At 39.1% G+C, this 72089-nt stretch overlaps 1 protein-coding gene across 2 annotated transcripts; it reads left to right on the top strand.

The window, feature by feature from the left end:
* Positions 1 to 15885: 15885 nt before the first annotated feature.
* Positions 15886 to 55840, top strand: NPY2R (neuropeptide Y receptor Y2). 2 transcript variants are annotated; one of them, XM_072120826.1, is made up of 3 exons: positions 15886 to 16185; positions 49615 to 49709; positions 54060 to 55840. In XM_072120826.1, the coding sequence occupies exons 2-3, from the start codon at positions 49681 to 49683 to the stop codon at positions 55255 to 55257; spliced, it is 1227 nt and encodes a 408-aa protein (XP_071976927.1). In that variant the 5' UTR covers positions 15886 to 16185; positions 49615 to 49680; the 3' UTR covers positions 55258 to 55840. The 2 variants fall into 2 exon arrangements, with proteins under 2 accessions (XP_071976927.1, XP_071976935.1); XM_072120834.1 differs by lacking the exons at positions 15886 to 16185; positions 49615 to 49709 and adding an exon at positions 53254 to 53312.
* The last annotated feature ends 16249 nt before the right edge of the window (positions 55841 to 72089 follow it).

The following is a 72089-nucleotide window of genomic DNA, read 5'->3' as shown; positions in this document are numbered from 1 at the left end:
CTACCATCAGATACCCAAATGGTAGCAGATTACTACTCCCCTCACTGTCCGGTCCCCCGTTGCAGTAATCTGCATTCAGTGTAGACCAGAAAAGCTGCATTTAAAAGAAAAACTTAACCTGAGAAGACCATTAACCTGATGATAAAAAAGAATATGTCCATTTTGCCATGGTCCCAGGTACCCTCTTTACCTTCCCTTGCTGTAGGTCTCTAAACTGAAGATTTCCAATACCTTCCTTACTACTCTCAAATGATGAGAAAGAGCGACCGTGCTGGTTCTAGTCAGAAACAGACCTTAGGGTTACAAGTTTATAAGGGAGGAGGAGACAAAATATACAAAAAGGGTGAAGACTCTACAGTTACAAAAGTGGTGAAGCGCAAGATAGGTATTGTTCTCCCCTTGCAAATGAAGGCCAAGTGCTTGGGATGTTGAAAGCCTATATAGTGAATGAGATGGTGCAGATAGCTTACAAGGGGGTATCCAGCACTCTAGAAAAAGCAAAGGAGGTTAATCTTAGGAACAAGTGACTGCTTTATAAGGGCAATGCATTTTTAACACCCCAAAGGCATCTTCTTCAGGCAATAATTCTTTAAAGGAGATCTGGCTGTGTGATCCTTATGATTAGAATAAGGAGCTTCTTCTCAGCCGAATCTACGTTAAAAAATGTTGTGCCTGAAGAAGACACAATTCCGTTGTCATATCACATTACCTAAATATAGCAGTCCCTTGATCCTAACGTTAGCCTCATTGGCTTTTTGTTATCTGAGTGCCAAATACCCCATATGGAAACATCTAAGCTACTTATGTTGTGGCTGGCAGGCATTATAAAAGGCCTACTGTTCTCTCCTTTCCTTATGATGGCACCAGAGAAGCAACTGTGGGAAATTTCAATTCCTTCGTGACTCAGATTGCATCTACTTACAAAGGGAGAGATTCATAGGTTTTTATGGGTGACTCACTAATAATGCAATTTCCAAACATATTAGCTAAAGAAACTGTAATAGGGCATCTTCAGCAAAGGTCAGAAAGATTATGAATACATTATTTCTGTATTGTTATAGTTCACCACGTTTTTAATTCAGCCTGCAGACTCAACTGTCTAACACATTTATATGAGAGAACATAAAGAATCCAGATGAAATCATTTTGTTTATAAAAATAGGGGTATATTGAAACTTTGTGTATGTCCACCATAAATACATGCATGTAAAATGAATGGATGCCTGCTGGCACTAAGAAGGCTGATAACAGAAAATGATACTTAATACTAATGACTGTTAATTATCTAACTCATTCGAGCAGTGTGCACAATTTAGAAGGAAACCTGCTTAATGCAAATCTGCTGTGTACATATTGTACAGAATCACTGCAAGAAAGGGCAATTTAATGACAGTGTCATCATGGTGTAATTATTCAGATTAATAGTGGAATCCATCCGACCAACTATTTCATAGAAAGCCTTATCTTTTGGAGAAGTGCTTATTAAAGGAAGCAGAAATCATCTGATGTAAAATCCCACTGACATGCGGGTTTAAAAGGATAGTTGGATTTTAATAATAGACTCCAAAATATGCAGTTATATCATCCCATACTGGCATAATTCCATCACCTCCTGTCTATTAGTGCCGATACGGTCAGAATAATTGCAGAGTTGTGCAAACATTTTACTATAATTGTATGTTATGATTCTTAGACATGACAATGTTTTTAGGGATAATTTTTAAATTATATTAAGAGACTCAAGCAAAAGGCGGTGAAGACATCAGATTCTTGAATTCCTTGTATAGATATGCTTTTGTGCTTCAATGCCACCAGTTTGGCATCACAGTACTTTAGCATGCCAGAAACTAAACCTAATTGTTCTGAAATTCAAACTTTGAATCATTCTAATGCCATGTAAAGGAAAACTACAACTTCTAACATCACCCACTAGTAAAACAAGACATACATTTCCTGATTCTCCTTGATCTGTAATTTTAGATAAAATTCAGTTTTAATATTTATGGAAATGTATGCAAAGTTGTCTGGTAAACCAAGGGTAAGGCCAGGTTTTCTTCTTATGCTCTGGAGCATTAAACACTACCAATCCTTTGCACAATAATTGTATTAACCTGCGGAAAGTATACGCAGATATGGCCTTAATCTATATCGAGAAGGTAATTAAGGTGCCTTCAGACAAAAATGGAATGCAGTTCCATTTTTACACAATGCACTTTTATTTTATTAGTGAATAAGTTGGTTGGACTCCCTTTGAATACAATATAGTATATTCTATTGAAGGAATATAGCTTAATACATACTCAGTGATGTATTCAAAGGAACTGTGCCACAAAAGACACTTCCTCCTGGGTGTCCCATATAAATGAATGAAAGGCATGTGTGACTTCAAGGCATTTAGTATGGGGGACTTGACACAACTGTCAGATGCCAGTTCTCCAATATACTGTGAGTCCAGAGATCAAAACATTTTGCTCTGTGGATTCCTGTGGATAGGTGTCTCTTGTTCCAGAACCCCTTTAAATGTAACTCTGAAACTATAAATAGGTTGGAAAATTCAACACAATTATAAAGACTATGAAATGCTGCAAAAGAACATAAAACACATTTATAAAAAAAATATTTCATTGTCCTTGTTCTTGTGGGAATAAGGCAGACAATTGGCTCAGATTTTATGAATTGAGTTGGTAGAACTGACTCACCAAGTTTGCTATTTTCGACGAATGAGAATGATTCACTCTTTAAACTATCTATGGGAAATTCCTGATAATTTACTCATCTCTATGGCCTATTCAATGACATAACTCAAGTACCATTTTTATATACAGAGAGAGACATTTCAGGCAGCCCCCTTAACCTGTAGCCTATTGGATGACATAATTGGAGCAGCATTTATATAGAGCCTGTATATAAAGAGAGACATTCCTAACTATCCCCTTACCGGTAACCATAAGATGACATAATTGGAGCAGCATTTATAGAGAGACTGCATACATAGAAAGACATCCCCTCATCTGTACAGAGGATATCCTCCCCCTTTCATGTCCATTTTCCAATGCAATCAGCTGACATGTTCTATCATTCTCAGAAAAAAATTACAAATATAATAAAAGACTTTATGTCACAGGTTTGTATATCTATAATTTAATATTGGAGATTTATTAGTGTGGACTTGCAAGAATTTCAATGTTTTCCCATGAAACTCCAGACTAATATCTTCACGACATGCTTATAGAAGCTGCAATATGGCTGTACGTTTCAGAAATTCATTGAGCAGGTAAACTTTGTAACATACTTCATTTAGGAAAATACTTATTTGTCCCATTTGTGCCTTCTTCAATTTATGATTCAGTTCTGTAAGAAGATAACTCTTTATAGATAGTCACTTCATAGTATCAGCTTCCTATCTCTCGGTTGCATGTATTAGTATGGGAGGGAAAGCTAATTAATACACACTGCTAATAGCAGTAACTAAGGCAAAAAAGAGACAAAGAAACATTTCTGTTTCACAAAGTAGGCACAATAAAAGAGCAGGTATTTTTGGTGCAGGTATGATAGTGGTTGTGTTAGGCAGGCTCGTCTTGTCTTTAGGCACAACACTAGTGTTATTCGGAACTGAAATCTGTGAGGGTGCTCCCTTATGGGTGTCCTGAAGCTGGGATTGCTAAATCGATTGGAGTATAGACGATGAGAGATAGAGAAGGGTTTGCACACCAAATATGGAGAATTAGGATGCAGTACACAAAAAGTTCCTAATTATTCTTAGTTGGTTAACCCAGCAACACAGTCTAACATGGCCCCTTTATCAAGTGGAGCTTTCCGCAATGGAAGTACAAGCAAGGAGCCATTAAATTTCCACTTGAGAAAGAGGTTGTCTTAGGTACTGAAAAGTGCTGGGGTATTAATTGACTAAGAAGCTGTTGGATTCTACATCCTGAATATCCATATTTGTTATGTGCTACATATTTCCTTGTTTCATAAAGTGCATTCCAAAGTTTGGTGTTGTCATCTGCATTATTGATTCATGCAATTTGGCTTTACAGTTTATTTACATATTAAGTATTTCTAGTACAAACTGTTACGTCAGATTAAGGGTCTTCCACAGTTCATTCTTTCAGGCTGAGAATTTCATCTGGTTCATTTAAGTCAGCTGGCCTGCTGATTGTTGGCTGGACTGCTGATTGAAACTACCTCGCCTGGTTTTCTGCAAACTTTGCTGTAAAGCAGCAAGGGTTTACATGCTCACACTCTCAGAGCTCTTCCCCTCTTATTTGGAGGACATTATACTCTGATAAATAACCTGTGTGCACTATCCTATTTGCTGTTTAAAAATTCTTTGCTAGCTTGATTGTCTATACTTTTGTTTCACTAATTTCTGGTCTCCCATATTTGACTCTTGTACTTGACTATTTTTTGTATCTGTGATTTTGTGCCTGTTAAGCTATCTCTGTTGTGAACCAGATTATAAACCTCCCCATGGTGCTATTTGCTATGTGTCCTCACTTTGGCACATGGAAGGACCTTCTTTATGGTTCTCACGTATCACCTAGGATATGTCCAGGAAAGCAGGCAGGGCTGTTCAGCGGCCTGGAGTTTTAGGGTTCGCTGTCCTGTCTGCTGTACCTGAGTCCAGTGTCTCCATAACATCTACACTTCAAAAAAGACTTGTTCTCTTTGGATGGAATCCATCTATAGCTGATGTTGGCACTATGTATATTTTTACTGTATACAAAACATATTGACTTCCTGATAATGTTGTTGCTTGTTTTATTTCACCCATCAGCTGTTTCACAATGTGTTTCTTTGTTTCAGGTAGAACGTTTAGCTGTGTAAGCTCACCATCTGTTTTGCCTAAGGTAGAAATACCTCTTGTGAAATCATTGTGCTGACATAATGTGTCTTTATTACATTATAAGCAGTTATTGTTTAATCTAATGCTGCTGTGATGTGTGAGCATGGCATGATATATGTAATTTACTATTAATAACAATTAGTAGGTAATATACATGTATGTCAGGACAGCTCTGTGGAGGGGTTGGATGAGGTAGACCAGAGTCTTACAAACCACTCAACAGTCTTCCTACTTTATAACACTTCCTTTTCCTGTCTCTTCCCTCCACCTTCCTCCCTTTTTCCACAGTTTTTGTTTCTTGTTGCTTTTTGCTACCATTGAGAATTCTTACCATTACCATTACTATTCTGGTAGCTGATGTCTCTTTGACATGAAGCTATGTATGTACTAAGCACAGACTTTGCTCGCATGGACTTTTTTATGTACTCTCCAGCACCATTCATGTACCATCCAGCACCACTTGGAATAATACTTCACATAATGTAGCATCAGATTAAAAAGGGCAATCCATGTAAGTGAAAACTGTTTCTACCATGCAAGGCCCTTTGTGACCTAAAAAATTGCCACTGACTTGATTGCACTTTTTTAATCTGAAGCTGCAATACAAGTGAAGTTTATTCCTAAACTGGTGCCTTTTACTCCAAATTTTACAGACTTTTCTTTACATCATTAATAGAAGCCTTCAGTCCACACATTTTAATAATGGGGTCAGTTATGTCACATGTAAGACATCTCCCAACATGCATAAAGATGATATTCAAAAAAAACGATTGGAGAAAGAAAAGGGGCTAAGGGAGTAAATAAACAAAATAAAATTTTATGTGAGGTGTCAAAAGCACCTAAATAACACAGAAACAATGAGCATCATAAATTAATGGCATTGTAAATCAAATAATCGCATATTAAAAATTTTTTTTGGATCAAAAGCATTCATAACCTATTCATATTGTTGGTCATTAATAGTTGAATTGTGGGGGTCCAAGATCCACCACCCCTACTGATCAGCTAAGGGTAGGTTGTTAGTACTTGATTGAGGTGGGATACAACACCCACCATCCCCACCCCACCCTAATTGAAAATGGGTAGGGTGTTCAGGTACCAGAAAACCCCTTTAATATATATGTTTTCAATAGTAACAAAAATCATAAGTTTCTTTTAAACAGCAATTACATATAATCTCTAATAGATGGCACCTTTATGGATACCATACATGAAACCAATAGGGGCTGACACAGATTACTGGAGGTTACTGTACTGAACCTTGACAAGAACTGCTCTTCCTATTTCCAGAGGTAATTCAGCTGACAGAACAGTTTACTCTTAGACTCTTCTGAGAAATTCAGTACAGAAGTGCTACAATTTCACTCTTAAGAGAGACTGGACGGGTGAATCTATTGTTCTAGAATGTGAGAACTGGAGTTCCATGATTTCGGAGAATACTTCCTGAGTATACAGTACCTCGGCAACATATAAATTACAATTTGTATAGAGACTGAGAATGATATATTAAATAAAAGCGAAGGCACATACCATTTATACACATATTTACATCTTTCAACAGACATATATAACTGTATGTGCATACACTACCAATAGTAAGGTACATCAATGCCGTACATACATATACTACAACATTATACTTGCTCTGCTTTCAATTTATAAATAGCCACTAAAATTAGTCACTTTAAAAAAAAAATGTAAACTGTTATTAAACAGAAGAAACTTTTTAAAGTATACTTTTAAGCACACAGATCTTGCCTCCTTGTAAGTTTTGGATCATCCTCTCGACTTTCTACCTAATCCTATTTCCCTGGATGTTACTGCTGACTGAAGGTCATTGAGGTTTCAGATTACAGAAGCTCCATGGAGGGAGTAGTGAGTCAGAACAGCTAGATCTGCTCTCACCTACTTAGTGAGGTCTACTGACTAGACACACAGGGTCATATTTATTAAAAGTGTATTAAAACTTAGACAAAATTAGATTTATAACAGCATATTAATCAGAATAGTCAATGTGCTTTAATTTAAGACTATCTACTCTAACTGTTAGCTTTGTTTTAACAGAAACTGTTAAACTGTCTCAAACCCATGATACATGTGTACATGTGGGGCAATGCATTTAAGACTTTTTTTTTTTTTTTTTTGGCACAAATTAAGAAAGATTTTTATTAAGACTGACTCCAGGTGGGGTTAAATAAGAAAGAAGCTATACTTACCTTTCTCCTAGCCCAGGGGGCTACCTACTGTGACCACCGGTTTTTACCAGTGTACAAAGGCTCAGTGTGACATTGTGTAGACAGGCGCGTTACAATGTAGCGGGTGCACGCTGTCAACTGGATATCACCACTGAGTTTCTGTATATCAACACAGGTCATCAGTGACAGGAGCACTGTTCTGGATCGGAGAACAGGAGAGAAGTAATTATTACTTCTTTATTATTTTTACATATCCTGGGGCCAGTACAAAAAAAAAAATGGAATCATGGACAAAACCTTTATGTCCTTATGAAGCTTTTCTGTTGTTGTCAATTTTTTGTGCAATAAATTAGCAATTTGCACAAAATTTTATGCATCAATTCTTCTACTTGCAGTCATTGTTATTCCCTATGGTTAAAATCTGTCTTGGTCATATGGCCCCGGTCAAGGAGATTTTACACTCTTCAGATCTGACATGCATACTGTAACTGTAATGAGATGAATATATACACCCCCTTGGGATGATCAAAACAGAATTGTGTCCATTATAAGTGATTAATGAGATTCTTACTGGATGATAGTAAGCTAGCATCTTCAAAAGTGTCAACACTGAGCCCACAGTTGTTAATGCTGTTCCCTTGAGCCAGGTCATCTACACCTCATGTCCTATTCTGGCGAATTGTAGCGGAGCTTTAGTAGTCTGGCACAGTCCTTTACAGGGGATGGAGTCTTCTGCTTACTGAACCATTCCCTGGGTACCATAAATACAGATCAGTGTGTGGTATAGATATCTGACATCATGCAACAATCCAGCACGATACTCCGTGGATTTTTTAAAAACAATATCATCCTTTATTTCATCTTTTAAAATCTTCACGTATAAGATATCATTCCCTTCAGTACAACAGGAATAGGTCAAATAAATCGACGCGTTTCAGCCATGTTGGCTATCTGAAACAGCTGAAACGCATCAATCTATTTGACCTATTCCTGTTGTACAGCAGAGAATCATATCTTATATGTGAAGATTTTAAAAGTTAAAATAAAGGATGAAATTGTTTTAAAATTTCCACAGAGTATCGTGCTGGATTGTTGCATGCTATCAGGATCTACGGTCTCGGGCACATCAAATGGTTACAATTGGAGTGGTGAGCTGATATCTTTTTCTTTTTCCTTTCAGATACTTGACATCTACCAATTTTAGGCTCCTTGCACATGACTTGTGCTCACCTGGGCAGTAACCTGGCTGAACACACAGCTGGGTGCAGCTCTACCCTCTCCATTGAAAGCTGAGCGGCCACCAGCTCGGTCATGGTGCAACAAGACACAGTGGGGGAGATACAGAAGTGTATAAAAGAAAAACTGCACTACTTGCTCATGGCAACCAATCAGCTTTCTTTTTATAAACTGCAGTGGGAAAATGAAAGCTGCGCTCTGATTGGTTGCCATGAGCAACTAGAACAGTCCTTCTATTAGACACTTCTGACAAATCTGCCCTAGTGTGCTCATCACACCATGATCGAGTGCCATAGATCACCGCCCCTTAATAGTTGTGTGAATGAGGCTGGATATCAATGACCTATCCTGAGAATAAGTCATTATTACCAAAATTGATCAGGAAACAGAAGCATTTTAAAAGAAATAAATTGCTTTTGTCCAATGATGTTTGAGCACTATATATTTTTTATTCCACTCTTTCAAACTTCTCAGTAGAAACCGGCATTGATTTGTTGCCCTTGGCTAAACTTTTTATTATTATTATTATTATTATTATATTTTCTTATTAAGTTATTATTCATTATCTGTGTATGATCTATAGCAATGACGTTCAGGACGCTGTTCCATGATGTGGCTCCATATGCTGCGGTCATCAAATAACATGAACGGCGCTAATGTATTTAAGACTCAGAGAACATCGCTTTGCAGAACGAGTGCTTTCACCATGCTGGGCCCGGCATGGAATAGGATTGTAATAAAATGGATAATGCTGTTCATAAGACTTTGTACAGTACTTGGCAGTTTAATCCTTCTGGCAATCTGATTGCAGCATGGGCACATAATCTGTGCTCTGTAAATAAACAAATGACTGGTGTTCTTTGTGGGGTTTAATTCTCAATACATCACATTAGATTTCTCTATAGACGAATGCATTGATTTACAGATCAGCAAATAATATATTATTTATCAGGGATAAAGGGAGAAGTGAGATGCAGCATCTAGCATTGCTAAAGTGGAGATAAATGAGCCCCAGACAACACCACGAGATTCTGGAAATGTGCTGTTAAAAACACATTTGTCATGATTAAGGTTAAAGAAAATTTAAGGTTCCTTTGCTTCTGAATCCTATATAAAATGTTCATAAATCACTGAATAATACAGAGTCGGCCTCGCTAATAATTGCTGTGTATTGTTATGTGTTTAGTAAAGATTATAAGAACTTAAAATCTGTCCATAACTATAGATTACAGAATATGGTATGTTTGCAAATAAAATGTGTATTTGCCATAGATGTGCCACAGCAGAAATGTATTGCTCCTTATAAGAGCAAGATTTCTAAGAATTAAAAATTTCTTATGGCGCAACAGTGCCTATTCATTTAGAATTTTTTAAAATTTTAATAGCCTTAAAGAGGACCTGTCACCCAATTTATCGGCACTAGGAGCTGCTTACTAAAGGGGGGCGGGTTGGGGCGTGGCTAGGGGCGGTGACTGCCACCTAGCGCGCGGCAGTCACTGCTGGCCTATGGAGCTAGCGGGGCGGTCCGGGGAAGAGGCAGCGCCTCGGACCGCCCCCTCATGAATACATTGGACAGCTTTGCGAGCTGTCCGATGATTACACTGTACCCCGCCGCAGTGTTTGATAGTGTTACTGGAGGTTTCCGGCTGCTATCACTAAGCAGCTCCTAGTGCCGAAAATTTAGGTGACCGGTCCTCTTTAAAGGGATAGAACTCAAAGGTTGACAAAATTATTATATTTTTTTCTGGACAATTAAATCAAAAATCATGACCTGCTTTTTACTGACACATATAATTGAGACTATGATAGCCCCGCTGCTGCTGCGGTGCAGTTCTATGCATCAAGAGGTTTTGACCTCTTGATGTATCTGGTGGGGTCCTGTGCAGCATTAAATAAACTCAGCCGGCTACTGCCCCCTATATACAGGAATATAACTACTATAATACTGCCCCCTATGTACAAGAATATAACTACTATAATACTGCCCCCTATGTACAGGAATATAACTACTATAATACTACCCCCTATGTACAAGAATATAACTACTATAATACTGCCTCCTATGTACAAGAATATAACTACTATAATACTGCCCCCTATGTACAAGAATACAACTACTATAATACTGCCCCTATGTACAGGAATATAACTACTATAATACTGCTTCCTATGTACAAGAATATAACTACTATAATACTGCCTCCTATGTACAAGAATATAACTACTATAATACTGCCCCTATGTACAAGAATATAACTACTATAATACTGCCCCCTATGTACAGGAATATAACTACTATAATACTGCCCCCTATGTACAAGGATATAACTACTATAATACTGCCCCCTATGTACAAGAATATAACTACTATAATACTGCTTCCTATGTACAAGAATATAACTACTATAATACTGCCCCCTATGTACAAAAATATAACTACTATAATACTGCCCCCTATGTACAGGAATATAACTACTATAATACTGCCCCATATGTACAGGAATATAACTACTATAATACTGCCCCCTATGTACAAGAATATAACTACTATAATACTGCCCCCTATGTATAGGAATATAACTACTATAATACTGCCCCCATGTACAGGAATATAACTACTATAATACTGCCCCATATGTACAGGAATATAAATACTATAATACTGCCCCCATGTACAGGAATATAACTACTATAATACTGCCCCCTATGTACAGGAATATAACTACTATAATACTGCCCCTATGTACAGGAATATAACTACTATAATACTGCTCCCTATGTACAGGAATATAACTACTATAATACTGCCCCCTATGTACAAGAATATAACTACTATAATACTGCCCCCTATGTACAGGAATATAACTACTATAATACTGCCCCCTATGTACAAGGATATAACTACTATAATACTGCCCCCTATGTACAAGAATATAACTACTATAATACTGCTTCCTATGTACAAGAATATAACTACTATAATACTGCCCCCTATGTACAAAAATATAACTACTATAATACTGCCCCCTATGTACAAAAATATAACTACTATAATACTGCCCCATATGTACAGGAATATAACTACTATAATACTGCCCCCTATGTACAAGAATATAACTACTATAATACTGCCCACTATGTATAGGAATATAACTACTATAATACTGCCCCCATGTACTGGAATATAACTACTATAATACTGCCCCATATGTACAGGAATATAAATACTATAATACTGCCCCCATGTACAGGAATATAACTACTATAATACTGCCCCCTATGTACAGGAATATAACTACTATAATACTGCCCCTATGTACAGGAATATAACTACTATAATACTGCTCCCTATGTACAGGAATATAACTACTATAATACTGCCCCCCATGAACAGGAATATAACTACTATAATACTGCCCCCTATGTACAAGAATATAACTACTATAATACTGCCCCCTATGTACAAGAATATAACTACTATAATACTGCCCCCTATGTACAAGAATATAACTACTATAATACTGCCCCCTATGTACAAGAATATGACTACTATAATACTGCCCCCTATGTACAAGAATATAAGTAGTATAATACTGTCCCCCTCCCCCAGTTTTGGTTCCTCCATTTGCTGCCCCAGTTGTAGTGCCCCCCTCCTGCCCCCAATTCTAGCCCCCCCTCCTGTCTCCAGTTTTGCCCCTTCTCCTGCCCCCAGTTCTAGTGCTTCCCCTCCTGCCCCCAGTTTTGGTGTCACCCCCCCCTGCCTCCAGTTTTGCCCCTTCTCCTGCCACCAGTTCTAGTGCTTCCCCTCCTGCCCCCAGTTTTGGTGTGTGTCTCCCCCCTGCTGCCTCCAGTTTTGCCTCTTCTCCTGCCCCCAGTTCTAGTGCTTCCCCTTCTGCCCCCAGTTTTGGTGTGTCCCCACCCTGCTGCCTCCAGTTTTGCCCCTTCTCCTGCCCCCAGTTCTAGTGCTTCCCCTCCTGCCCCCAATTTTGGTGTCCCCCCCCCTCCTGTCTCCAGTTTTGCCCCCTTCTCCTGCCCCCAGTTTTGGTGTCCCCCCCCTCCTGTCTCCAGTTTTGCCCCTTCTCCTGCCCCCAGTTTTGGTGTCCACCCCCTCCTGGCTCCAGTTTTGCCCCTTCTCCTGCCCCCCCCTCCTGTCTCCAGTTTTGCCCCTTCTCCTGCCCCCAGTTCTGGTGATTCCTCTCCTGCTGCTTCAGGTTCTACTCACTGAGCAGAGCAGTCTGTTCCGCGGGAGTCTGTATAGAGGAGGAGCCAGAGGGTCATGTGATGATGACATCACCACAGGTCCTCAAGTTTCCCCTGTATACAGCAGGAAGGTCCTCAAGCAGTGAGTAATTACACGTTATACTCCGTTTTTGCCACGAATCACGGCAAAAACGTAATAGGATCGTGACCCCTGTGTTTTAGTCGTTCGACCCCCGCTGGGGTCGCGACCCACAGGTTGAGAAACGTTGGTGTAGATTATAGTAAATTTGGCTGGCCAGGGCATCACTATCTGTGGCCACTTTGTTTCTGGGGGTGTGGATGGGAGAATAAAGTTAGAAGGTAATGCACTTGACTTGCTTGCTCAGCAAATCCGGCATGTTTATTTAGCCAGTGGCAAGTAGACGATCTACTACAGGACAATATGGAAAGTGGCTTAGCTTTTGCCGTCAGGTAAGAGGGGGTGTACACATTAGGGATCCTACGGCAGTCATCTAATGTTTGCAGGGCTCATTGTGTCACAGGATATTATTATGTTATGTATGTAGTCTGGTACTGAAAGTGCTAGGAGGATAACACTCATTTATATGGTTCCTAATTCATGTCTTTATGTGCCCGCATTGTAACTGCACTAAGTGTCCTCAGGTGTACTCGTATGTGAGAACTAAACAACACCTTCCTGCTATTGTATTCCATCATACCACCATACCATTCCATCATGACCCCCATAATGTATGGCAAAGGTTCTTTCGCCTACTCATGCACATAATGGATGGCAGCATTGTTCCAAACTTCCCTATTCAAGTTTATTAGCTGAAAGGTTCCACCTGCACAGCTCGTATCGGTGCATGCACAATGCACACAAACAACCGTAAATGCCACTCAAGACAGTAACCCCACAAACTATAAATTTACTGTTGGCTTCCAACCCTGACAATCAAAATATAAAAGCTAAAGGATTACTGCTGATACATATTTCCTCTTGTTTGTGAAATCGTGATTATAGGGGCAAATGTATAGACATACTCCCCTATAGCCTGAATCAGGTAATTACAAGGAACAAATGTTCCACACACAGTTAAGATAAGATAGATGTTATGGATTTTATTAATATCCCTGTACATGTTTATTTTAGTTGCTATTAGTCTGTCTTTTTATTCTGATAAGCAGGAAATGATTCAGAAATAGTGATCAAACATTCTATTTTTATACGGCACAAGGAAGAAAAATGTTTGTGAGATCTCTTTTCCTTGTGTTGTCCCGGAGGTGCCTAGGGAAGCAGGACATTTTATTTGCATTAGCCTTGGGATTAACTGTATTAGATTGAAACCACACACTCAGTATTGATGCTGCTTTTTAACTCAAGCCTGGAGTGAATTCCTTTAAACTCTTTTAACTGCTTAATTTCTACTTATTTGGGGAACAATTTGTGGCAGTGGCATAAAAGCTGCACCAAAAACTTTGGACACAACCAGGGTCATAACCAGGAAAGGCAGGGCCACATAGCAGGTTTCTGAATGGGGCCCCCCTAACCCCTTAAAAATATACATATTTGTATACTCATATATGTATAAACAGCATATATACATGCATGCAGTGCCATATACACTCATATATTATATACAGAACATATACACATCACATATGCACACATACATGCACCAAATGCACTTCAAATATACACATATACATACAATACCATATGCACAATACCTCAGGTTCTGGAGCTCCCTGACACTGTGGGTCTCATAGCAGCTGCTATGGCTGCTACCTCTTTAGTTACGCATCTGGACACAAGCATTGTAATAGTTTGGGATTGGGGGCCATTAACAGTGACAGCACAGTGGTTGGGGTTGATATGAATGTGGTTTGGTTAAAATATTCTTCACTGAAATGTGAATGAATCTTCATGCATCTCTCTCTATAGCAGGAGATATATGTATGGTTTGTATCTGACTGATATTCTGGTCTAAAGGCATTTAGCCTTTAGAGCGCTGATGGCGAGCCTTTAAGAGACGGAGTGCCCAAAATGCAAACCAGACTCACTTATTTATTGCAAAGGGCCAACACAGCAATTCTAGCATTAAATTATTAAAACCTTCTTGTTCCGTGCTATACCACATCTTTCTACGGTCCTAAGGACATCAATATCGTTGACAGACGGTGGGAAAATTCAGATTGCCATTGGAGCCTCCCCGAACAGGAAGAATTGTGGGGCCAAGAACAGGAGCTTCAATGGCTCCAATAATAATCTGACCATGTCCACACCTTTCCTTCCTGAAGTCTCAGGTAGACCCAGATGCTTCACGTTCTGGGCTACCTGGACCTGCAGGAGGATCCCTCAAGTCCTGTCTGGTGAATTCTGTGCTGGGGCAACAGCCTGAGTGCCCACTGAGAGGGCTCAGAGTGCCACCTCTGGCACCCGTGCCATAGGTTCGCCACCACTACTTTAGAGCATGTTATCCCTGTTTGTGATTTTGGTTTGTTTTTAGACATAGTTTAATAAAGTTTACTAATTTTATTCACAGTACCCTTCTATATTCACTTATACGTCTCTATGTATCTTCTAGAAAGAAACTTATAGATACTGTAGATAAACTACAGATCTATGTATCTATCTAGTTATTTCATACACACAACAAACTAGGGGTTGTCAAAAGAGAGGGCTTCTTAGCATGGAGGCTCGCATTCTGGTGGACTAAGGCAATTCTTGTATTACATGGGTGAATATTCATCTGCATAGAAAATGATGTGGATCTGAAGCTGCTGCAGAAAATGCCTAGCAGACCATGTCTTCCCCTGGGAAAATTTACTGTTTTCCCTATTGCCTAAAGCAGGATCCAGGGCAAGCAAGCACAATCTATAGAGGGATAGTGAAAAACTCTAAAGGTCAAAACCCAATGCATATAAACTAAAATGAATATAAAATAACTAAATATAACCCTACAACATTAGTTATAATGTATTTTTTTTCTATTAACCCCTTGTGAAAGTAAAATGTGAAAGTAAAAAGTAGTACATATGGGTTATGCTTATAATATCTAAAGTGTGAAGATAGAAAACAATAGTTTTTGTTTATTGAACAATTAAAGGCAAATAAAGTAAAATTGATCAAAATATGGTATATTTGTGTCTAGATTTCTTTTTTATGTATTAAATTTTGAAGCAGATAATATGTAAAAGGCGTACATACAGAAAAAGATCACTGTCTAAATAGCAAAAAAAAAAAATCAATACGAATAAAGCATTAAGGGTGAATGAAGACAATGAAGACCTTGTGGTGAATGAATGGAAAGAGCACAATCCTCAGGAAGGGACAACACCTCCATCTGCCAAGTGCTGATCACCTCCCTGAGTGGCAGAGCCTTCCAGGATGCTCCTCACCTTGCAGGGGCTGGAGGAGGAGTGACTGGAGGCAGCAGCCTGTGCATTGACTGGCTCCTTCTTCTGCCTCCCTGACTCCCAAGGACTTTAATTAGCAGCTCTCAGAGAAGAGGAGCAGATCAGCTCTGACTGGAGGAGACAGTCCTCTCCACATCTTCACTCCCTATATATCTATGTATGGACAGAAATAAAGCTTTCTACTGCTGGAGAAGCTGCCCCAGGAGAATGTGGACTCTGACCTGGAAGCATCTTCTGTCATCTGGAGCAGAATAAAGGGACTTTTCTAGGAGACACAGGAAAGCAGTAAGTTGTACTCAGTGCTTGATGTTATTACTGCTTTTATGCTGTGTGCTGGGCAAGCAGATGTCAGGGCTGACTATGTCAGGGTCACTCAGTGAATGCAGGGTTAGTGTGGGCTGCACCCATCTGCCTCTACAAGCAGCTCTTTATTCTAAATTGTGTCAATATTGTTTTTTCTTTATATAGATGGTAACTATAGTAGTCACTAACAAATACCCCACTGTAGTAGAGAATGACACTAGATACAGAAGTAGTTGTGTGCAAGTATTAAGAAATGAGTCCTGGCACACATCTTACATCCATCGCCTATTTGTTTTTTATTGCATTATATCCCCTGTAATGAAAGTTTCTTTCACACATGTGTAACCCTATTACACATACTGCAATATAGTTGTTCTTTATTATAATTGCATTTCTTAGCCCCCCTTATTAACACCCTATTGACAGCATTGACTTAGTGTAAAGAATCCCAACTGTTTCTCTAATTTGTAAAGTATTGGTACATCCGCTAAATCTTCTTAACAGATATGAATGCATACACTATGCTGGTAGATTGACAGAAAATAGTTGTTTCCAGATAGATATGAGATGGATAAATGCAGTTGATAAATACATAAATACAGATAGAGATTAGATAGATAGATAGATAGATAGATAGATAGATAGATAGCTAGATAGATATTGGAGATAAATATGGGATAGGTAGATAGATAGATGGATGGATAGATGGATAGATAGATGGATAGATATTGGAGATAAATATGGGATAGGTAGATAGATAGATAGATAGATAGATAGAGTAGATACATGTTATTTCCAGATAGATTAATATGAGATGTATAGATACAGTAGATAGATAGATAGATATGAGATGGATAGATGGATAGATAGATAGATGGATAGATAAAAAGATAGATAGATAGATAGATAGATAGATAGATAGATAGTGGATAGACAAGTGTTGTTTTCAGATAAAATAGACAGCTATTAGATAGATACACCATAGACACAGTATATGTGTCTGATAGACTATGTTATTTCCAGATTGATGGACAAACTGGAAATGGAAAGATTAATAGATACAATATAAATATTTTGTGGATACTGTTTATTTGGCATGCTCCGCATTGTGAGCAGGATGTAAGCCAATATTATGTCCTGCAAGTTTTGATAATGTTCTCGTCTTCTTAAATAGGATTTTCAGACGCTGAAAGTTCATTGCAAAGAGCAGAATCAGGAGTTATTCTTCAACTGTATGAAATTGAGATTATGATGATGTGTTTACACAGGTTATTCATTGGGTTTCTATTTGCTAACAAATTGCTATGTCTGTGTATTGTAATGTATCATAGGTTAACATGCAGGTACAGATCTATTTAATACCACAGATTATATATAGGGATCATTATTTTATTATGATCTGTTTTGCTGAATGCTCTAAATTAAGTTCTGCTTCACCAGGCAAACCTGATGTGATACTCTTGTATCTAAAACTCACAGCTGAAACTTAGTAAAAGTTCTATCCAAACTACAGTTCTGTCTATAGATATGCCAGATCTGTCAGACTCCTGGTTGTACATTATACATTTAATGTACATAATTGTAACATAAAAGGATATTTGACATCTAATGTCTGAGAAGGGAGAGGATACAACACGTCCCTCTCCTCCTTGTCTTCATCATCAGTGTATTCCTGTAACCCATTAAATGTATAAGTGATGGCCAGACATTAGCTAACCATGCTATTAGTGAAGATCCATGCGTGTTCAGGGTTAATTTACTATAGAAAATCAACAGACTGTTCAATAGTATATGGATACTGCTAGACCATACATCTATGGAGTAAATATAGCACACATATAATGGAGGTGACATCAGCACCATCAAGTATTATTGGAGGCAAACATATCTGATATTATGTATATTCAATGATTTGAGCTGTAAGTAACATAGACGTTTGTAAGTAATGTATGATCTGGAGAAGGAAACAGATTTCCCTCATTGAGTTTTTCAACAATAATCAATAAACTCAAAGAACTTGGATATGAAAAGAACATACCCAGCACAACTCAAAGACGACCACTTGTTGTATTCTCATCTAAAGTCATTATGGCTGTAAGATGCGCCATTTTATTTTTTCTAAATGGCTCCCAAATCATTCAAAGAAAACCCTTTAAACACACTCAGAATTTTAAAATAACCTTGCAATGTGAACTGGAATATGAATATTAAACAAGTCAATATGCAGCTTGTATATTGCATTTTAGCAGCTTTCTCTTCTATGTGGCCATTTCTGATTTTCCTTAATGGGGGTGGAGACTTGCCACTAAGATGTCTTCATCAGAAAACTCAACAGCACTGACTGTAATAAAGCACTTAGAGTGATATACAAAACATACTGTCAGCTACTGTTAGCTTCCTATAGCTTGTCTTTCATCAGGCGCCTCCTTCATCTCCTCCTCACCTTAGGCAACTATGTAATTACTTGTATTGTCATATTTTAGTGAACTGCAGTCGGTCTTGGGAGACCAATATGGATTTCGCTGGATATTTAGTGGTTAGAACGTTCTCATATTGATACATGCAGTGTGTTGAAAGGTTTTTTTACTAAGCAAATGGTTTGTCCAGAGTGTTAATTTTGCTTTGAGAAAGCATATAAAACAGAAACGTTTTTTATTACCCATTATTAGTTATGGTAACCCCGATTCCTAGTATTTAGCTTGCATAAAAGTAGGAATGACTGTGGTGCCCATGTACAGTCTTTGAAACCAAGATACTGGGCATGCTTGTCCACTGCCACTGTCCAAAGAGGGAATAACAAAACCAGTAGGGGGCACCATAACAAGTACGTAAGAGCAATAGAATCTCAGACAGGAACACTTTTTTAAATTATTCTAATAAAAAGTTATGTTTAGAGAAATGTATGGGACAGTTAATTATATGTAGAAAACGCATAAAATGTGTAGATGCTAATGGTAAAATGCAAATAGGGGTTCAGCAGTTGGACGCTGTGATTCTCTGATTACAGTCACTGTAATTTATCATTAACGTTGTATGATGTGAAGAAACCTACTGTACAGGGGTTTTTCATTACATCAGCAATAACCAAAGCTCATGGTGTCCACATTGATCACCTAAATAGATAATTCTCTGAAAAGTGCCTTGGGATCAATCACTAAAATTACATTTCTGTCCAATACTTGAAATTAACCAGGACACCCATTCAGACCTGACTTTCAATGTCAAATTGTACTGAGCATCAGATTTATGTCTCTTTGATACAGCAGAAGGCACACGTATACTCAGTGTTCATAATTATACCCCTGTATATAAAAGTCACAAACATGACATTGCGCTGTTCAATGCCGATTCTCTCCTCAGAAAAAGCTGAAAGGCTTACACTATTGTCTGTCATTTCGGAAGGGACTGGGCAGTATTATAAATTGAAATTTCATTAGCATGCCATTTGCTGTCAGCTGCTGGGATTAGAAATCAGGACGCCAGTCACTAATGTTTCCTTGCAGAACAGATATTACAGCAAAATCCCCTGAATCGTTCTGAAAAAGAGCATTTTCCTGCCAAACAGAGGATCATTACAAAGTTTACCAATTAGCCAGCAAATATGTTAGGATTTTGCGGGTTATTTTTTAGCATTAATCCTAAGCATTAAAAAAAATACTGGGTACTGCTCATTGGTTTTCACTTTGGCATGATGGTGCATGTATCAAGGACATCATCTGTAAAGGTGCTGTTCCATGTTTAGCTAAATTTTGGTGATTGATATTGTTATATAGATTTAAGAAATGGTGGAGTCTTGCTGTACAAAGGTGTGAATTACAGTAGGGGTTTGCATCACCCATCAGGGTGGAGTTAGTGGTTGTTTTGGCTGTATTGCCTAATGGAGCTTGGATAGTTCAGAAAATGGGATAGGAAATGATCATCATTAGAGATGAGCGAACCCGGCATTTGCATTCAGGCTTAAGATTCAGCTGCATGACCCGGACACACTGGTGGCGAAACAGCCAATCCGGAAAATTGACGCCCCAAACTGCTAGCCATGGCTATGATTGGCCAAGTGGATAACCTTGGCCAATCATAGCCTTGTCTAGTTGCTAAAGGGGTGAATTTGTCGGGTGGGCAGTTTGGCTGCCAATCTGGCAATGTGTCAAGGTCGTGTGGCTGAATCTCAAAGCCTAACATTTATGTCAGGTCCACTTTTCTCTATTCTTAACTAGTTAATACAGTTGGTCTTCAGCAGGGAAAACATTATAAGGCAAGATGCAACAGTCAAGTCAAAGAGTCTTCTCCTGGGATTGCAAAACTGGAAATAGCACAGGGACTAGCCATTGATATCTGAAACCAGAGCTGAAGGAAATTAGTAGGAGTTGGAAGTGTAGTGTAGCACTAGAACTATGATTCATAGCCTAGGTATTGATGACATCATAGGGGTCATTGATGTCATCAAGAGAGGTCAAGTCCAATGGGTGACGTTGGCCACAGAGGCAGATTATTAGAAGGGCTGGAGTGTTGTAGTTGGATACCCCCATCCAGAGCTTGATTTTTGCACAGACTCTGTACCAAGTGCTGCAACTGTAAAAGTTTTGGCCTTTTCATACAGTCAATAACAACAATGGTATCATTTTGACAGTTGAATTATAGACTCTTCTATCTAAGTTTTATCTTTACTCTCTAAGCGTTCTAATTGATTTTTACACTGTAGACCAGCTTATCCTCAGATATAGATCTCACTCATTAAATGGTGCATTGTCCCGTGTCATTCAAATCCTGATGCTGAGGTGCAGAGTTCTTAAAGAGTTCTTAGTATATCCCCACAGAAAGAAATCAGAGTGCGTTGGCTCTAGAGATCATGGGGGCCAGTACTGTGCAGACAATCCAAAGTTACGATAGAGTTTCATCCTGAATATCTGCCAAATGTAGCCTGTGACATGAGCCATTCCTTTAACATGTCACGGTAGCAGTGGCCAGTGACAGTATTCTCGAAATCAAGCAAAGACCGTACCTGCTGATGTCACAGATCACGCAAACATTAGGTTAATTCCTCATGTGCTCAATAAGAGCCCTACATTTTATTGTTCTAACAACTGAACTTTAATTTCTTATTGCTTTATATTGAGTGCTAGATCTCCAGGCTTCCTAAACTTCAGCCTTGATGTTAATCATTGTGTCCTCCATTCACCAAGGGTATAAGAAATATCCAATACTTATTGAAGGCAGCTTAGAAATGTTGTTATGGGAAGACTGACAATATATATTGGAAAATGGATTTCTCTGCCAACAGCATCTGTGAACAATATTGCATCGTGTTGTAGGCATCAGTCCAGTCCTGGAAAAATGTGCCTTGACAACGGCTTACTATTTCATTAATGACTACACAATGGCAATAGTTTATTGCACATTTTCACCTTTTAAACCATTTTACACTTGATCTAGTCTGGCCAAAGGAAACTGAGTCTGGTAATCTGCCATAAAGAACCAAAGCATAGGGCTAGCTCATCAGCATACTGTGTTCAAGATTTAGGTCTGGATGAGAGAAACTCACATATATTTTATTTCACTGGTTAAAACTAAAACAGAGAAAAACAGTTTTTGTTCTCTTATTCCCTGTTGTTTTTTATGCCATTTTCTGTGCATGATTACGGAGCCAGGCATGTTGCCTGAGTTGCTAACAGCATTTAGAGATAAGCTTTACTCGAGTCAAAATAAGTGACAATGTTTATTTATGTCTAGGGTAGTTTCTAGGCAGTTTCTAGTAAATTTCTCTTTCCAACCAAGTACCGTTTCTTGTCACAAGCGCCAGAACTGCAGTAATGTCCTCTCAACCAAACACACACCCATTGCTATAAAATTCTTCCACAAATATACAATCACCACACCTGGTAGTTAGCATTCTCCAATTAACCATAGTTAATAGTAGGCACCATAGTGCGTTACCATAGTAGCAGTAAAGTTTTCTCTCATTAATAAATTTATTGCTCCCCCCTTAAATTTTCCTGTTAACATGGTACTGCCCACTGCCCCTAACTGGCTGTAACAATTTTACTCTCAACCACTCCTGGACAATGGCAGTAACATTCTCCTCTCAAGTAGCCCCTATCCTCTCCCCGTAGATAGTAATATTCATTATTTCTCCTCTAATCCCCCTCCATACAGCTAACCCCCCCCCCCCCTCCCCAAGAATTCTCAGTAAAATTTTCCTCTCAACTTAAGTCTATCATCCACGCTTCAGCCAGCTCACTGAGCTTCATGTACCATGGTAAGTAGCGTGAAACAGCAGCAAAAGTCCAAAGTTATGTAAGGTCACTAACACGGGTCCAACAATTCTGATTTGGTGCAAGTGGGCAAATGGGTGAACCGCACAGGTCACACAAAATTATGCAGTGGGTTTGTATTGGACACCAGGCCTTGCAATTAACATGTAGTGATTATATCATATACAATGTTTCCTATTAAAATATGTAAATTTCCCCAAATAATAATATAGTACCATCTAAATCAATTGTGTTGTAGGTTATCCCCCTTGAATAAATAAAAAATAGTAGATATAACCTCCAAAAGACACGGATACTATTCTTTTTGTATAGGCTGAAGCATGGATTACTGAAGTTCCCACACCTAATCTACTTAGTCAGCTTCCAAAGTTCTACCCACCCCTCCTTAGTGGTAGAAATATGTCTGTTGATCTTCACAGGAGAGGTTTATGGACATGCTCTGTGGTCATTGTTTAGGTATGTGGAGTAGGATGGTGCTCCTGCCTGTGATAATTCTGAAATAATTTATGAATGTGAACAAAATAGAGTACAGGTCAACAGAAGCTCTTTTTCTGGCTCTCACATGTTCCCATAGAGAATAGTGTAAACATTGCCAAATAGTTTTTTATAATAAAACTGGCCTTTTCCGATAAAAAGAAAAGTTAGATGAAAGTCTACTTTTCTCTCTGCAGAGCAGTGTCCCATGGGAGTTGCCAGTGAGAAGCGCCCCCCCCCCACATCCGTGTCTATTTCAAATTTAAAAAACACCCGTATCCTTTCTATTTGGGTGGGGGGAAATGACTCCTCACTGGCCACTCCCATGAGAGCTGTGGATTCTGACATCCTCTTGCAGATATGGCATGTCTTACCAAACCTGTAGATCGCAAATAAGAATACTTTTCAGAACCAGTGGTAAAGACCAAGAACACTTCAATGCAGGAAAGTTATTATGTTAGTTCATCTTTGGTCAGCTATGTATAAATTACCCACCAATATTATGCCTATAATTGGTAACGCTTAAAAATACCGGTCACTCACTGAATAGGACTGTCCACTGGACTTCTAGAATGAACAGAAATAAAATAAATAAATAAAATTACCAATTATAATGAATTATTTCCCACATTATTCTGTATCAATCATCTCAACTTATTTTTCTTTACAGATTGTTCAATGATGAAAGCTAAAATTCCAAGCTATGGAACATAAACATGAAATCTCATAGTTTGGAGCTTTGATGTTTACACATTAAAATGACTTCATTAGAGAATCTGTTTTAAAAACATTGACAAAAGCTGGATGCTGCGCTGTGCAAGTGACAGCCTGAGGTTCCGTTATTGCTAATAACAATTGCTTTAGATTCCAGCCATCTAATCAATATAAAAAGTATTCAATCTACGTGCTTATGTATCTATGCAGGGCCCCGTAGCTATTTTTATGTGTATGTTTTATCTCTTCAAAGAGTGTGCTTTTTACTTTGAAACCAGATAAAACATTCCCCTACAAACGGAAATATGTCTATACCCTGCTACTCTGTCCTCCAGTCCCGGCATATTTTCTACAGATAAATCACATTTTTATTCTAAAATTTTGATGTTTGCTTCCTCACACATATTAGCTCTTGTCTCTGGTTAATACATTTGTGTCTGTAAATATTTATGAATTTTGCCAATTGGAAAACAAGTAACCATGTTGAAGCTCATCATACAGTAGTTGCATGGTTTTGGCTACTTAAAGTGGTTGGTCCAAGCTGGTAATTTACTATGGATACTGTATGCGTCAACTTGATTATCAATTTGGATCAAACTGCTAGAAAACCACAGATTTTGGGAAGGGGATTGTCATATTATAAGGTTATAGGGAATATTTTATATTATATATTATTATATTATATTTCAAATATGTTCTGTAGGAAAGATAGACTGAACGGTTTCTTAGGAATATGGTCATTATGGGTTGGAGAGGATCTCTTGCTAAAAGGAAATCTACCATCAATTTCAAGCATGGATAAATAAGGGCCACTTATATTTGTTATCCATTGTCTCCTTTCTTCTAAAATCAGCTTCACAGCCTGCTACACTGCATCCTCTTCCCCCATGCTCCCTCAGCACTTCCCATCCTCCCTCTGCCTGATGTAATCTCATACAAATGTTGGAAGGCAATGTTCTTAAGTAGGGGACCGCCTGTATTCAATAATTTGCACTGGAAAATTCATTGATACTTAGAAATATTGTTATAAATGTGCTCAATAAAATATTCTTTCCCTTGGTAGCAAATGTATTTTTCATTCAAATTATTATATATTTGTAATATAAAATATGTAAACTATATATATATATATATATATATATATATATATATATATATGTATATGTATATATATCCATAGATGTCTGCAGATATTGCTTGTGTTTTTCCTCTTATAGTCTTTACACATCCAATAAACTTTGCTAAATGTCCAATGGATTTCAGTGAATGGAAATATTATGGGTACAAATGATGATGATAATAAGAGGGACTTTAAATAAAGCGGATACCCTTATTAGAAAACCTATTCATAGAATCTGTCAGCAACTGGAAATAATGGGATCGCAAATGATGCTGCGCTGTATTTTACATAAACTGTAGCAAAGGAGCAGGAATAATACCAAGTAGAATAAACTGAATATTCTCATGAAGATATTTCTATAGAGAAGACTTTTCACCTATCCAATCTGTTTCAGTAAATTTCTGTTCCCCATGAAATAACAATTCTAAAATATGTTTTCTGATAATTTTGTACCATGAAATTTATTTAAATAATACAGACGCCAGAGTTAACCCTAAGGGAAATGGTAAACTCCAACCACAAAGCAAAGTCAAAGTTGAGAGTCAAAGACATCCCAGAAGTCATATTTTATGGAGAACCAAGGTATGTTTATGGTGACAAGTCTTCACCAAATGCAAGACAGTTCAGATCACAATTGTCACATAATCTTACATCATTAACATCTTATAATTAACCCACCACAACACTTAAAACATTTGTTTTGGGGCTTTAAACACTCATAAGGAAAATTTAAAGCAAATTCAAAAAACAAATGGGAAATAAATAGGAAATACTTGCACATGTCCTTCCACTAGATCCATTTGTGGCTTCTCTTTGTGGATCCATTCAGCTGTATTCCAAAGAATTTACAAACTTTCATAGGATATATAATTTTACTTAGACTAGAGGTATAACCATCTGGTTCCACAGATCACAAGAATAGAGATCCTGAGTGTCCTGTGTAATTGTGTGATACACTGGCTCATTGACTTGGTGCTTTAATTTCCTATTTCATTTGTCTCGTAGTCAATGGCAGTAATTGTGCACAGAAGACAATTGTAGAAAGGACATTTCATACCCTACCGGAGAGTGCTGGTAGTTTAGTGGGGTAAAAGCTGATGTGATGCAGAGGAAAACAATGTTGCAGGCGTGAGACAAACAATAAATAATTTAAGATGAAAAGAATAATGTCAGAGATAAAACAAGTATCCAACAGACTATGGCAGCAATAACTAGAAGCTTGAGGGAAGGCATATAGGCACTCCTGGCATGAGAATAACATGGGGACCACCTTCTAGTAATCAGTGGGGGTGCCAAGAGCTAAATCCCCAGGGTATACATTTACATTTATCATGCATTTAACATTGTAATGTATTTGCTGATAAAGCCCTTTAAAACCAGTGTGAACTCAGACTAGATGGAGTTTTCTCACAAATAACATTTATTCCAGACTGTTCCACAAATATTCTGATTTACTAAAAGTGTTTTACTAAATGAGACGTGTCAAAAAACGTGCCAGGTACTTTATAACCACTGCAGTGCCATCTAGACTGCCCATAGACTATATATAGAGTTAGACATGTCACTTTTTGTGCTGTCTACAGATAGCTTGAACCATGCAGCGGCTCTTAGATTTCACATAGTGCTGTCATCATGTGCCAGATTTTTATCTTATCGTCTATCTCTGGCAGTGCCATCAACAACTAATGGAGTGGTAGTGTTCGAGGGAACAAGACGCTAGTTGGGTGATGATAGGCGAGTAACATGTTATAACATGAGAGGCTGCAAAGTCATGGGGAGCAACGATCTTTGCCAATTTTTTGAAGCCACCATGGGTGTTACCGGTAAGTGTTTGCTGCACTATGCAGCAAAGACTTACTGGATATGGAGAGGGCTTAGCCACGTCACATGTCTGGAAGGGATTGAACAGTGGCCCAGATTTATCAAAAATAGTGCACATGTGTCACATGTTCATGAATATGGTGCTCCTTGCACTGCTCCGAAAAAAGTTGGTGCACCTTTAACATAGAGCATGTGACACAATTCTGTTGGGCACTGCACGATGAATGTGGTGCACGGTCCAACTGTGCACAGGAACACCCCTTTATCTGCAGAAATTTGTGTTGTGTCGGGAATAGTGCAGCCACAATTCAAATGAGTAGCGAGCGCAACAAGTGTATCTTAGACTCTTTCTAAATACGTGTGCAAGCAGTTTGAACTAAAAAGAACGTGCAAAGTCAGACAGAAAACTGGCGCAAGGGCTTTAATAAATCTGGGCCAATACGTAACAGTTGGGAGGCCTGGTACAGATTTTGGATTTGGGCCAAGCACCTTCAAATTAAACCATTGGCAAACCATTTCCTATAAATAGGAAATAAAACTGAAACAAAAGGAAGATGGCAGGGAATACCAACATATATGGGCGTGTGGTGGATGCTATCTTGTACATTTCGTGAACTGTCTTTTTTTGTAATCATTGGTCTCAAATAAGCTGCTACTCTGTGGAACTTCCTCATCTCTGGAGCCAAATACAGTTACATGGAATGCATTATGGGTAAATCAGCCTATGGTGCTTTCACTTTTATATGGTTTATATTTCTCCCACATAAGTTTTGATCTTATGTAAAAAATCCTGCGTTCTGAAAAACATCTCCTAATTTAATTTTTATTATTTTCTACTTTTAATTGCTTCACATTTTCTGTATGGTGGTAATAAGATTCTTACATTCCGCACTATTCAAAGCATCAAGATTAGAGATTCCTTGTACTGTCAAAGTAGGTGATTTATAGTATTATGAATAGGCCTCTAAGGTTTGCTGAGGTTGAGAGCAACATAGTCAGAAACAAGTAAGTGAGTTGGGTGAATTTCCTTGTAAGCGGATGCTGGATCTTAAATGATCAGTGAGTAAGTGGAGGATTTATTCTGTGCACTAGAAATACATGTGATGAGCTGTGAGATCATCTTTTGTATGTGTGTGTTTTAAATACCATTCTTAAATTTATTTTACAAAAATAAACATGTACGGTATATGTCTTGTATTTTGCAACATTTGAAGGTTTTTGGCAACTTACACAACTGGAAAAAAAAGGTTTGTAATCTTCCTTTGACAGAATAACTATTTAAAAGGTAATAAAATTGTTTTCTACTGAAAAATCAACTAAACTAAATCAGACTTTGATTTTGAATTGTGGTTCAAGAGAAAAATGTAAAATAACTAATGATACTGGTCTGAGTAGAAATTATAGTTTTCTTTATCTTTTATTTAGTCCACTTTAGCATAGACAATGATGGATGGTGCAATCTGACTCTTCAATCTGAACCTTGACCTAAGAGTTCACCTCTAATCTCTTATGAAGTTGTTTTGGACTCTGATTACCATGCGTTTTACCCATATTTTCAATTTGTCATCAATTTTAATCTTGTGGCAACATCCGGGGAAGATGAGTACAGTCCCATAGACCTTAAACATCTGAAGAATATGTACAGCTGTGTTTTAATGTGTTTGCGTTTTTTTTTTTATTTTCCTGTTGAGCTATAATTCCTTTGCAATGTCTGATAGGTACAAGACAACCCCCAACTTTCCCAAGTAAAATATAGAGTTTGGGATAAACTCGCCTTATAAGACTACCCCTCTTCAAATGCACATATGGTAAATATAAAAAAATCAGATTTAATTTTAATATGGTAATTTTTATAATTGCCTTCTGTAATTACCTTCTGTACAAAAAAAAATCTTCAATTTGCCATCTTCTGATGCTAATAACTTCTTTATTCTTTGGTGTACAGAGCTATGTGACCCGTCATTTTTTGCGAGACGACGTTTTAACATGTTGCAAAATGATGAAAAAGTGGCATTTTGAACATTGATGATTTTTTCCATTATGAGATTAAATGTCAGGAATAACAGTTATTATATTTTGTATATGATTTTTAGTGTGTTTTTCAATTCTAGGGAAAATTTTTTACTTTTTAAAAATTTTTTCTATTTTTCAGACCTCCCTTGGGTATTTTCATCCCTAGGTTGTCTGATTGATCCTACCATATACTGCCATTCTACCATATGGCAGTATATGGGGATTTCTCTGATTTTTTTTAATTACAATTTGCCGCTGGCACATTGTAATAAATGGACTGAAAACATGGAGACAGATTTTCGCTCATGATGGCAGGGCCCATGCACGTGGGAAGCTTTGCCGCAACCAATGAAAGGGTTAATCGGTGCCATCACTGTGCTAAGGGTGAGTGTTTGCTATAATTCTGAAAAAGATTTTCGGGGGTTAAAAGTTGTCTTATATGCCAGTATATACGATTACTGTTTTTTTAGTAAGGTAAAATGTATTATTACCTTGCTCACTTTCAATTTATTTCATTTTTGTACACTTTTTATACTTGTAGATTCATTTTTTTACACATTGCCAACATATTTTACATTACTTATAATAGAGAAAATAACAGTAATAGGTAAACATAGCAACAGAATTACATGCAAATAGCAACATCAAAAGTCCATAATTAGTGATGAGTGGACTCGGCCGTCGTAACTCAACAAATTGCTGGATTGGTGACCAAAGAGCAATTAAACAAGTCCACTCATCTCTATCCATAATGTAGTTGCTATCATTGTTCAAAATGTATAGATCAATAAGTGTATAAACTGTACAGAATAAATAAAAATTCTACACTATCGGGTTAAGAGTGTCTACACTCAAGAAACAATCAACACTGTCCATGCAATTAAAAGCCACACATCCCTTCAATACATCATCTGCAACAACCCCCCACCCTCTCCAGATCCCCCTTCCCGCCACCCAAAAGGAAGCCCCACTGTCCATCCCCAGTGGTTAAAAAACTGACCACACCACGAGAAAAGAAATAAGAGCAATGTATTACAAGTCATGCACCACAGCACAAACACGGCATACCCCAATGAAGAAGGCAACATAGCCCCCTCCCCCACCCCCAATTTTCAGCAAGCAGAGAACCAAAAGTCCGAAAAGCAACCAACGCAGAGGGAAAACTGGAAACACTCTACAACCCCCCCAGCATACAAACAGGATCAGCATGTACCTAAATTGGACACTTGGAGATCTTTAATCATATGATATAGCAACATATCTGGAAAATACATCTTTTCATAAACAGAAGTGTATTCCCCCATAATGTCACCATGACATGCCAAGACGCCCAATCTCCTTTGGCTGTGTCTGCATAGACTTGGTTTTCCTTTTCTTTTCCATGTACCATACACTAATAAGGTAATACATTGTCAATATGCATATACAGGCGGTCCCCTACTTAAGGACATACAACTTACAGACGACCCCTAGTTACAGACGGACCTCTCCGCCCACTGTGACCTCTGGTGAAGTTCTCTGAATGCTTTACTATAGTCCCAGACTGCAATAATCAGCTGTAAGGTGTCTACAATGAAGCTTTATTGATAATCCTTGTTCCCATTACAGCAAAACATTTTGAAACTCCAGTTGTCTCTCGGGTAAAAAAAATGTTTTGTCTGGATCTACAATTATAAAACAGTTTCGACTTACATACAAATTCAACTTAAGAACAAACCTATAGACCATATCTTGTATGTAACCCTGGGACTGCCTGTATAGAGAAGAAAAAGACACTATTCTGATAACTGTATGTCTATCCTGTTTCTTTAATGAAAGAGTGCCAAAAATGTTGTCGACATGTGGATCAATATATACAAACTTTTCCTCCTCCATCTTCCAAGACTACACAGTTTTATTCCTATAATTTCCTTTAAAATTTTAAACTTTATAGAGGATATTCCCTCTTGACTTCACACTGGATATATCAAGAGGCACTCGACACCTTGGGGGTGTACATTTATATCTATAACCCCCCGATATTGTCTATATTTTTATATTTTACCTTTTTTATGGATTAAATAATCAATTAGAAACCTGCCTGTTTTGGACCTGAATGTTTAAAGACTTTCAGTAGTTTTTATCTCCTAACTTGAAAAGGCCAGAACTTTTTGCATGATGAACTTCTGTCCCCAAAGCCATTTTAGGGGTTACATTTTGTCAGGTTGAGAATTTTTAATGGAACCATATTGGGTATATAGGATTTATTGACAAACTTTTAATAACCGCTGCTGTACATCTCCCTTTCCCAAGGCTGACATGAAATAAAAGAAGATTTTATCGCTGTGTGCCGCAGATTTTTTTTGTCTTTTTTTCTGCAATTTGGGTCTCTACTGTTCCATTCTGCTGAGCAAAACCTAATTTCTTCATTATCCGTCCGTGTTTCCATTCATGTCCTTGCCTAAGAGCATTTGATAGTAGAGGTAGTGCCAACCTCTATTAGTTTGTCTTTTCTGTTCCTTCTGCTTTCTTTTTGAGTTTTGTATAAATGAGTTGAACCCATATGGCAATGCCGAATATATTTTTTTTATTTATTATTTCTGCTTTCTTTTTTTAACTTTTTATAAAAACTAATTTGCATAAAAACTTAACACATATAATAAATACGTTGTCAGTGTAATTGACAGACAGCCTGTTATATTTGTGGAAGAAATTCTTTACAACTTTTCAAGCCATTTATCTGAATAGGGCTTCATCTGTGGAATGGACTGGCTGCAATGAATCTTCCATTTATGAACCTACAGTACTGTCAAATGGCAACTATCCAGTATCTCCATGTATTTTTTCCTTGTTTTTTTAAAGAGCATATATGTACATGTTTTGTATTTTGTAACTACTGAACCCTCAGCCCTTTTCAGTTGTTTACTCCCCACCTTCCATTTAATTTCTATTTAAAGAGCCATATGAAGACTCATCTGTGGGACAAATCATACTTCCTAGTGTCAGTATTTAATATCCTATACAATGTACTGGCATGGAGGGAAAAAAACTGCAAATGTAATATAATTGTGTCATTTTCTTACATGCTTTGTGTTAGCACAAAATACAGTGCTCCTAAATTATTGGGTGTCAGTATGATCACAGAGATACCACACTCTGTTCATTTATTTTTCCTGCTTTGCCATACTCTAATACCCACACCTTTTTTCATATTTCACTGTATGCAACAATATAAAGTGTCATTCTGACAAGCTGATGTTGTCATTGATACTATTTTAGACACCTTTTGTTCATTTGTTATGAAGGTGTTTGCCGTGTAATGCAGCAGACACCCAAAGTTAACAGAGAGCACTCTCAGCCGATGACCCCTCTCCTAACATACCCAATGGAAATCTACCATCAAAGACAAACATTATAAACATCATAGATACTCATAGATCCAGGCATCGTGAATGTGGTAAACTTCTTATATGTGTTAACCATGGCCTCCTTCCTTCTAAAATCAACTTTTATTATTATGCTCTCCAGGTTGTTTCTAGAGTCCCTCGGTGCTGTAGTTTCACAGGCTGTAAAATGAGAAGACCAGGGCCCCTCCCTTGCATTTCCTACAGCTGCTAAATTACACAAGCAAGGGGAATATGGAGAGAGTAGGGTGTTGGGTGAGACATGTCAGCACAATGTAACAACCTGTGAAGGTGAGAAATGTTCAGCACAGTGCAACAGCCATCTGCAGCACCGAGGGGCTCTTGTAATTACGCTAGAGCCCTTCAGGCCAGGGGTGTAACTAGAAGAGGCTGGGCCCCACAGCAGACTCCTTCAAGGATCCCGCTTCCCCCTACAAAAATATATACATATTTTACACCCACATTTACTGGATATACTAATATACACACACAAAGTTCTACACTCATGCACACACATACGGTATATACGTACATCAAGCAGTCTTCTAATTCTAGGGGGATGTCAAAAGCAACAGTTATGACTTCATGCAGCCAACATGGAGGAAGTAGACAGCAGGAAGTAGAGATGAGAGATTCCTGCCCTGCCGTCCCCTCCTCCAAAATTTCTTATCTCAGATGTTGGAATATGTGGAAAATGTACATTGTTATTATACTGTGCAATATGCATCATAATATGTTTATAATGGTGCACATACTCCATTCTTTATGTTGGCAGGTCAGTTAGCCGGGCCCCCTGACTCCACAGGCGCTATATCTGCTGCTATGGCTGCTACAACTGTAGTTATGTCCCTTCTTCAGGCTTATCAGCTTCATTTTGAAAGTTGATTTTAGAAGAAAGGAGGCAAAGGATAACACAATATAGGGATTACCACAGTTACAGTACCTGGATTTATGTGTGTTTCTTGTTTATCATACTTACCGTATATACTTGTGTATAAGCCGAGTTTTTCAGCACAAAAAATGTGCTGAAAAACGTCCCCTCGGCTTATACACAAGTCATACAGTCATAAAAAATCTTTAAAAAATAATAAACTTATATACTCACCCTCCGGTGGCTCCGACCTGCAGCTGCACCCGGCACGAAGTTAGTGAAGACAGAAGACGGGCGCCGAAGCCAGAAGAGGACCCGCGCGGACATCAGGGGAGAAGCGCTGCAGGTCGGGGCCACCAGAGGGTGAGTATATAAGTTTATTATTTTCTTTTAATGCTGGGCTGGCTGTATATTACTGGGGGCAGTGCTGTATACTACTGGGGGCAGGCTGTATACTACTGGGGGCAGGGCTGTATACTTCTGGGGACAGTGCTGTATACTACTGGGGGCAGGCTGTATACTACTGGGGGCAGGCTGTATACTACTGGGGGCAGTGCTGTATACTACTGGGGGCTGGCTGTATACTACTGGGGACTGGCTGTATACTACTGGGGGCAGGCTGTATACTACTGGGGGCTGCTGTATACTACTGGGGGCAGGCTGTATACTACTGGGGGCAGGCTGTATACTACTGGGGGCTGCTGTATACTACTGGGGGCAGTGCTGTATACTACTGGGGGCAGGCTGTATACTACTGGGGGCAGTGCTGTATACTACTGGGGGCTGCTGTATACTACTGGGGGCAGTGCTGTATACTACTAGGGGCAGTGCTGTATACTACTGGGGGCAGTGCTGTATACTACTGGTGGCAGTGCTGTATACTACTGGTGGCAGGCTGTATACTACTGGGGGCAGGCTGTATACTACTGGGGGCTGCTGTATACTACTGGGGGCTGCTGTATACTACTGGGGGCAGTGCTGTATACTACAGGGGCAGTGCTGTATACTACTGGGGGAAGTGCTGTATACTACTGGGGACTGGCTGTATACTACTGGGGGCAAGCTGTATACTACTGGGGGCAAGCTGTATACTACTGGGGGCAGGCTGTATACTACTGAGGGGGTCTGTGACTAATGCATTTCCCACCCTCGGCTTATACTCGAGTCAATAGGTTTTCCCAGTTTTTGATGGTAAAATTAGGGATCTAGGCTTATACTCGGGTCGGCTTATACTCGAGTATATACGGTATATTTGATTTTCTTTAATAATACCCATGGTAACAATGCAGCATAATATTCTGTTAAATGTGTATGTGTACTGTTAGTGTTAGATTGCTGAATATTCTAAAACATAAGGCACATATAAATTTATATAAAATTGACGTGTCATATATAACTTTTTGGAAAATCTTAGAAATCTGTTTCTCACTACTAAATATATCTATATTGTGTACTTAGATCTCAATATATTCCACATTAATTATATATTAAACAGAATTCTGTCAATGTATTGTGAATTATATAAATTGTAATTGTATCACCATCTCCATGTGACAATCAAGTGACTGCTTCATTGTTACATTTATATAAACTATTGTATATGGCTTCACTCGAAAAGGGATGAAAAAATATGATGTTGTGGCATATTTTCTTGATGAAATTTTTGTGACTTTTTCATATTTGTTCTTGTGGTTTGTAAGAATCCATGCATATGCTGCAAAAACAACTTAATTTATACTACAGACTTGCTAGAGACTATTCTTCTAGGACATATACTGAATATGTATTGGTAAATCAGGTTCTGCAATGGAACATCTGTTTCCAACTTACAGCACTGGTTTAGCTCTTATTCGTGCACATATTTTAATTCGTATAGCTCATAAATTATATACATAAAATAGACTATTTCATTATTCATACTTATATTCAGCCTACTTATAAAGTCACACATTTTATTTATATTTATGCAAAAATGTTCTGTATGCAGCCTAGCATCAAATTTAAAATGAAATTCACTTGACCTTAAATTGATGCTGCTTAAAGGGGTATTTTGGGAATATGAATGTCTGAAACACCCCACAATTCTATAAATAAATAAATGCAATCTCAAATAGTTTGCTTTTTTGATTCACAATATCTTAGGGGCTTTTTAAAGTAGACATAGTTATCTACAACACAGGCCAACACAGGAAACATAGGACACTACAACTCCTCTGAGCCCTCAGTTCTCAGTAATAACTCCTCCCTCTCATGCTCCCAGTGAGACGCAGACTGTCCTGCTCTGTTACCATTATATTGATGTGTGTGTATAATTGCCTTGACTGCTCATTACCTCCAACCCTTCTGAGATGACCTCTCATCACAGCGTTGGCCATACTGGATGTATCACATGCATTTCTGGCAAAGCATGCACCAGTATGTGATACAACCCCTTTAATGCTGGTACTGCAACTCAGCTGCGTAAATCTTAACGTAGCTGAGCTGTAATACCACGCAATACCAAGCATTACCATGAAACCCCTTTAAATCTACCAACATTAGAAGTGTAGAAAAATTTAGCTGCCCAACATTGTTAACAATAAGGTACTCCCGGAATCCTTCCAACATAGTCCCATGTAAATACACCCCTCCTGTCCCTTCCAGCCTCCTAACATGCAGTCCCGTGTAAATACATTCCCCAGATGGAGGGTATGTAATGTGGACATGTGACCAGCAGCCATTTTCAGTCCTGTGTCTCTTACACAACACTAATTACAGGACCACAGCATTTTTCTACCATATGAATACTAGATGTCATTCCTCCTGGAAAACCCATTTAACCATAAAGACAGAGCTTCATGGATGCATAATATAAAAAGATGGATAACGATGCAGATTCATCAAGTGCATATAAGTTATTATTTGGTTTATATAGATATAGATTAGGATTTAGCACATTACTAGCAACCTACTATCAGATCTACCTTAATAGGTCAATTTCTGATTGTTGGTCTCCTTTAAGGGAAATATCAGCAATCAGAATAATATATTCTTGGATCTAGGTATCATTTCAAAAAATTCACAACATGTGATATTTTTACTTTTAAGAAAGACCTCCAAGGACCCCTTTTAACTTGTATAATTTGTCAATGATTATATCATCCCAGTTGCACTGCTCTTACAGTAAATAATCTGAAAAGGATCTCTGCTGTACTTATGTACTGCATTTATGTACAGCTTACTTAAATCACTCTTTAACCAAATGCAACAACCTTTGTAGTCCAATAAACATATTAGGCCACTGTATTAACTCTGTTGCATTGTGCTTGAAAAATTGACCCTCCCAATACAAGTCAAGAGTTTTTTTGGCGCAGATAATAGTAAATTCGGCTGACCAAGGTGTGCCCACTAATGCCCACCTTGTTCCATCACCTGCCACACCCACTTTAAAACAAAAGGCAGAAACAAACGCATTTCCAGGCCATGCCTTATACACAAATAACTGGTGCCCAAGGAATGATATACAAGCCCCATTCCCTTTATAAACATTGGTTGCTCTCCTTTGTATTTGTCCTGCTTTAGCTATTTCCTGCTTATTTACAGCTACCTAAAATTGTACATTATATACCATGTGTGGTCCAAATTATGTCATTAGTAAAGGGAATCTATCACAATGACGCAGTGCTTATAAACCAAGAACACTAACATGCTGATGTGGGCTTCCTGAAACAGGATCCATTCTTAAATTATGCTAATTAGCCCCAAGGGCTTCCTCATTATCACAAGAGCCCATGCTGGCTCCATTGTCTGATAAATATTCAAAACTCGGTTTGTTTGTTGGAGGAAGGGAGGAGACAGGCAGATATGGTGGCAGGAATAGTTGGCAGAATCAGATGACGAAGCCAGCAGGAGCTTCTGTGATGCAGATAGGAGAGTCATTTGCATAATTTTAAAATACATTTTTCCCTAAAACTAAGCTATTATAATCAAAAAGAAGAAAAAATCCTGTTTCAGGAGGCACAGACCAGCATGTAAGTGTGCGTGGTTTAGCAATGCACCCATGATGATTTCCTTTAAGCGCATCCAAGTCTACAGTACATTTCATCACTAAATTTTATTTGCTTTCACCGCATCTACCTGGAACTGGATTCTCAAGTTTAGTTCCTACTAAACGTATAATTATTAAAGGGGTTTTTCCCATGAAAGAAAGTTCTCAAATTTTGATACCCTAGTGATGCTTACACAATAAAGATAATTTTAAAACCTTTACTTTACAATTTTAGTCAGCATTAATGCTGTTTTAGCTCCTATTACTCAGTGATGGTCAGTGTTAGGCTACATTAAGACGAACATATGGCCGGGGCGGGCATAGGTTTGCCGTAATAGAGTGGAGGAGTGGTGACCCCTCCCCTCTCTATCGCGATGCATGGTGCACGGCACCGCAACACGGGGAAAGATAGGACGTGTACTTAGCGGTACGGTGCCACACCATATCGCTCTGTGCGCCCATTGGCGGCCTATGGGGGACATATGTACGGCCACAAGCTTGCGGCCATATACTGTATATGTCCCCCTATAGTCCTGTGAATATAGCCTTACAGTGTTAAGATTACAGAGTGTGGGCAGGGACTATCTAAGCAGACACTTCATGATTCCTCTCATTCTGTGGGTCCAGGTTTATATACACTTTCATTAAGATTCTAAATATTTTACTAGGATCTGACACAGAAAAAAAGAGATGCAACAGATCAGAGATGAGAGATGATGAGATCCATGAGATGGATATAAAACACAATGACACTCTCTAGCTCTGCTACATCTCTGCTATCCAGTATCTCAGCTATAAGACACACAGACAGCTCTGCAATAACTTCTTCTCCTTCTAAAAAGATCAGAGTAAGTTTGTACATGCTGTTGCTTGCTGGCAGGAAGTGTCTGTGAGTGTCTGTGTGTGAGCTCGCCTTGGAATGCAGGGGGATAGGCAGAGAGACACTGAATCCTGCCAGAGAAGCTGTTCATTAGAAGAGTCTGCTATGCCCAACCCTAGTCAGAAGAAGATTGATGGACGGCTCCCGGGCAACCAAAATTGTATACACCAGGACAGACAGGTTGCAATTTGCATTATTTTTAAAGACTTTTTTACAAAAACAAAATAGTTTAAAAAGAGCATAGGATGCGCAAGGAAGAGTGTAGCCTGTCAGCGTGGCCACAAACCAGCATGTCAGCGTGTTTGGTCTTGTCTTTGTGGGAATATCCCTTTAAATTTGTGTTGTTAGTCAGGCTGAAACAATATCATTATAGAGCTAGAGCCAAAGGATTGTCATATACATGAGAAAGCTAGCAGCATACATATATCTCTCCAATTGCCCCTAGAAACACAGACATACTCAGCTTGGTCTAACACAATAGTCTCTATGTATTATCAGGGGGCTTTTGTAAGCCACTTATATGGCATGTTTGTTTTAGCTAGTCTGCTTTTTTTCTGCCTCATTTATCATTATGTCGCATGCCAGTTCTTAAATTAGTCTCTGCAGTTTTGGAGCAATGCACCTTTAAAAACCAACCACACTGATCCAAATAGAACAGCTGAGGTGATTTATTAGCTGTCTCTATTAAACCAGCTATTCTGAAGTGCTTGGGCAAATCTGCCAAAAGACATGGAGGATGTCATTCTACTCTTTGTTGCTTCAAATTTGCAAAGAAATCCAACCTATGCCAAGCCACGTGTAAGTGAGATAACTTTCCCTTCTATCTCTGACCGAATTAGAGGATAAATATTTTTCACCCTACAGAGACAGAAAACACCTTATTCTTCTTCTGAGCTTCTTATTATTCTCAGTCCTGCTCCTCCCTCCACAAAAAAATTGTGGTTTTCTAAAAAAAAAAAAAAAAAGGTTTAGTGTGCATGCTTGTGTAACTTATATTTTAATGTATCACAGATGGGTACAAGTAATGAAATCTGAAAAAGAGAACAATGGGATGTTTACCAGCACTACAGATAATTCAGCCCAAAACAACATAAAGCAAAATATATAAATACATGACCAAAATCAGACTGATGGAAATTCACATTTCCTTTGCAGATAGAGACTGTCCAATGTCATGAAAAGCTATGAATAAAAAGGCTTTTAGAGTAATTATAGCTTTAATATGTGTGACTGTCATTATTCGTAACATTTTTTAAAATGTTATCATATTCATTGACATTTTTAAACTCCAGGATCTCACAACTTGTTTCATCACTCAACCACATCATTTTTTTGGGCCTATTTTTCCCTGTGAAAGACACTTACTATTACAGGCGGTCCCCTACTTAAGAACACTCGACTTACATACGACCCATAGTTACAAACGGACCTCTGGATATTGGTAATTTCTTGTACTTTAGTCCTAAGCTACAATAAACAGCTGAAACAGTTATCAAAAGTGTCTGTAATGAAGCTTTAGTGTTAATATTGATTCTTATGACAACCCAACATTTTTAAAATCCAATTGTCACAGAGACCAAAAAAGTTCTGGCTGGGATTACAATGATAATATATACAGTTCCGACTTACATACAAACTCAACTTAAGAACAAACCTACAGACCCTATCTTGTATGTAACCCGGGGACTGCCTGTACTTAATCTTTATCATTCTTCTTGTTTTTTTCTGCCCTTTTTAAACATTTTTTGGCACATGGCAATTTTGGCGCCTTTTCGGGGACATTCTGAAATGTCCGCCTCATATTTGTTTTTTTTGTCAGTAAGACAAGATTTATCTTCCAAATGTGCTTATTGTCTCAAGTGACATTCATCATTTCAAATTGTCAAAATCTGCGACTTTTTTGTGCAAAAAACTCCAGACGAAGCCATACTTAGGGAAAACATAGAAGTGACTTGAGACATTTGTGTGACATTTTTGAGACATTTGTAACAAACGTCTCAAAAAGAGATCTGAAAAAAAATCCCTGTTTAACACAAGCAAAAAGTGAGATTGATAAATTACCAAAGAATCAGATGTAAATACAGCAAAAACAAGCCAAAACAAACAGAGATAAGATAAATGACCCCCAACTCTGTCAGGTATCATAAGTCTAGAAATTATTTCCTGGATTTAATAGATCTGTACATACTCTACACATTTGATAGCATATCTGTCAGGTTCGCTGGGGAGAATGCTGGGATTTTGGTTCTTCTGGTGGTGCTAGCAGCGTTCTCTGACCTCTGGCGTGTATCCGTGCAAACTCCACCTCCCGCCCGCTACCAGCGGTCTCTGGTGTGCGCTCCGGGCAGCAGCTGCTAAGACCTCGTCTAGGAGTTGTGTTCTGAACTGCTGGGACTTGTGGTACCCCTGCTTGGTGCCTGCTATTGTGCCTTGTTATTCTGCACCATGAGGGGTTAATTCTCGAAGTTTTCCAGCTCCTATCAGGTTCTCCTGTGCCAGTGTTTGAAATCCCTTTCTTCACTTGCTCTCTGCATTAGGTTGACTTGTGTCTGGCTCTGTATCTGTATTGTTGTGACCTAGGCTAGTTTTTTGACACTGACTCTTTGCTTACTGATTTTTCTTGACATACCCTCTCGTTGTGACTCCAGCTAGATTACCACTCTTTTGTGGTTTATGTTTGTCAGTCTGTTCGTGTTTCCCTTCCCCCACTTATCCAGTGTATTTCGAGTCTTCAAGTAGTCGCCCCGCGGTTTAGCGTGGGGGGGGGGGGGGGCTATAGGAAGGGACAGAGGTTGGGACAAGCTCAGGGCCCACTATCCCCTGTCTTCTGTGTTACCGAATCCTAACAATATCATTATATGATACATAGAATGTCATTAAAAAGGCTATGTATATCACCATATGAATCAAAGCCTACTGTTACTGTTAAGAATTCTGTGCTGTAATATGACCTTACACATCTATTATAGATATCAGAATTATAAAACTATTTTTATATTATGGTTATTTTTAAATACAGTGCAAAAACTGTAAATAAGTACTGTCTTTCAATTTCTGTTCCTCTGTATTAGTAATGGCACCATGTCAGATTTTAATAATTACATCATTGTCAGACTTTTAGATTGGCCAAAATTATGGATTTACATGTCAAATAAAATGTGATAGAAATATGCCTGCAGGCGTGCCGGACAATGGCTGCCTTTAATAGCAACCTGTAATCATTTCCTGATCAGAAATAGTTTCCTTTCCATTGTTGACATAATAATACGACCTTCATTAGAGAATCGGTGAATAGCGCTGATGCCATCCAGCCTGGAGGACATAGGTCACATCTCAGTCAGTGTAATGTATTTATATAGAGATTTATGATCTCCAACATGACTCCAAATTTTACCACATCCACTGTCCTTTTATGATATTGATCCATATATGTTTTATTTTAATTAATTTCCCTTTGATAATATTTTTAAACCCATCAATATTTTACTTTGCTATGTGCAGGATTCCTTATTTATCTTCCTTTTATTTTTTTCATAGTCACACATACTAAGCCAAATAACCTGAGCTGATAAATGACCAATTCTTTTAAAAGAGTTTGTCACCTTTTAAAAACCTCTTGGGAAAGTCAATTTCAACTGCATTAAACGAACGCCATATTTAGTGGTATCTTAGAACAATAGTTCTTGTGTTACAGAAGACTTGCAGTCTCTGCAAATTTAATTTGTTTTCTCAGAAAATAGGGAGTAACCATTGGATTTTACTGGCTTTACTGAAACAGTACCCAGTAATGTACACTACGAGAAGTACTCAGAATCGAGAACTGTGGGGCTTATGAATGCCAGTTGTATAGGCGCATTGTCTGGAAAATCGGATTCTTAAATTGACAGTAAATACATTATCCTTTTCCCTTGTGGCACAATCATATGGATCATAAAGATAAAATATGAGCTGTCAAAGTTGTTTGTCGTGTAGAAAAACCAATGATCAGCTCTCTATCTGGCTAAAACATAATAATTCTTCAGGGTTATCAAGCTGGATTCTTTTTCTTTTTACTTTGCAGATATGTTTTGTTAGAAATTGACTAATGCTTAGGTATTACACATAAATTGTTCTCTCTAAGAGCAGAGAATATAAACATTTCATAAACTCGTTGGATCTCTTTGTTATGGCTACATGCATGTAAGAATGTAGGTTTCGTGTATCTAATGGGCTTTCTGTGTAAGATATAATTTTAGATAAAAGTAGCATTTATATGTAACACAGTTTTTAAAATTACTTTGCATTCATAAATGATGATTTCAAACTCAAAGCAAACACTTAGTTCTAATGGAAAATACTTTGAACATCTGAAAATATTTCCGGGAGGAAGAAACCATACCAGAGAAACTATAACATTGAAAATGCAATGCAAGGCTGAACGTTACAGAGCATGACAAGCTAGGGGCTTATTTACTTAGGGTCCCGCGGCCGCATTTTCGTTGGTTTCCCCGACATTTTGGAATCCGTGCGGGTATTGTGTCGCGTGCAGTAAGATTTTGGCACATTGGCGCCGGTTTTCATGTGACAGAAATCAGGGGCGGGCCTTCGGACGATCCGACAAATTCAGACAAACCACTGGATTTAACATTTAAATTGTGTCGCAAGCCAAGCACTTACATGCACCAGGAAGAAGAAGGTGAACTCCTGCGGACCTGATCGGGGAAGCGTCAGATGCTGGATATCTGGTGCACGCTGGTAGTGAATCGGGACTATATGGCTGCTGTGGACTGAGGTGTATGTTACGTGGGACCGTGTGTCTGATGGGGGCTGATTTGTATGTTACATGGCACCATGTGTCTGGCGAGAGCTGAGGTGCATGTTACATGGGACTGTGTGTCTAGTTCGGGCTGAGGTGTATATTACATGGGACTCTGTGTCTGGTTTGGGCTGAGGTGTATATTACATGGGACTGTGTGTCTGGTGGGGGCTGAGGTGTATGTTACATGGGACTGCATGTTTGGTAGGGGTTGAGGTAGATATATAGCTGCATTACTGGAGGGTGAGGCGGCTGTATGTAGATGTATTACTGGGGGGTTGGCGGCTGTGCATAGATGAATTAATGAAAGGTGAAGCGGCTGCATAATGTACTGCAGAGGGGTGAGGCGGCTGTATATAAATGAATTACTGTGAGCTGAAGCGTCTGTAGATGTAGATGTTTTTATGGGGAGGGATAGTGGTTAGTGAGCAGGAGGATATGTATGTAGCCTACACTCACTGGGGGCCTCCATGTATGTATGTAGCCTCCACCAGATTTTGCACCCAGGGGCCCCCACCGACCTTATTCCGGCCCTGGTTATAGAAAAGGAGGAGCTGAGAAGCTTGTAAAAGTGCATAACCACCACTGTAGCAGCCATTGATTACTCTAGCAAATAGGAGTGTCCCCCTGGCAATTCAAACCCATGTATAGTTGCTGGGGTATCAATCTGTTGGATTAGCTGTTCGCCCCTAATCTGCCAATATGTCTGGTTCACGCAGACAAACCCGAACCACGAACCTGAACGTTGGGTCCACTCATCTCTAATCAGCAGCATTATTGTATCATCAGTCCTCTTCTTCTGGCATTACCATCTGCTAATAGAAAAGAGTAGCTGAGTATAAAGTGTCCATTTGCAGACAGCAGGAGTAGCAGTAAAGGAGACAAGCTTTAGTATAACATATGTTTTATTCATTTAAACCTCTTCTCACTCTGTCCTAAGGAGTACAATGGCTAAACCCATTCAGTGAATGGTTGCATCTCTATGCCCAATGAAGCAGAGATGGAACAAGTCTCAGCTGTGTATTCTTTAGTTTTCAGAAACTGAAAAAAAAAGATGAAAATTGCAAATAGTGAAAAGGGTTGGGTGAACCAAATTGAATATACAGACAATGTTTCAAAGTACAAACTATATACTTGGCAAGTAATACATCCATAAAGTAAAATGAGAAAGAAGACAAGGGAGTAGAAATGAGATGGAAGAAACAAATCTTCTGCACAGAACACTCTAAAATGTAAGATTAAAAGGAAAATAAAACATCTAATCATCATAAATGACTCCTGAAACTATGTATATCCATTACAAATAGACTGTAGCTTTGTTTGCCAGTCTAAATAATCGGCAGTGCCAGCGCAAGACAAGTCAGACTTATTAACCTCTTCAAAACTCTGGTAAGGCACCAACACAGGAATTGAAATTTATGCTAGTCCCATAGCTATGGTGTGTGCTGCTTTTCTGGTATTGATTATAGTAAATTTGGCTGCTTAAATAGCCATAAAGGACCCACACCATTCCTAGAATAACCGTGTGATGTATGGCTATAAAAATACAAAACCAGAATAGAGAGAAAAGTAGAACTGTATCACTTTTTATGTAACCCCTTTGGGTTTACCACAACCCTGAACCCCCAATGTAGTGGACTTACCATGGGCTGCTAGATTTAGCTGTGATTTTGATACAGTGATTTATATACATTGGTCTATACTTTTAGGGCCAGATGCATCACTTGTTTTTTCGGTTGTATTCGTGCCTATTCATACAGTTGTTTTTGCGACACTTTTGCGACTAAACACCAAATTAACCGCACAGAAAAAATAACCATGTTTTCCTGATTAATCCTACCAATCCAGATGTTTTGCTGCGCCTAATAATCATTCATCATTAGCAACTTGTTAATTTAGCTGCGATTTAGGCACAAAAACATTCCAGGCTGAAGGTGGCATAAACTGAGAAGCAAAAACGAAGCTCTTGTGCAGAGCAGTGTATCCTTTGTATGGTACGGCGGCAGAGCTCAGCCAGACACTACAGACACTACGTGCAGCCTCTGTTTACAGTTCATGACCTTCTATTTATGAACAATCTGCCAAAGCAGCAGCTCAGATTAGGATAGAGGAGAAGTGTGCTGGGGAGAAACAGTACAGAGAAGTGTCCCCATGTAGCAATGCCTGAGGAGGAATACTGGCCAGAATTACAGTTGGGCAGCAGAAGATCAGCACCGGAGGATCCCTTCCAAGAGAAGCAACTGCTGAGTAGATCGCTGAGGAGATCACTGTGGAGATCACTGGGTGCAGCTTGTCACACACATGTGCTCCGCTGTGAGGGTCATTTTCATGCTGGGGTGTGGGAGAGAAGCAGAGTGAAGTTTGTAGGAGGATCAGATATAACATTGTTCCTACACTACGCCTGAATTGCGCCTAAAGTAAAGTGATTAATCAGAGGCAGGAACTGTGGCACCACAATTAAGGTGAAACAACAAGACTTGAGCGCAGGACAGTGATGCATCTGGCCCTTAGATTACTGTTTCACAAAGGACAAGGCATTAGTTCGGCCTCACCTGGAATATGCCATCCAGTTCTGGGCACCATATTGTGTCATCCATTCCTTCCCTTCCTTGTGGTGTCTTTTTTCAACTGTATAAACTATGATACTTTAGTTGGCTATTTGTTTACACTAGTCTCACATATTAAGTACTATTTCATCTATTGTTACATCTATCCTGTCACGGGTGCCCCCAGCGATCCATGTCTCGGATTGCGGGCACCCTCTGCCGCAGCACCAAACTCACCTCTCCTTGCTCCTGCTCCCATCCGGCCTGGTCTGCGCCCACATCCCGCTCGTTAGGGTGCCGGTACTTATGGATTTTAAGGGCCAGGGCACCAATAATTGGGGCTGGCACTTCTGGGTTTCTTTAAAGGCTGGCTGTTCCCTGGATTCTCTGCCAAATCTTTGCGCTCTTTTGTCATAGAGAAAGCTTCCAGTGTGTTCCTGTGTTCCCTGTGCTGTTCCTGTTTCCTGCTCTGCTGAATCCCTGTTGTGACCTCGGACCTCACCTCTGACCTCTGCATCTCTGTCGTCTGTGCCTGACCAAGAGCTTGAACACCGATTCTGTACCTTTACCTGGGCTGCCACCGCGGGCTGGTCACACCTGTTGAACAACCTGGTGGCACCCTGCCGCAGCAAGACCATCCTGCTTTGCGGCAGGCTCGGGTAAAAACCAGGTGTCGACTAGTACCACCTCACGCGGTGGTCCAGGGGGTCCACATACCCATGACATATTCTATTGGCACACAATTTTATTGGCATCTATAGGTAGACTGATTCTCATTGTATTTTTGAAACACACCTTTTATAATGTATTTGGTGAGGTGGTACAAGCTTATTCTGTGATCTATATGCTTTTTAGCTTATTAATAGTTTTAAATCTCTGTGTTTCCTTGTGTTCGATAAAGTACATATTGATATTTTCTGTACTTTGTGACCAAGGGAGGTTATTGGACTTTATTTTTGCTTTCTATTATATTTGCACCTTTTCAAGCACATTTGAATATTTGCCTAAAAATTTTACAACTCTTTCACCCGCCCAGCAAAGATTACCACAACCTTTTTTTGCCAGTGTTGCACCTAATATATCTTTATAAATGTTGCATTACTCAACTGTGGTAAAAGCCGCAATTTTTTGTGCAAAACCTTGCAGCAGATTAGATTAGAATGGTATAAAAAAGGTCACAAAAAGCAACAAACTCAAATGCCAAATTTATTATTCTCTAACATAAATTAAACAAGCCCAAAATCCAAATGAAAAAATAGATAAGACTAAAAATAAATCACTCCCCTGGTGTTTGATTTTTTTGGTTATACTCTTTTCTACATTTGGCTGCCCATAGCAGCTGTGTCCTAGCCCACATCCCTACATCCCTAAAAGTTGATTTTAGAAGGCAGTAGGCCGTGGATAACATTGATAAGAAGATTACCACAGTCACAGTGCCTTGATCTATGAGTAATTATCATGATAGATTCAGATGGTAGATTTCCTTTAAAGGCCAGACATATGCAGTAGAGATGGATCCATACAAGGAGGCATTAAGATGTTGTTTAACATCCTATTGAGCTTATAGTTTACTCTTGGGATGGCTGCAGGCAGACAGAAGTTTTTCTTTAACTTTGTCAATTAAATAGAGGTGTCTGTGTTTATGATGAAGTACTGTATATACTCGGGTATAAGCTGAGATTTTCAGTACAATTTTGGTGCTGAGAAAAGCACCACTCACTTGAGTGTATTAAAAAATAAGGACCCTTGTAGGTTGTCTTCTTGATCCCTGCCTGCCGGTGGCACCAGGTAGGTGTGCGCTAGTGGGGCAGAGACTATGAAGTTGGTACTTGGATGACATCATAGTCTGTGCACTGCCAGTGTGCATGGTCCTGTAACTGCCAGTGGGACTGGATCAAGTTGTGGACCTGCGGGGGTAAGGACAGGGAGTGTCGGAATGGTGAGTAAAGAGTTTGTCATTTTTATGTGGTGGGCAGGGGGTTGGCTATATGCTGGGGGCTGGCTGGCTGTGTACAGGGGACTGGCTGGCTATATACAGGAGGCTAGCTGGTTATATACATGCACTAACTGGGTCTATACAGGAGATTGGCTGGTTATATAAAGGGTAATGGCTATATACAGAGGCTGACTAGCTATATACAGGAGCTGGTTATATACAGGTGCTGGCTGGTTATTTACAGGGGACTGGCTATCTATATATAGAAGACTTGCTGGCTATATAACGGAGACTGGCTGGCTATATACAGGGGGCAGGCAGACTGGCTATATACTGGGGCCTGGCTGGCTATATACAGGCACTGGCTGACTTTATACTTGGCGCAGGCTTGCTATATACAGGGGGCTGACTGGTTATATAAAAGGGCTGACTGGCTATTCACAAGGGGTGGCTGGTTATATACTGTGGGCTGGCTAGCAATAAAAAGTGGACTGACTGGCTATATAAAGGGGACTGGTTTGCTATACACAGGCACTGACTGGCTATTTAGTGTGGGCTTGCTATATACAGGGGACTGGCTGGCTATATGCAGGGGTTGACTGACTATATACTGGGGATCTGCTGGCTATATAAAGGGGACTGACTGTCTATATAAAGAGGACTGGTTTACTATATACAGGGGAAAGGCTGAATGGCAAAATACAGGGGACAGGCTTGCAAAGTATAGGGGAGTGGCTGGCTATATACAGGGGACTGGTTGGCTATATACAGGGGGCTGGGTTGCTATATATATACAGGAGCTGACTAGGTATATACAGGGGATTTATTGGATAAATAAAAGGGACTGGCTGGTAATATACAGCAGACTGGCTGGCTATATACAGGAGCTGACTAGGTATATACAGGGGACTGATTGGATATATAAAAGGGACTGGCTGGCTATAAACAGTGGACTGGTTGTCTATATACAAGGGTTGGCTATATACTGGGGGGCATGTTCTGGCTAGCTATATAATCGTGGGAGGCTGTAACCAATGCATTTTCCACCCCAAACGTACACTAGAGTCAATAGGTTTTCCCAGTTTTGGGGTTAAATTAGGGCCTTGGCTTTTATTTGGGTCGGCTTATACATAAGTATATATACACTCACCGGCCACTTTATTAAATACACCATGCTAGTAACGGGTTGGACCCCCTTTTGCCTTCAGAACTGCCTCAATTCTTCGTGGCATAGATTCAACAAGGTGCTGGAAGCATTCCTCAGAGATTTTGGTCCATATTGACATGATGACATCACACAGTTGCCGCAGATTTGTCGGCTGTACATCCATGATGCGAATCTCCAATTCCACCACATCCCAAAGATGCTCTATTGGATTGAGATCTGGTGACTGTGGAGGCCATTTGAGTACAGTGAACTCATTGTCATGTTCAAGAAACCAGTCTGAGATGATTCCAGCTTTATGACATGGCGCATTATCCTGCTGAAAATAGCCATCAGATGTTGGGTACATTGAGGTCATAAAGGGATGGACATGGACAGCAACAATACTCAGGTAGGCTGTGGCGTTTCAACAATGCTCAATTGGTACCAAGGGGCCCAAAGAGTGCCAAGAAAATATTCCCCACACCATGACACCACCACCACCAGCCTGAACCGTTGATACAAGGCAGGATGGATCCATGCTTTCATGTTGTTGACGCCAAATTCTGACCCTACCATCCGAAGGTCGCAGCAAAAATCGAGACTCATCAGACCAGGCAAAGTTTTTCCAATCTTCTACTGTCCAATTTCGATGAGCTTGTGCAAATTGTAGCCTCAGTTTCCTGTTCTTAGCTGAAAGGAGTGGCACCCGGTGTGGTCTTCTGATGCTGTAGCCCATCTACCTCAAAGTTCGACGTACTGTGTGTTCAGAGATGCTCTTCTGCCTACCTTGGTTGTAACGGGTGGCGATTTGAGTCACTGTTGCCTTTCTATCAGCTCGAACCAATCTGCCCATTCTCCTCTGACCTCTGGCATCAACAAGGCATTTCCGCCCACAGAACTGCCGCTCACTGGATGTTTTTTATTTTTCGGACCATTCTCTGTAAACCCTAGAGATGGTTGTGCGTGAAAATCCCAGTAGATCAGCAGTTTCTGAAATACTCAGACCAGCCCTTCTGGCACCAACAACCATGCCATGTTCAAAGGCACTCAAATCACCTTTCTTCCCCATACTGATGCTCGGTTTGAACTGCAGGAGATTGTCTTGACCATGTATACATGCCTAAATGCACTGAGTTGTCGCCATGTGATTGGCTGATTAGAAATTAAGTGTTAACGAGCAGTTGAACAGGTGTACCTAATAAAGTGGCTGGTGAGTGTTTGCAGTAATAATAATCCATGAACAGTTCTAAAGTTTTTAAAATTCTTTATTAGCCTCTCATTGAGGAAATTCTATTTTTTATTATTATCTTTATTTTAATTATTATAATTACTATTATTTTATATATGAAATTGAAATATATGACTCATTGCACATTTCTTTTTTATTGTGACATTATATTTTTGTGTTTTTCTAGCAAACTCCATTACCAGGAGATAAGGAGCTCTGGTATGAGACAACACAGGGAAGCTGCATTGGACACATGATGTCTGAAGCCACTAGGGACTCAGTGTAAGTAGCTTCAGAATGTTTCCTTGGCAATTGTTTGTGTGAACTTTCTAAATTGGCTTGAAACAAAATGAACAACATACATCCCTCCCCAAGTTCATTGGTCCATTACAAAGAAAGTATTTACTCACCTAGGTTTTACTTCTCCACCCCACATCACAAGTATGGTTCTTGTACTTAAAATTGCACTTGTTTGCACTCTTCTGGATGAGTACTTAAAATTAACCCATATATTACATAAGATTGTAGTCAGTTCAGAAAGCTGTTTAACAATTAAAATGGCTCCACACTGACAATCCATATGTAACAGAGAAATAGAAGGGCACATTTATAGAGGTTGCAGAGGTAGTAGTTGAGGGGATTGATGCTTATTGAGGCTTTAAATTTACCCCCTGGAATATTACATTTAAATATTTTATTAATATTCAATTATATTAGAATTTGTCAGGTTTCTTTGGGTTTGACTTTGAATATCTGGTTGCCGGTTGCACCGCAAAATATAGGACAGCTCCTGTAATGTGTGATTTTTACAGTGAAGTCGCTCCACTTTAAATGTAGAGAGTAAGTGCAAGGAGCTACGGCCCAGTTCATATTCAGGCCACTTTAAATTTTTCACTCATTGTTTTATTGCAGACAATTGGTATGATCAAAAACGTCCTTTTTGTGTTTATTAATTGTACACTCTGCACCCCATCTTGCCAACCACCCCCCCAGAAATGTAGATATTTTTGCTAATTTACTAAACAGAAAAACTGAAATATCACATGATCATAAATATTCAGACCCTTTGCTCAGTATTAAGTAGAAGCACCTTTTGAGGTAGTACAGTCATGAGACTTCTTGGGAGTTTTTCCCACCTGGATTTGGGGATCCTCTGCCATTCTTCTGTGCAAATCCTCTCCAGTTCCCTCAGGTTGGATGTGAACGCTGGTGGAAGCCATTTTCATGTCTCTCCAGAGATGCTCAATTGGGTTTAGGTCAGAGCTCTGGCTAGGCCAGTCAAGAATGGTCACAGAGTTGTTCTGAAGCCACCGCTTTGTTTGTTGGAAGATGAACCTTTGGGCCAGTCTGAAGTCCAGAGCTCTCTGAAAGAGGCTTTCATCCAGGATATATCTGTACTTGGCCATATTAATCTTTCCTTCAATTGGAACCAGTCATTCTGTCTCGCAGCTGAAAAACACCCCCATAGCATGATGCTGCTGCCACAATCATGTTTTACTGTTGGGATTGAATTTGGCAGGTGATGAGTAGTGCTTGGTTTTCTCCACAAATACTGCTTACAATAAATACCAAAAAGAGAATCTTATTTCTCATAGTACTTCATGTGTTTTTTTGCAAACTATATGCAGGCCTTCATATGTCTTACACTGAGGAGAGGCTTCCGTCAGCCATAAAGCCTCGACTGGTGGAGGGCTGCAGTGATAGCTGACTTTGTAGAACTTTCTCCCATCTCCCTACTAAATCTCTGGAGCTCAGTTCTTGGGGTTCTTCTTTACCTCTCTCACCAAGGCTCTTCTCCCACGATTGCTTAGTTTGGCTGGATGGTCTGGCCGAGGAAAAACTGTGGTTGTCCCAAACTTCTTCCATTTAAGAATTTTGGTGGCCACTGTGATCTTAGAAACCTTGAGTGCTGCAAAATTCTTTTGTAACCTTGGCCAGATCTGTTCCTTGCCACAATTCTGTCTTTGAGCTCCTTGGACAGTTCCTTGCCACAATTCTGTCTTTGAGCTCCTTGGACAGTTCCTCATGTGCTCTGACTTGCACTGTGCAATGTGAGCTGTGACGTTTTGTATAGACAGGTGTGTGCCTTTCCTAATCAAGTCCAATCAGTTCAATCATAGACTCCATTGAAGTAGAACCATCTCAAGCAGGATCAGAAGGAAATGGACAGCATGTGAGAGTGTCAGAGCAAAGGGTCTAAATACTTATGACCATGTGATATTTCAGTTTTTCTTGTTTACTAAATAAGTTCAAATATTTATATTTCTGTTTTTTTCTGTCAAGATGGGGTGCTGAGTGTACACGTATGAGCAAATAAAAATAATTTTTTTTGATCTTACCAATTTGCTGCAATGAAACAAAGATTGAACAAATGAAAGTGGTATGAATACTCTCCCTACCCACCATATACTGGGGCACATTTACTAAGGGTCCGCAGCCGCGAATCCGTCGGGTTTTTCCCGAATATTTCCTCTATGCACTGTATTTCACGGAATTGTGGCACACGCGATCGATTTTTGGCGCAATCGCGCCGACTTTCGCGCGACAGAAATCAGGGGGCGTGGCCACCGGACAACCCGAAGGATTCCGAGAAACAGCAGAATTTAAAAAGCCAGTTGTGTCGCAAGATCAAGCACTCACATACACCAGAAAAAAGCAGGTGAACTCCAGCGACACCTGGTGAATATCGGCGCAAGGACCTTAGTGAATCCCAGCAGAACCCGAATCAGCGTCGGAGAACCCGCCGCTGGATCGCGACTGGACTGGGTAAGTAAATGTGCCCCACTGTATTTTTAGATATGACGCAAATACCTTTTTTTCGGCATATATATATATATATATATATATATATATATATATATATATATTGCCAGCTGTCTGTTGTATTGTAAAACATGCAGTTATTTTTGTATAGTAAATTATGTCACTTTGTTATAAATGATCTTCTTATCTTATGGTTTTGCCTGGGAATAAAGAAATTCAGAGAAGAAATTCTGGGAAGAGATATTCTGGCAGAGAATTGTTTTCAGACGAAATTCCCATCAGATATGAAATTCTGTTTGTTGTGATTGGGTGCGCTGGGTGGGACAGGCTGGATAGGGTAGTGAAAAAATTATTGTTCTTTGTGTTATTAGATTATGGATGGTGAAAGAGTATCCAACATGTGATATATGGAGGAGAATAGCTACCATATATACTTGAGTATAAGCCGACCCGAGTATAAGCGAGACCCCTAATTTTACCACCAAAAACTGGAAAACCTATTGACTTGAGTGTAAGCTGAGGGTAGGAAATGCATGGGTCACAGCCCCCTCAGTATATAGCCAGCAAGCCCCCAGTAGTATATAGCCAGCCAGCTCCCAGAAGTATATAGCCAGCCTGCCCCCATGTAGTATACAGCCAGCCAGCCCCCTGTAGTATACAGCCAGCCTGCCCCCTGTAGTATACAGTCAGCCCAGCCTGCCCCCTGTAGCATACAGCCAGTCCAGCCCGCCCAGGTAGTATACAGCCAGTCCAGCCTGCCCCCTGTAGTATACAGCCAGCCCAGCCTGCCCCTGTAGTATACAGCCAGCCCAACCAGCACTTAAAAAAATACACTTAAATACTCACCCTCTGGCGGCCCCCGATGTTCCCGATGCGCTCCTCTTCTGGCTTCCCTGCGGCTCCTCTTCTTTCTTTGGTCTTCTGTGTAGCAGGCAGGGACGCAGGCATGTTAGCTCCCAGGCGGCGCATACTATGACATCATCAGCGGTTGCATCATAGTATACACCGGCCAGGAAGATAACATGGCCCCATCCCTGCCTGCTGTACAGAAGACCAAAGACAGAAGAGGAGCCACAATGAAGACAGAAGAGGAGCCATACCGAGCATCGGGTCTGCCGGAGGGTGAGTATATAAGTTTATTATTTTTATTGATTCGTGTATAAGCCGAGGTGAGCTTTTTCAGCACATTGTTTGTGCTGAAAAACTCGGCTTATACACAAGTATATACAGTAATTTTTCTGTTGCCTTATCCCAAGAGGAGCATTTTTAATTGTTGGTTGGAAACAAGAATGGATAGAGTAGGCTAATTGTTGGGAAAGTTGTAATTGTAATAGCTAACTGTAGTGAAAAAGTGAGGAGGAGACTGTGGATATGTAGGTTGCGATGGGAGGTGAGGGGGGAAAAAGGAAGAAATTGTGACTTTTGTTTTGTTATAGTAGGGGAAAATAGGAAGAAAATGTATATATTATCTCTATTATTAACCGGAGTAACCGGTCGCAAAATGGAAATATGATATAAGGTGAAAGGCATATACCTGAAATATGAGGGGTATGAGGGGTAGATTAACTCAAGTTTTCATTTTTGTGATGCTGTTATTGTATAATGATTCATAAAGAAAAAAGTAAATACATAAAAAAATATTTAAAAAACATTATTTCCTCGTTGTCTCTTTTAGTGTAACGTTTCTTTCATTACATTGAGATATTCTGAGGTTAATTGTACCCTATATTCCAGCCTTGACAGCACTTTCTTACAACATATTCTAAAAATTTTAATTACCTACTTGTCAATAATTTGATTTAAACTCTTAAGTGAAGAAATACATTTGAAGCATGACTTATATGCTAACTATGGCATTTTTTCTTTTAGGGCTTTTAATCTATGTGGAAAAGAGAACTGCACAATGCGGATAGGAATGATTGCTTATGGGAAAGAAGATAATACTACAGTGGATATTAAAATGGATACATTCCATTATGTGCCCGGGCAGACCACACCTTCCAATGACATGCTCCCTAAACCTGAGCTCATTGATATTACAAAGCTTATAGGGGTCCAGGTGATTCTTATTTTGGCATACAGCTCCATCATCCTGCTGGGGGTCGTAGGAAACACTCTTGTAATTTACGTGGTGATAAAGTTTAAGACAATGCGTACAGTCACAAACTATTTTATTGTCAATCTGGCAGTGTCTGATCTGTTGGTGAACACTCTTTGTCTCCCGTTCACACTGGTTTACACTCTACTGGATGAGTGGAAGTTTGGAACAGTGTTGTGCCATTTAGTGACCTATGCGCAAGGCTTGGCAGTACAAGTATCAACAGTTACCTTAATGGTAATTGCCCTTGACAGACATCGTTGCATTGTTTACCATCTAGAGAGCAAAATCTCAACAAAGATTTGCTTTATGATCATCGGATTTACTTGGGCATGTAGCGCTGTGCTTGCCAGCCCATTAGCCATTTTCAAAGAATATTCTCTCATTGTTATTTCACCAGATTTTCAAATTCAAGTATGTGCAGAAAAGTGGCCTATAGGTCATCTGAACTACAGCACAATATACAGTATATCAATGTTATTAATTCAGTATATTTTACCCTTGGCCATAATTTCATATGCTTATATAAGAATATGGACCAAGTTAAAGAACCACGTCAGCCCAGGGGGTGGTAATGACCACTATCACCAAAGAAGACGCAAGACAACCAAGATGTTAGTAGCTGTAGTAGTGGTGTTTGCAGTGTGCTGGCTGCCTTTCCATGCCTTTCAACTTGCAAGTGACATTGATAGCAAAGTTTTGGACTTGGATGAATATAAACTCATTTATACAATATTTCATGTGATTGCCATGTGTTCTACGTTTGCCAACCCAATCCTTTATGGGTGGATGAACAACAACTACAGAACAGCTTTTCTCACTGCTTTTAAATGTGAACAGCGGATGGATTCAATACACCCTGAAGTCTCTGTGGCCTTTCAAGCCAAGAAGAAACAGCTACAAGTCAAGGAAATTAATGGACCAGTCAACAATTGTCAAAGTGCTTGCACGCAACCTACCAATGTGTGATGCTAGAATGAGCTATCTCACATGAAAAACTTTGAGAAAACTATTTTAAATGTCAGAACTTTGATGGTGAGGTCATGTGGTTTCCTATGGACAGAAAAAGCCATTTGGCTCCATTACGTGGTAGATAAGTCTAATCATAATGTTGGAGTGTATGATCCAAATTTGCCCATAATGTGCCTAAGAAAAGAATCACTGATTTCCAACTCCAATTTCCAATTTTCTCAATCTTTGCTTTTAAAATTGGTTTGTTTCATTTTGTACTCATCAGTCTTTGACTGAGATAATATATACTTGCACTTAATGCCAACTACCGAAAAGAGATGGAAATGAGCCTAACCTTTTATCTTTTAAAAAGTTATAATAATGGGTCCGCTAAAAGCATGATGACTATTAGCTTTGCTCAGTCACACATAAAGTTATATAACATGCTAGAGATGAAAAAAACTTCTGGAAAGATATTGCTCTCTACGTATGAAATTTAGCTATGGTAGTTTAGAATAAAAACATCAATGTACTGAGCATCATAAGAGTGTATTGACATGGTGCAAAATATTAATGAGAATGTATCATCATGCAACTTTTTAAACTCAACTTTTCACAAATTTATGAACAATTTGTTGTGTTTTTAAAGGGAACTTGTCATTAAGCTTTTACCTTTAAACCTAATGACAGAATTCTAAAGTGCTATTCGAACGATTTCCAGAGATGTTTTTATAATAAATATACATAGCTTATATCACCCTAAAATAAATTTTTATAAAAGCACCTGGCACCTTGCCAGCACGGTCCCCTTTGTCATATGGCTCTTTCTTATCTCCAGCCAAGTCATCAAGTCATTCAGCAAACCCCGTGCGATCCATCTCCATTGCTAACTGCACATGACATAAGCTGGGGAGCAGACAGCGTAAAGTGGGATTTGATATTTGAATGTGATGTGGCCAGAAGGTTGGGTGGAAGAGGGAGCTGTGACAAATGTTTCCTAAGTGACTCAATGACTTGACTGTAGATATCAGGTGAATATATACGCATTGGGGGATATCCGCAATGGCCGTGACAAACCCTTGTCCAGACATTTCAATGAAGTCCATAACGGGGATTTTAACGGACTAAGCTTCATAGGGATCGACCTGGTCGACCCACCAAAGAGAAGGGGTGACTGGGACCATATACTACTCCAAAAAGAAGCCCAATGGATTTACTGTCTTAGGATGGTGGCCCCCTCAGGCTTGAACGAGCAACTTAATTTTACTTGTTTCATCTAGAAAATCACTATGTCTCCTTAAGCCTTCCTAATGACACTACTGTGTATAAAGGGTCAACTTACACATGACCCCTGATTTATTACAACTGTACTGTTACATCACCTTTTAATACGTTGTTATCGATGGCATCCATGAGGCATGTCTTTATTATCTTTATTATTATTTTTTCAGTATCCTCTTTTCTGGAATGAAAACCATTCTCAAATCCTATGAAGGGCATCGTCTACTTTGCCCAATCCTAGCACATTTTGCTCTCATATCAGGGGGTCCTATCAGGACAATCATCAGGACTGTGACCCCGATAGGATGAGGTTTGGTCCTTCTCTCCGTCTTCACCAATTTGGGCACGGACCGTGGACCTTACCTCTTCACTCGATTCAGCACCAGTGATGTGGCTCTGGTCGTGCCCTCGATTGTAACTAGAGCATAGTGCACATGTGCCCCTGCTTGCGTCTCCATTTTGGGCACGAACTCAGCACTTCACTGTGCAGGCACCTCACGGACATTTTCGTGTAGCCTTAACTGGATCCCCTGCTGGAGCTCGCACCCAGCCAGAGTCTCTACACTCATCACCAGGGATGACTCGCATATAAAGCGACCATCTCGCCGGCATCACACACACCTGCTGAATTGCTCCACTGGCTTTCAGACACCGAGCTGCTCCAGCTCGGCATCAACCCCGGAACAAAGTCACAACGTCCCGGTATCACAGAGCGTGTAATATTGCTTATTATCTACACAGGGCAACGCACCTCACCTGGGATTGAGTCTCCTATTGCACTCATTCTGAAGACTTTGACTATTTAAGTAGGTAAGCAGCACTTTTTCAGTCTCTACCTCTTACTTTTTACCTTACACTGACCTATAGTAACCCAGTGTTTTGTTTATATATACAGACCGTCTCCAGGTGTACTTTTCTGCATATACTGAAACTCACTAACACTTCTCACTTCTCGGTCTCAATTTCCCCTGATGAGTCCACATTACTTGGGCGAAACATGTCATGTAGGGACTATGAGTGATCTTGACTTAATCCATGACCAAATGTACTTTTATATCCTGATTGCACTTTATTCTATTTCACCTTTTCATGTACTTTTTTGGCACTTATTTCTTCTATGTGGGGAACTGACCATTTGATTTCCACAATAACTGTCTGTAACCCATAGATGACAATACTGTGAGTGGATTGACTGTTCCCTACTATCCCTGCCCTGCTTAGTATAGGGTCAGCAGGACCACAGCAGGGACAGGTTCCAGTCAGGGTGGCAGTCATTTAGGGCCCCGAATTGAGGGTACAATAGGCCTAACCATAGTCCCTGATAGGGTATTTTAGGGATCCCAACACCCTACACCCTAGAGTGGGCCCCTCCCGTCATACTTTGACGTAGCTCACCGAGTTTACTTGCCCCCTAACCAACGAGTGAAGTCACTGAAGGACCCCACAATAGCACTCTGGCCGGAGGGATTTCATCATCCTAATCGCCCCCTGGTGTCCACTTGACTGACAGCATCATGATTCACACATCACACTAACAGATACGATACCATTTTTAGTGTGCTAAGTTGGTAGGGGTTTGTGTGCCAGCAGATGCCCTCTGTAACATGCACACATGGGGCATCTCGAGGCTACCTGTGGATAGTGTGTTTTAATGCCACTTTTCTCTTATGGTTTGTCCATTAGAATTTTATGATATTTCTATTAAAAGATATATTTTATTTGATCTACCAGTTGTACCTCTCTCTCTGTAGATATCAGGCGCCCACATGACTCAGGGGACGGTGCTGGCAGTGTACGGTTTCTTTATTTTAGGGTGATGCAAACATGGATGGATTTTAATATAAAAACATCTTTGGAAACAATTTAAATACTGCTGCAGAAACTTGTCATAAGGTTTAAAGGTTAAAACCTGATGACAGTTTCCCTTCAATCTTGAGATGTTTCTGCACTGTCTACCCTTCTCCTTTCAGAGCAGGATAGTTTCTGTAATGATTTTGAAATGTCTCAGTTGATAAATACAGTTAAACACGTTAACCAAACTCACATCCCAGAGCTAGTGGAGAAAACAAATATACCGTATATACTCATGTATAAGCCGAGTTTTTCAGCACAAAAATTGTGCTGAAAAACTTCACTTCGGCTTATACACGAGTCAAGAAAAAAATAAAAAAAGGAATACTCACCCTCCGGTGTCCCGATCTTCAGTGCGGGTCCCGATCTTCAGCGCGAGGATCCCGATCCTCGGCGCGGTACCAGGCGGCGGCGGGTTCTCTTCCTTCTTCTGCGTCCATGCGATCTGCCAGCGGGCGCACAATAAGATGCAGCGGTGTCGCGGCTGATGACGTCATCAGCCGCGACACCGCGGTATCCTAGTGCGCGCCTGCCGGGAGATCACATGGACGTGATCTGCCGGCTACAGAAGAGAGAAGAGGACCCGCCGCCGCCTGGTACTGCGCTGAGGATCGGGAGCCTCGCGCTGAAGATCGGGACCCGCGCTGAAGATCGGGACACCGGAGGGTGAGTATTACGGTTTTTATTGTTTTATTCGCTTGGCAGGGGGCAGGCTGTATACGCTATGGGGGCAGGCTGTATACGCTATGGGGGCAGGCTGTATACGCTATGGGGGCAGGCTGTATACTCTATGGGGGCAGGCTGTATACTCTATGGGGGCAGGCTGTATACTCTATGGAGGCTGGCTGTAAACTACATTGGGACTGGCTGTAAACTACATTGGGACTGGCTGTATACTACATTGGGACTGGCTGTATACTACACCCTCGGCTTATACTCAAGTCAATAGGTTTTCCCAGTTTTTGGTGGTAAAATGAGGGGTCTCGGCTTATACTCGGGTCGGCTTATACTCGAGTATATACGGTAAGTCATATAACATTTTTTTCTTTTCAAGAGTGCAAGACTGCTCCCAATCCTAGTGGTTTTTGCCACACGATTTTGCACCTTGTGAATACACCAAAAAGTCTATTTGATTTGTTTTTTGAGCATCTATTTTAGTTACCAATGATCATTTGCTATGTATACATGTACAAGTTGTATATTACAACAGATAGTATCTTCTAATGTATATAAAATATTGAATTATTTATATGTCTATGAATGTCCTTTTTTCCTAACAGTGCATGTAGTGCAATAGTGATCGATAAAGCAATCTATTTATCTTGCATTTTTATAACATGAGAATCATTATTTTATGGTATCGCTGTTGTATCCTGTATGGAGTTTCTTTACAAATGCTGGTAAAACCGCTTGCATGAGTTGCCAAAGTTAGTTAAACTGCGGTGCCAAAAGCTAGAGCTTAATGTATGCTGTTTTATGAGATTACCATAGTAAATATACCGAGCTGCAGACATTGATGTTTTGTACCTGAACAGTTTGAGTATTCTCTTTGAATTATTCATTTGTACTAGATTTTTAATCCCAGTGCAGGTAAAATACACTTACAAAGCACAGAATGAAACGTCCTTTAATAAACTTTCTCAATGACAAAATTAAATTGTTTGTTCAGTAGGTAAATTGGATCTCCCAAAATACTGGCTAAAATTTAGAAAAGAACAACTACATAATTGTTAATCCATATAAAATGTTGAGGATTTTAATTGAATAATTTTCCTTTTTGCATACAATTTATTATTGCTTTATTAACAAGAACGCATACTCTATGATAGTAAATCTAATATCAACATTTTTCTGTTACAATTTATGTATGTCATAAAGGCAACTAACAAATGTGGAATAAATCAGTAGTCCAACGTGAATAAATGAGGAATAACTCTATTTCTGGTCAATAAATAACTGGTTTTCTACCTTTGAAGTTATTTCCTCTTCAGGCTCTATGGGGGAGATTTATCATTAGTCCTATGTAGCTTCTTGGCGTATAATTGTCGCAAATTTTTGCAGGGCTTTTTGTAAGAACTCTAAAGTCACGCAATTGTGGAAAAAATACACCACAGAGTGTGCACCACCACATTGCAAAAGAACGCAAATTTAATCGCAAAACTACACAACATAGGAGGTGGTGTATGTGGGTCCATTGCTACTAGAGGGGGGAGATTTATCTCAAACTTGAACAATTTTAACGTTTTTGCTCAATTTTGAAGTTTTTGCTCAATTTTATGTTCGAGGTATCTGAGAATTTCCTGTGCAAAAATATCGCAAAAAAGCCAAAATTGAGCTGATGTTAAACATACGTGCGACAGGTGCAGTCTATTCGCATAGAGCACACACAGCTGTAAGCATGTAACACTGCACATATACCTGCCTATAAATCAGTCTAAGGCTGCATGCACACTGCCGTGAGCCCACCGCACTGTAGCACGGTGGGCACACGGCAGCGCGGGGAGAGGAGGAGGAGGTGAGCACCGGGCTACGGAGCGATATGGTGCCGCACGTGTGCTGCACCGTACTGCTCCCGTAGGACGCCGCGAGCCCATAGAAGTGTATGGGGGACGTATATAGGCCGCATATACGTTGGCCGTATATACGTCCCCCATACTGTAGTGTGAATGCAGCCTAACACTTAGACAACTGCTCAAAATCCTGCCTAATGATAAATCTCCGCCCATGTATGGATTCTCTATGAAGCCCTAGCTGCTGTCACTCAGGTCCTGACTCCTGCTCATTTATTCTCTTTTCATAGAGCTTCTTTGTCATTTGACTTCATAAGCTTCATTTTTGTTTTTCTAACCAGCTGGATTTCAGCAGAGATTTCAGAAAGAGAGGATGAGGGGAGCTATGCAAGTACAGAAAGAAACACTTTCCTGTGATCAGATATATTGCATTATTTCTTATATTCACCTGTACCATTGATTGATAAAAGTTTGTTGAAAAGTTATAGACCCTTTGGCATAAAAATATTTCCACAATTCATAGAAAAAAACTACTAAATTGCCTGTTGACATCCATACTGTAAGATCCAATTTAACAATGCCAAATAATAGCTGCATTTTAGTCTGCACTTCCATCATAACATCGGCTTACAACCCTGATGTCATATGTTCTGTGTTTCTGAACACCTCATCAGCAAACATCTATGCTATACAGAGACTTAAAAATTTAACAACTGCATCAAGATTTATGATTTAGCAAAATAAAATTCCAAAAACCTAAGTGACAAACTAACATCTGCACTCATGAAATAATAATAATACCAACAAAGTTGCATCTCTAAGACTGCTCCTCGGGGGCTGGGATACACTTAACCAATAAATATGACTAATAAACTGTGTAGTTGTACACTTTCATAAAAAGTACATCCACATACATGAAATTGCTTATTTTTGTATAGGAATGTTGTCCACATTATAAGAATCCCTATCTGTAATCATTGGTCATGCTTTCTGTAAAGCAGAGAGCTCACATTTTTAACTGTTACTTGGATTATATAACACACTTTATTCTGGGTTTTAACTTACCTGAGATGCTGTACATTCCAATAGTCAAAGGATTTTTTTTTTACGAAAAAGCTTGTTTTTTTTAGAAAATTATTGGAATATATCAGAGTTTACCAGTATAATGCACAAATCTTGTTGGTTTAAATCCAAAATTGCTGTTAAAATATCTGAAAATAATAAACATTGTCGTTTGTGCATTATGTTTAATGTAAAATCGAGTTTGTTTTTTATTTACATTGCATTTGGTGTACATTATTTAAATTTTTTTTTAAATGTGAGTAAAATAAACAATGCTTAATAAAATAAAAAATATTTTTTACCAAACCCACCAATCAGGTAAGTCAAATTGGCTTGATTAGATTTATACAAGTTAACAGGATAATAACAGGTTAAGGCTCATTTAACACTGCAGTTCAGATTTCTGTTTTTAGCTTCCGCTTAAAAAAACGGAAATTGAACGAATCGCATTAAATTCAATGCAATATTTAATATTTACACAGTCTTTATTCTTCCATCTTTTGGATGTCAATGACAGAGCTTGAAGTAGTTTTTTCTGTTAATAAAAACTTATTCATAATGGATCGTGCCTAACTGACACTAATGGATAAAATTGGAGCACATTTACTAAGGGCTGTGCGCCAGTTTTCTGTTTGCCTATGTGGGTTATTTTTAGTGCACACTGCTTGTATTTAAAAAGTTTCTGCACCACATTTAAAAATTAGGGAAATTAAGGAATGTTCCAGTGCTCAGTGAGACTGTGCGCCAGATTTATCATGGAAAGTCTGACAGAATTGTGTCAACTTAACCTAAGTATGAGATTTGGTTTATTCCCATGCAAGTCTAAACTCACCCTAAACTGACATCATTCCATGAACAGCAAAATAAGCAAGGGCCTGCAAAATATAACCTAAAGTTCACCCAAAGTTTCCAACTAATTTATGTATGAACTACGGTATTAGTAGTAGCCAGTTGTCTTAAAGAGAAGGGCTGCACCAGTTCTTTCTGTTATAAACAGCTGACATTTATCATCATTGTATCATAGTTTATATGGTTGAAAGAAGACACTTGTCCATGAAGTTCAACCAAGGAAGGGAAGGGATTGGATGATGAAGGTATTTAGGGGGAAGATTCTATATGACATAAGCTTCAATGTTATTTAGGTGTAAAAATGCCTCTAGACCCTTCTTGAAGCTCTCTGCTGGCCCTGCTGTGACTAGCGCCTGAGGCAGGCTATTCCACAGATTGACATTTCTCATGGTAAAAAAAAGCCCTGTCGCCACTGGAGTTTCATGTTACAAATGAAATGTATAATTTATGTCTTCATGTGGATCCACTTAACGTCGTACTAATGTGTGCTTCATCTATGTACAAATGTTATACATATAAAGCAAACACATCCACCTTCTGCTTTATGTACAGTAGAATCAATCAGTTCAATCCTCATAACTGGATATGGACATTAGAGGTAGAAAGATGTTCAGCCATGTTCAGATAACATTGTGATAGTCTCAGAGGATTAGACAACTAGAGAGGGAGAGATTAAAGGCAGTAAATGTCACTTTCTGACATTTACTATACAAATTGATAGCAAACAGAACGGCTGCTTGGTCAGGAGAAGGAACACCAATATTCAAATCTCTCGGCTACCGGTAACATGTGACCGGAGAGTCACTGCTTCACCACCAACGCTGCCTGAGATGGCGATCATAGGAGGGGGGATATTGTTTATGGTGAGAGTGGTAGCAATATCCACTCTCACTATTCTCGAGCAGGACCTGGCGCTTTTTTGTTTTTTCATTTCCATTTTTTACTCCCCACCTTCAAAAATCTATAACTTTTTTATTTTTACACATAAAGAGCTCTGTGATGGCTTGTTTTCTGCGTAACAAATTGCACTTCATAGTGATGGTATGGAATATTCCATGCCTTGTACTGGGAAGTGGGAAAAAAATTCCAGATGCAGTGAAAATGGTAAAAAAAACGCATTTGTGCCGTTTTCTTGTGGGCTTGGATTTTTACGGCTTTCACTGTGCGCCCCAAATGACATTTCTACTTTATTCTTTGGGTCAGTATAATTACAGGGATACCAAATTTGTAAAGGTTTTATAATGTTTTCATACATTTATAAAAATTAAAACCTGCTGCGCACTTTTTTTTTGATTTTGCCATTTTCTGACGCTAATAACTTTTTCATACTTCGTTGTACGGAGCTGTGGGTGGTGTTATTTTTGCGACCTTTGATGAAGTTTTCATTGATATCATTTTAAGGACTGTACAACCTTTTGATCACTTTTTATAGATTTTTTATATTTTTCAAAATTGCAAAAAGGTGCCATTTCTGACTTTAGGCGCTATCTTCCATTACGGGTTTAAATCAAGTGAACAAATTATTATATTATTATATTTTGATAGATCAGGCATTTTCGGACGTGGCGATACCTAATGTGTTTGTGATTTTTACAGTTTATTTATATCTATATTAGTTCTAGGGAAAGGGGGTGATTTGAGTTTTTAGGTTTTTTTATTATTATAATTATATAATAATAATTTTTTTAAAACTTTTTTTTACTTTTCTTTTTACTATTTTTCAGACTTTCAGGCTTTAACCCTAGGTTGTCTGATTGATCCTATCATATACTGCCATACTACAGTATGGCAGTATATGGGGATTTTACTCTTCATTCATTACAATGTGCTGATAGCACATTGTAATGAAAGAATTAAAATGAGACTCTCATGGCAATGGATCGTCGCTCCCCAATGAGGTTACAGGGAGCGACGATCCTCGGCAAGATGGTGGCGCCCATGCGCCGTTATCTTTTTGAAGCCGCTGGCAGCGGGATAGTACCCGCGATCGGTGCTAGCGCTGAACGCAGCTGTTACCGGTAAGTCTTTGCTGCAATATGCAGCATATGCATGTATTAAATATTGTTTAATAAAAGCTAAGTGTTAATGTCATAAAACGAAGAGAAGCAGGAAAAATATCCATTTTTGCTCCACTGCGCGGACCTGCTGAGTCGGGATCAGTCCATGTAATAGAGAAAGGAAAAATTGTCCAGCAGTATGAGGTTCCAAAAGGTGAATAAAAACCACTACAGGCGGACACCCGACTTACAGACAACCCATAGTTACAGACAGACCCCTCTGACCTCTGGTGAAGCTTTCTGAATGCTTTACTATAGTCCCAGATTGCAATAATCAGCTGTAAGGTGTCTGTAATGAAGCTTTATTGATAATCCTTGGTCCCATTACAGCAAAAAATGTTTAAACTCCAATTGTCACTGGGGCCAAATTTTTTTTTGTCTGGATCTACAATTATAAAATATACAGTTTCGACTTACATACAAATTCAACTTAAGAACAAACCTCCAGACCCTATATTGTACATAACCCGGGGACTGCCTGTATTTGTATTTAAAAAACTATAAACATCACAATGCCTTGGCACAATAAAAGGTAAAAAGCTGTGCTAGATTCGAATTGGTCAGAAGCCTTTACCTTTTATTATGCCATGGCATTGTGATGTTTTTAGTGTTTGTAATAACTACTGGTTTTTATTCACCTTTTGGAACCTCATACTACACACTTAAACTGTTGCTCTCAGACACCTGGAGATCTTTTGTGCAGAAGTCCAGAAATTGTAAAATGGCTAAAACAATTGAAGAATTAATGCCAATGCATATCGCTATGTATTATGAATATTATTTATATGCATTTCTGTGGAGGGATACATACAGCTTCATTTTCAAATAGTAAAAGTTATAACAATAATAAAAGAAATGAGAGCTTCACTAACTGTAATGCCAAGTAGCAGTACTTCCTCCTTTCACTGCAGTACTCTTTCTGGTAATAATAACTCCTGTTTAATCTGTACGAGTGTGAGTGATATCATATTTCTTTTCAGACACCATCTTGTACACTGTCATCCATTTCATGATTTAGCCGCTATCTTGTATAATCTGCCTGCTAGTCCTTGACTCCTGTTAGTATAGTTTGTCCTTCAGTCAGTTTCTTCTGCTTTACTTATTTTGATGACTGAGGAGCCTTCGAAGCATTCTTCTAGATACATTTTGTAGCTTGGGTAGTGATAACATTCTTTTTCCCTGTAGACCAGTGCTTAGAATAAGAAACTATAAATAAAATTAATCAGCTTGTTTTAAAAAAAAAGTGGAGTTAAATAGCACAAAAAAGGAGGGTAGTGTGTACTCCCTACCTAAACCACCGGGTCAGAACATCAGAGAAAATATAATACGGTGATAGACTTATAAAACACTTTAAAATATGTAGCAGTTAGCTCCAAAATCGGAGCAAAGAGGGCGACAACTAGCATAAAAAATCTTAATCTAAAATCACCTACAAGGGCGCAATAGAACCATATACAGCACCACGGAGCGTCTTTCTACATATTCTACTGATATCTTCGGCAACATCCCGCTCCTAGTCACCATATTCAGGCAACTGTCTAACTAGGCGCAACGTCTATGCATCTGCTGTATATATCATCAGGTGTGGTAGAGGAGGTCTTGACCCTAATCCAAACCCATGAGGAGCAGGGAAGCAAGATGCAAAGTGAGATGGGAAAAGGGAAAAGGAATATGGACAGGGAGAAACAGGATGTGGGGAAGCACTCTTGTAAGTGTAGAGTGCGGGATACCCTATGAGGCTCTTAAAAGGGGACTGGATAAACCTGTTCCACCCTAAAGACCTCAACATGGGACCGCAGCCCTAACCAGCTGCCACCCTGTCTGGAACCTCACCCTAAAATAGGCCCACTGTCCCTAGTCATAGGGATGGGAAGGAGAGGGGGTAGAAGGGTCCAATGATGGGTCTTATAGGGACAAATACAGATAATAAGATATAAACATGTAACCTCTATCTATTATAAAGGGAATAACTCTACTCATATTAAGATAGTAGGTAACAACAGGAGAACAAGCAGGTTTTAGATTTCAAGGTCACATAACATGTCATGTTTTGCCCATATAGATAGGCTTATCAGGGGCATAATAGACCAGTACAACCTGCATCCATACTAGCAAGTAAGTATCGGCAATGGGAGGCAGATGAAATACTTTGATTTCGCATAAAGGTTAATGGCAGTGGCCAAGTAGAGTGCCTCCATCCCGGATTAATGCCAACATAGACGTTGCGCCTAGTTAGACAGTTGCCTGAATATGGTGACTAGGAGCGGGATGTTGCCGAAGATATCAGTAGAATATGTAGAAAGACGCTCCGTGGTGCTGTATATGGTTCTATTGCGCCCTTGTAGATGCTCTTAGATTAAGATTTTTTATACTGGTTGTCGCCCTCTTTGCTCCGATTTTGGAGCTAACTACTAAATTTTATATGATTTAGTAATTAAAAGTTAAGTTTTATATGTCTATCATGCCAAGTGCAAAGCATTTTTTGGTCTTCTATATACACGACTACACGCTTGGAAAAAAAAAGTGTGATTTGAGTGCACCTTATGAACAAGTGTCTGTGTCTTTTCTGTGCTGCATATCCCAACGCTGGGAACAAAGACCTATATAATTTGGAGATCATCTTACAATTGTAGATGGGTTGTTGGAGCCCTGGATAAAAATCTCTAACAAACATGCATCATGAAGCAGACTGAAGAATACACCTTTTTTATGTGTCCACAGAGGGAAAACATACAGGGCCATTTGGGACACTAAACCACTAGTTCATAAGGACCTGTGTGTCCCAAATCGCTCTGACAGGTTCCCTTTAACTCTAGTGGTATGAAGTGTCATTGAAACAAGTAGAGAACATTTAGAAAACATTAAGGCAATTAAATGAGGATATAATAAAATCCACATTTGATCCCACAGTTTGCTATTTTGAATTGCTGCTTAATATGGATCAAAACTGGAACTTACAGCAATGTTCTATTTATGCCAACATTACTTGCAAAAAAAAGTTGTGCTAAAGATATTTTACGATATTATTTTAATCTTGAAACTTGAGTGGAGACAAACTTCTTTGAGAAACAAAACTCACGTAAGTGTTAAGGTCTGAGAATGGAACAGTTATTTTTATACAATGCATATGTGTAGTATTGTGTTAGCTGTAACCTAATGTGACAAGAAGCAATTGGAGGATCCAGCTTCTTTTTTTTAAAAGCTTCACTAACTCTATCCAAAAAGAGAAAATGCAGCTGAGCTCTTTTGCAGATGTCAGACTGTCAAGTTCCTGGGGGCATGAGAAGATACAAGATTCCAGTCATTAATTTCCCTAAGGAATTTGACTGGTTAGAGTCTTGATATTAGTCAATACTGAGTGTTATCAACCATGATGCAGTATGATGTATATCCCACTCTTCTTATGCCAAGTAGTGATGAGCCTGACATGACACAAAACAAACGTAATGAATGTTATATTATATTGCATTTCAACCTCGGTAAAATAACTGGCTTCACTTCACATTTCAAGAAAGCAGTGCAGAACTTTTATCAGATGTATACTGGTAAATTACCTAATATCCTGCCCCAAACTTACGTATACATAAAGTGATAAAGTTGCCAACCCCTTTAATAGTGAAAAAGCCTTCATAAGGACTTTTTATGTCTACAAGCCACTGCTTCCCCCATCTGCCTTACTACTGGGCAGTGATGATCAGATCTCATAATCAACCAATAACTAAGTTTACCTCTGCTGTTTTGCTCATACGGTAGATCTGTACAATATTGGAATATCACTTTAAAAGGGAACCTGTCAGAATATTGTATTATCCACAAGCTATACTCACCATAAGGGAACGATCAGCTTTGTATCTGCTTAACTCTCACTACTTTGCACTTTCTGGTCTAGCAATAATGTTAAAAGGACATCTACCACCAGATTAAGGATTAAAAACCAAGCACACTGGCATACTGGGGTGTGCTCCCTCTGGCTGCCGAGCGGGCCGGGCCCTTTCCATATCCAGTAAGTCTTTGCTGCATATTGCATATTGTTTTCTTGCTGATCACCGCCGGCAAAGCTGGGCGCCGCCATCTTTCTGAGGATCATCGCTCCCCGTAACGTCATCGGGGAGCGGCGATCCATCGCCATGGTAGCTTCGGGTCTCACGAAGACCTGAAGCTACTTCGGGTTAACCCATTCATTACAAAGTGCTATCAGCACATTGTAATGGATGAGTAGTAAAATCCCCATATACTGCCATACTGTAGTATGGCAGTATATGATAGGATCGTACAGACACCCTAGGGTTAAAGTACCCTAGGGAGTCTAAAAAATAGTAAAAAATTAAAATTAAAAAAAAGTAAAAAAAAATTATAATAAAAAAACCTAAAAATTCAAATCACCCCCCCTTTCCCTAGAACTGATATAAATATAAATAAATAGTAAAAATCATAAACACATTAGGTATCGCCGCATCCAAAAATGCCCGATCTATTAAAAAATTTTTTTCACTGCATTCAACCCCGTAACAGAAAATCGCTCCCAAAGTCAAAAATGGCACTTTTTTGCCATTTAAAAAAAAAATTAAAAATTCTATAAAAAGTGATCAAAAGGTTGTACAGTCCTAAAAATGATAACATTGTAAACATCATCAAAATATGCAAAAAACTACACCACCAACAGCTCCATGCACCAAAGTATTAAAAAGTTATTAGCGCCAGAAAATGGCAAAATCACCCAAAAAAATTTTGTACAGGAGGTTTTAATTTTTTTAAATGTATGAAAACATTATAAAACCCATATAAATTTATTATCCCCGTAATCGTACTGACCCAAAGAATAAAGTAGACATGTCATTTGGGGCGTACAGGGAAATCCATAAAATCCAAGCCCACAAGAAAACGGCACAAATGCGTTTTTTTTACCAATTTCACTGCATTTGGATTTTTTTTCCCGCTTTTCCACGGCATGAAATATTAAATACCACCATTTTGAAGTGTAATTTGTTACGCAGAAAATAAGCCGTCACACAGCTCTGTACATGGAAAAATAAAAAAGTTTCAGATTTTTGAATGTGGGGAGTGAAAAATGAAAATGCAAAAACGCAAAAAAAAGGGCCGCGGCGGGAAGGGGTTAAGTTTCTCTGATGAGCCACAATGAGCATCGGGGACACTGGAAGGTGAGTATGTAAGTCTATTTTTTTATTGACTCGTGTATAAGCCGAGGTGAGATTTTTCAGCACATTTTTTGTGCTGAAAAACTCGGCTTATACACGAGTATATACGGTATATCTTTAAGAGGAAAGTTTTCCTTATTTTACTTTAGTTCCTTCTTGAGGTGTCAAATCACATAGAAGCTCCATGCAGCAGGGGGATCACAGAAGTCTCCACCCAGAAAAAAAGACTTCAAACTACCAGTATAAGTCTTCAGAGGGAGAATCAACTAGAAAATAAATATTGCAAGCTACATACTGGCCATAAAGAGTGACATTTGTTATGTACATGCACAGGACTAATGTTTTTCCAATATTTTATGAAAGCCAAATAATCCTTTAAGTAAATTAGCACTGACATATTTCTACTCATAAAGAAAATTTCTTGACAAAATGAAGAACATTAGCAGTTTTCTACATCCATAAAAGACGTCTCAGTAGGAATATATATTGATCTCAATTTAATATCTTATCTTTCTGAGATTAACTTGAATAGTAATATTTTGTCTCAGTGATTTCTTGTTATAACTCTAAGCCATTATGTTCCTTATGAAAATTAATAGAGGAATCCAGGTATTCCATCAATATAATTGTCAAAATTAACTGTCTATATCTCAATAAATGTCTCATGAAGTTCAGTAAATTCTTTTTTTACAGTGAGTAAATGTGCAGAGTGGGTAAAATTACATAGCAATAAAAGAAGATAAAAATAGCAAAAAAAATTAACACAAAGAAAATGAGACTTCAGGAACAGGAATATTACTAAGATTGGAGTATGTAAGTATGAAATACAATGTATTTTACTTTATTAACTACTTTTAATCTCCCCCTCCCCTTCATGATATGCTACCTCATAACAATGTTCTATATTTTTATGCTATATTTTTTCTTTTACTGGTGAAAGGCAGAATCTATGGTCAGCGGTATAGATCCCTAATGCAGTTATAATTCACATCGACTGTATGATGGCATTGGTATTTCTTCATATGAAATCCAATCAATAATGCAGACTAATACTTATTTCTGTACTGTGAAGCCTATAGATTAATACTATAATCCTATAGTGTGGTGGAAAAATATATTTTGCTTCCACATTAAGCGAGCCTGCAAGGTCCCAAATTACAGGGCTGTATCTGATATGAAAATCTCCCCTCAGGCGGCAGAATGCGGAGCCCTTGGGGGGGGGGGGCTCTATGTAACTTGATAATAAAAAAGTGTGGAGAATTAGCTGCGGCAGAGGTAGTAAACTGAGTTTTATCTAACTAAGACAGGGACACAGACACAGGGACAAAAAATTCGAACAAACAAAGTCTTTCTTTGTCATAACCTGTTTGTATGAGCTCTAACTAAACACAGCCAATCCTAACTATGCCAGGTATCTTACTACCAGGCCTGGGTAGGCAAAACTCACAGAAGTTTGCAGTCCCAGATTTTGTGGTCTCAGCTTTCAAGCAGCGCTCAGTAGTCAGCTCCAGGAGACAGAGAGACCAATAGTTTGCAGGTGCAAATGATTGCACAGACATATGGTCCAAAAGCCAGGTATGGACCAAGGATTGGGCACCCGCCCTTTCTTTTCCCAAACCAGCTCCAGGGCCCCTTTATTCTGGCTTTTACATGAAGGCAGCCTTGGGAAGTCTCTGCTGAACAACAACTACCCTGAAACCTAAGACACATGGGATAAAAATCTTGGGGAACTACATCTGTCATTGTTTACTTTCCTCATTACTATCTCACATGGGGCATAGTGTTTTATGTTGTTAATTATTATTAGTAAAGTTAAAAGGCAAAACATATGTTGTTACTTACATATATGTGCTTGGCAATGTGTTTCGCCTCATACACTTACACTGGGTGTAAGTAAACCCAACCGTATGGAGAATTGTTATCTAGATGTCACCAATGCCTCTCAGAAGGTGCAGTCAGTCACAGTGTGCCAGTAGGCCTGCCTGTTGGGATGTTATTATTTGTTACTAAAGTTTTCAGCATTTTCTAAACAGGGTGTAGGCACTTTTAAAAGATTAAAAGATTTGTCTGTATATTCAGGAGCT

This window comes from Engystomops pustulosus, chromosome 1 (genome assembly GCF_040894005.1).
Source record: "Engystomops pustulosus chromosome 1, aEngPut4.maternal, whole genome shotgun sequence".
Lineage (NCBI taxonomy): Eukaryota > Metazoa > Chordata > Amphibia > Anura > Leptodactylidae > Engystomops > Engystomops pustulosus.
The sequence above is the reverse complement of the archived record's forward strand: the minus strand, read 5'-3'. Positions and strand labels throughout refer to the sequence as shown.

Coding starts and splice junctions, on each gene's coding strand:
- NPY2R (XM_072120826.1), top strand. CDS start 49,681: ATGATGTCTGAAGCCACTAGGGACTCAGT. Junction 49,710..54,059: donor GAAGCCACTAGGGACTCAGT/GTAAGTAGCTTC, acceptor TTTTTCTTTTAG/GGCTTTTAATCTATGTGGAA.